Source organism: Rutidosis leptorrhynchoides, chromosome 2 (assembly GCF_046630445.1).
Source record: "Rutidosis leptorrhynchoides isolate AG116_Rl617_1_P2 chromosome 2, CSIRO_AGI_Rlap_v1, whole genome shotgun sequence".
In the NCBI taxonomy this organism is placed as follows: domain Eukaryota; kingdom Viridiplantae; phylum Streptophyta; class Magnoliopsida; order Asterales; family Asteraceae; genus Rutidosis; species Rutidosis leptorrhynchoides.
The window spans coordinates 213,215,449-213,287,537 of NC_092334.1; the positions used below are offsets into that span (position 1 = coordinate 213,215,449).

Genomic DNA, 72,089 nt, shown 5'->3' on the forward strand with positions numbered 1-72,089 from the left:
TCTAACTCGCACGTGGAATGTTTGTTTTCACACTTGTGTTCAATACATAAAAGTAAGTAGTACAAGATGTAACGAAGTATATGTTTTCTCAGCCCACGATTTAAAAGTATAAAAGTTGTTGAAAAGGTGGGACTATGATCTCACCTTTGATTGCAAGAGTGAAATAGTACTTCAACAAGTAAACGTGCAAAGAACAATGCTAGTCTCGACCTAAACAATTAGGTTGTATCAATAACGATAGTCACGAAGGGTCAAAGATGTTCAATTAGTCCTATGGCTCAATACGACTCGATTAATATAGCATGTGAAGCAAATTGTCAAGTTTCATGCACGTTACAAGTAGTTAAACATGTTAGAACGATTGTATAATTGTTTGGTTAAGTTTGACTAAAGTCAAACTTGGTCAAAGTCAAAGTCAACGGGGTCGGGTCGGGTGTCCGACAATTTTCTCATGATGAGAAATCATATATGAGCATAATAGTCAAGTCTCATGGTAAACAGGATTATAGTTAAGCGGGAACATTTTGTGATATGAAAAACAAAGACAAAAATGAGCTGGACCAAATGCGCGGCGCGCTGTGGGTTGCGCGGCGCGCACCCAAGTGTAAATCCTGGTCAGAAATTAACCAAGAAGGCAGACATCTGGGATTTTTGATTATGCGCGGCGCGCAGGTATGTGCGCGGCGCGCACTACCTGGGAAACATGTTGTTTGCAGAAAATTGGTCTAAGTCACGACCCAAAACACAATTTAACACATTTCATGCACCGAAAACATTTAAAACGCATATCATATATCATTAGAAAGGTAATTTGACAAGGAAGATAACTAAATGCATTTACTCAATCAAAACCAAACAAACTCATATCAAAATCACCATTAATGCTCACATTTATTACTTCCAAGTTCATAAATGCAATTTAATGATTCGGAAATTTAATACACCCATTTAATAAGCCGTTGTGTAGATAATCACGCATACAATGTATCTAAACACTTACAAACAACATTACATGTCATTCAAAGCATTACAAAACCATTTCAAGTTCATGAAACCCTAACCCATATTCACCAAATTTCATAATCAAGTTTATGAACTAATCCATGTCAACCTACATACCAATTTGAAGCTAGTGATGTTAGGAACACAATTAAAACATGATCTTTCATCTTTAACAACATATGAACACCTAAAACTCAAGATTAAGCAAGCATTCTTTCAATATGAATTAGTTACACCAAACTAGCAAGAACAAGCATACAAAACACATAATCATACAAGACTTGAGCCATAGACACTAATTAACAACCTTTTTAACTCAAAAACTCAAGAACACATAAAATTAGTGATTTTAGAAAGTTACCCAAATTTGATGAAATCGGTATGGAATCGAAGAGGAAGATGCAAGGATTCCAAATATGTAATTTGTTTGGATTGAAGCTTGATCGATTTGAAATGGATGATGATTTCCTTTTTGAAGGATTGAGAGAAAATGGAGAAGTATGAAAAGAAATTGGAAAAGAAATGAAAAAGAAAGATGGGGAGGAGGTTGACTAGTCAAAGTGCTAGTCACCTCTTTGTCTTTTTGGCAAAACTAGTCCCTCTAGTTTGTAGTCGGGTGCGGGAATTAACCGAACGAGTATTTTGAATTACACGGGAGTACTGGAGACGTTATAATCCAATAACGAAAATATTTTAAGAATGTAGCTAATGGAGGATACGAATCGAGATACTGAGGATATTAAATAATAAAAAAAAATAAAATAAAAAATAAAAAAAAGACGGCGTTAAAAATAATTTAACGAAAAAATGCGGGATGTTACATTATCCACACCTCAAAAGAAATTTCGTCCCGAAATTTAGTTGGAAGTAATAGTCGATGTCTCTTGCTCGAGACCTTTCGTTGTCAATGCTATAAGTAAGTGAGGATACGTCCTTGGACATTTTCACGATTTCGGATAGTCGGGATTTTACGTTGTATTAAGGTTTGGTTTTTACGATCCCCGGTTTCAACTGGTTTTCCTATGAAGAGTAGTTTGTCATCGATAGTTGATGTACCTAGTAGGATTGCACGTTCCTGTTCCGCAGGACACGTTTTTAAGTTTGTTACACGAAATGTAGGGTAAACGGAAACTTAATTGAGTCGGAAGTTCTAAACGGTAGGAAGCGGTTCCAATACGCCCCAAGGTTTCAAAAGGTTCGATATTGCGGATATAGCCTTTCTCGATTTCCCAAAATGGATTACACCTTTCCAAGGTGCGGTTTCTCAATATTATGCGGTTACACACTGGGATTTGTGAGGTTTTCATCTAAGTTTGGTATAACTCTTCTGGAGACTACGAGTCATCTCGAGCCCTTCTCGGACTTGAACGATCTCAATTGTTGTTTCTTGATGGAGTTCAGATTCGGTGATTTGCTTGCCACATGCTTTGGTTAAATGAATCGGGGTATGACATTAGCGGTCCTATAGGGTTTCGGAAAGTGCGTGTGAACACACGAGTGGTAACTACTGTTGTAAGAGGGATCTACTAAAAGCGACCATGCAAGTTTGAAACATGTCTTTCGAAGACGTAAATCGTTCGTTTGTTCGGTTCGTCTGTTTGTGGGTGGTACGCGGTACTCATGTCTAAGCGGGTCTCCAAGGTTTCTTGTAAAACTAGAGGCGAAACGAGTATTTCGATACGGGATAATTGACAAAGATACTCCGTGTTGGAATAGAATCTCTTAAGATATGTTTGAACAAGTCAGTTAGGGTTCAAAAAATGTTCGTTAGGACTATTCACCCTCGTGGCGAATACTAATGTAATATGAGGAATTTCTCTATCCATGGAGAAATGTTACAAGGAGTTTCTTTAAACGGAAATGCGAGCGATAAAGATAGGAGTGAAATGAGGACTTAGAATAGGATGAGCTTGCATCTCGAGGTTGCCATAACGTGCCTCTAGTTGTCAAAAGTTGAAGTCTGAAAGAGAAACGAGATAGTACACGTAGTTGTATAGTTCGGGGTTGAATTATAGTTGGCCGATTATCAGAAACACAAGGGCGTTAAGTCAAAGAAGAGTGAAGTATCGTTGGATTGTGTGTTATCTTAATTTCCAGTAATATCAGACGGTAACGGTGAAATAACAGAGGTATGTAGTGTGGTACGTGATGACGAGAATATTGATCGGATCCACAATTTAGTATTTGAATTCTTCGTGCAAAATAACGAATTTCCGTTCCGTTGATTTCGGGTCGAGGGAGTATGCCTTTCGGCGTCCAAGTAGAAATATTTCCATATTTGAGTCCCATCTGGTGTTGTACGAATTTAGCTAGAAATGTTGGTGTGAAGAATCACGCTCTAGGTTCGATCACGGAGAGATTAAAGTCGTGTAACACGAGAAAAGTCAAAAATGAATTTTCGGTAAGAACCGGTGAGATCTAAGATTTTACGAATACAAGTCTGAGTTGAGAGAGTTTCATGATTACGTGTGGCTTGATTTCGAGATTGATTGTAATGCCTTGTCCAATTCTTAACATCATGGTCTAGAAAATTGGACTTCGTTCGACAGAAATTCTCACTCGGAGAATTTGGTATAGAGTTGCTCTTTTCTCAAAAGTTCGAGCTTAAGATGGTGATGTTGTTCGTTTTCCTTCTTTACTTGAATAAGTTAAGATGTCATCTATAAATACGATAACAGATTAGTCTATATGAATTTGCATACGCGGTTTAGGAGGTTCATGAATACGGGCAGAGTCCTAAATAAATCGAATGGTACTAAGAGAGGTTTACAACTAACGTTGCGAGTTTGAAAAAAAAAATGGCTTAGGAGACATCGTCTCCCTTAACCCCCAATTGATGATAACCGGAACGGAGGTCGATTTGGAATACACGGGATCCACGCAAATAATCATGAGGCCATGGATACGAGGAAGAGGGTATCGGTTTCCAACCGAAATTTCTTAGTTCACAACAACCTATACATAATGGTAGGGAAACAATTTCACCTTAACGAATAGGTTTTTGAGCTCCTTAGTTCTATAGGTGTCAAGTCAAAATTCTTAACGTATATCCCCCGATAAAATTTATAGGCACACAATATGTTTCCGTGGGTCACTTAAATTGCTTAAGTAGTATCTAGGGGAAAAAGTGGAGTGCAAAGAGCACGAGTCAAAGACTTGGTTAATAAACGTCTAGCGGTAAACGAATCGAATAAGTATGAAATATACGGTTTGTTGTGAAGAAACTTACCCGTGACTAGTCCATCGTCGTCTCGGGCATCCTAGGTGTCGATGTTGAAAGTTCAACGGCGTGCGTTGGGGTTGATTTTCTTATTTGGGCATTCATTCCTAAAATGACCCGATTGGCCACATTTGTAGCAAATACTCGGCTTTGGTGCGTCGGGCCCCTTTTGAGTGACGGGGGCGGTACTTCCACAATACTTGGCAATATGACCACTACCTTGGCACCGATGGCAAATTAGCTTGCCACATTCACCAAAATGATGCTTGTGGCATTTGTTGCAAAAAGGTCGTGTCCCGGCATAACTTTTCTTGCCGACGGGGGTGAGAGGTTCCTTGGCAAAGTTGTTGTTGTAGTTGCTCGATTGGGGGGCTTCCCATTTTCTTTTGTTGTCACCCGACTCATCCTCGGCTTTAGGTGCCGGCACTTCAATCTCGTCTACCATTTCGATCAATTGACGGGCCATATTCAGGGCCTCTTGGTGATTACTGGGTTTGGATGACATTACTCCTTGTTTGATGCTCTTGGGAAGACCATCCATGTAAAGTTCAACCCTTAGAGGTTCGGGGGTCACGAGGTTTGGGCACATCAAGGATAGCTCAGAAAATCGTTGATTATATGCCTTTAGGTCATTCCCGACCGCTTTTAAAGTTCTTAGTTCGTGTTCGAGCTTACGGGTCTCTTCGCGCGGGAAGTATTCGGTGATCATCTTTTTCTTTAAGTCGGCCCATGAGAGTGTGTGGGCTTCATCGATACCCACCGACAGCACATACGTATTCCACCATGTGAGGGCGATACCGGCAAAAGTGTGGGTGGAATATTTGACTTTGTCTTGGTCCCGACAACCGCTTATGCTAAAAACGGCTTCTGTTTGCTCAAACCATCGGGTGAGCACAACCGGTCCTCCGGTCCCATCGAAGGTGTGAGGTTTGCACCCCATGAAAGTTTTGTAGGAGCAACCCTCGTTTGAATTACCGGCTCCATGGTTGTTGTGGTTGTGGTTGTTATTGATGTCGGAGGAGATACTAGCCATAGCCGCACCTATGGCGGTGGCTATCATGCGTTGAAAAGCTTGTTCGGAAGTTTCATTACGTGGTCCGCGACGGGGAGGCATTGTTCCTTCAAGACACAAGAATATCGTTGATTAGTATTCTCAATAATACTAATCATGATAGGGAATGATGATGTAGAGAAAATTTTCCTTGACTCGCCTTAAATTCTTTATGTCATAATGTCGGAATGTCCATATGAATCACCGTAATATAATCCCGGAAATTATATTACCCTGATTCTCGTGTGCATTTAACATTACCTCATAAAGTCAAGGTGGCGCGTCAACAAAATTTATCAACGTAAGATCAAGATCGAATACGAGTTAGATATGATTGAAGAGTTCGAGTATAAATGTACAAATAGTCAAGTAATTCCTACTTCAGTCTATATGCCGGTTGTAGTCTAGATTCACCTATGTACCCTATGACTCGGGGTGGACACAAATGAACTCTAAATCCCTACAACCAAGGCTCTGATACCACTTGTAGCGACCCCGACAAATCGTCAAGTGACGGCGTCGACTACGTGGGTCCCATTACCTGGTCATAAGTCTTTATGACAATGTTTGACCAAAATATGTCACCCTCATTTCAAAATAAAGATTGTTTTCAAAGTTTACAAGAATTGTTCAACCAAAAGTTAAGTTACAAGGTTATAAGTACATTTGAAATCTAGGCGACACGGTTTAAGTAAAGTCAAAAGACGCTCCAAGTAATGCATGTATACTCGACATCCAATGCAAGTATCAAAAAGTGAGCGGAAGCATGTTTAACATATCGTGCAAGACCTGAGAAAAATATAGAAATCTGTCAACGAAAACGTTGGTGAAATCATAGGTTTAGTAAGTATTAAACGTTGTTTTTGAACCACAAGATTTTGTATTTCCATAACGTAGATTATCCAAATCATTTGCATTCCAAAAGTGTTGTTATACGCGAGCACTCAATTATCAAAACTTAACCAACGTTACCCCATCACACAGTGCTAGAACCCACACTAAAACACAAAAATATATTTCATCCGCATAACGGTAGCGAACCGTCCGAATGAGGGTTTGTTAAACCCGTATGGCCACACAATATAAGTTCTCGCTTACACCCTGCAAGTGTAACTAATGATAATCGAATTGAGGCATTTTTGTTCTAACTCGCACGTGGAATGTTTGTTTTCACACTTGTGTTCAATACATAAAAGTAAGTAGTACAAGATGTAACGAAGTATATGTTTTCTCAGCCCACGATTTAAAAGTATAAAAGTTGTTGAAAAGGTGGGACTATGATCTCACCTTTGATTGCAAGAGTGAAATAGTACTTCAACAAGTAAACGTGCAAAGAACAATGCTAGTCTCGACCTAAACAATTAGGTTGTATCAATAACGATAGTCACGAAGGGTCAAAGATGTTCAATTAGTCCTATGGCTCAATACGACTCGATTAATATAGCATGTGAAGCAAATTGTCAAGTTTCATGCACGTTACAAGTAGTTAAACATGTTAGAACGATTGTATAATTGTTTGGTTAAGTTTGACTAAAGTCAAACTTGGTCAAAGTCAAAGTCAACGGGGTCGGGTCGGGTGTCCGACAATTTTCTCATGATGAGAAATCATATATGAGCATAATAGTCAAGTCTCATGGTAAACAGGATTATAGTTAAGCGGGAACATTTTGTGATATGAAAAACAAAGACAAAAATGAGCTGGACCAAATGCGCGGCGCGCTGTGGGTTGCGCGGCGTGCACCCAAGTGTAAATCCTGGTCAGAAATTAACCAAGAAGGCAGACATCTGGGATTTTTGATTATGCGCGGCGCGCAGGTATGTGCGCGGCGCGCACTACCTGGGAAACATGTTGTTTGCAGAAAATTGGTCTAAGTCACGACCCAAAACACAATTTAACACATTTCATGCACCGAAAACATTTAAAACGCATATCATATATCATTAGAAAGGTAATTTGACAAGGAAGATAACTAAATGCATTTACTCAATCAAAACCAAACAAACTCATATCAAAATCACCATTAATGCTCACATTTATTACTTCCAAGTTCATAAATGCAATTTAATGATTCGGAAATTTAATACACCCATTTAATAAGCCGTTGTGTAGATAATCACGCATACAATGTATCTAAACACTTACAAACAACATTACATGTCATTCAAAGCATTACAAAACCATTTCAAGTTCATGAAACCCTAACCCATATTCACCAAATTTCATAATCAAGTTTATGAACTAATCCATGTCAACCTACATACCAATTTGAAGCTAGTGATGTTAGGAACACAATTAAAACATGATCTTTCATCTTTAACAACATATGAACACCTAAAACTCAAGATTAAGCAAGCATTCTTTCAATATGAATTAGTTACACCAAACTAGCAAGAACAAGCATACAAAACACATAATCATACTAGACTTGAGCCATAGACACTAATTAACAACCTTTTTAACTCAAAAACTCAAGAACACATAAAATTAGTGATTTTAGAAAGTTACCCAAATTTGATGAAATCGGTATGGAATCGAAGAGGAAGATGCAAGGATTCCAAATATGTAATTTGTTTGGATTGAAGCTTGATCGATTTGAAATGGATGATGATTTCCTTTTTGAAGGATTGAGAGAAAATGGAGAAGTATGAAAAGAAATTGGAAAAGAAATGAAAAAGAAAGATGGGGAGGAGGTTGACTAGTCAAAGTGCTAGTCACCTCTTTGTCTTTTTGGAAAAACTAGTCCCTCTAGTTTGTAGTCGGGTGCGGGAATTAACCGAACGAGTATTTTGAATTACACGGGAGTACGGGAGACGTTATAATCCAATAACGAAAATATTTTAAGAATGTAGCTAATGGAGGATACGAATCGAGATACTGAGGATATTAAATAATAAAATAAAATAAAAAAAAAATAAAAAAAAGACGGCGTTAAAAATAATTTAACGGAAAAATGCGGGATGTTACACTAAGTGTTTTATACACAAAAGTTACAACAGCTATTTCTAATAAAGGTATGGATCCAAATCTACTTTTGGAACCCCTTTTACAATTGTGGAAAGATGCTTGTTTGTGCAAGTCTGCTCTATCCATTGTATGCTTGACCATATGGACTCTTGTGATCTTCTATTTTTGGGAAGTGATGAAGTTGACCTTCTGATCCTAAAGTCAATTACTTAAAAAGGTAATTACTTTTGTTTCTTCAGTCTAACAGGATTATGTTTGTTAACAGGTTTTGATGGATCACAGGTTCTAAGAAATAAACGATGAGATTGCAACTGATAGATTCCGGACTATATCTGACCATGCGTTAATGAATTGATACGGTTTATCTTTAATATATTTTGAGCGATGACACTATGCAATATTAATAAAGTTGATGAGTTATTCTTGAACTATGTGTTGTGATTTGAATTAATTTTACTTAATACTAAAGCATCATTTACTAATTTTGGTGTCATTTTTTAAGATGGAAGCGGTTTTAAGCCAAGCACAATAAGGCTTGAAGCACATGTTTCGTTTTAGCCGTTGTCGAGGACAACATGATAGAAGGTATGGTTTATCTTAGAAATGATTTACATTTTGAGGTGTTGTATACTTGTATGTTCTCCTCTTTAATTTCTTAAAGGGTATTACTCATATAATTCTTTTTAGTTTACTCTTAGGAATGAAGTTTAGCTCTTGATTTTTTATTTGGAATAGACTCTACTAAATATTTCACATAGAAAATACTAGAAAACAAATTTAAGTTCTGTAATACCTTTTGTTCCAAACAGCATTTGTATAATACCTTTCCTGAGAACTATTACGTAACATTCGGGCTACGTCATAAGACATTAAACATAGATGCTTGATAGTTATTATTAGATGATGCTCATTTTGATAGTGGTTGACGCTTTAGTCTTCTTTCTGTCTGGCATATTTTGCAGGTGTTTGTGCGATGGATAATATTTAGTTTGTGTTAAGTATATAGTGTTTGTTGATGTGGTACGTTTTTGGTACCCTTATCATCTGCTCTTTTTTTACTTACGATTTTGTTACAAAACTATAATTATAATTATATTATAATACAGATATAATAATATATTTAATTTAATATTTTAGCTTATGTATTAGGGAGTGTACATTAAAAAAATAACTAGAAACAAGGATTTTGGATGTGGCTCATATAGTTGTGAAGTTCCAGTTTTCTTATGTTTTAGGAGTTTTCGATATTCTGTGATTAGTGCATATGTATGAATTTATAGGTACAACCGTACAAGTGAAGTCAACAAAGCCATACTTAATATCGTTTTGAACATAAACAAGTTAAGGAGCCCGCGCTTAGCAGCGGAACTCTAAAGCAGGCCCTAATAGAAAACTAAGTGGTTGGAAAAAAAAAAAAAAACAATGTGTATGAAAGGTGGCCCAAACCATTTAGCGTTTTTTAAAAGGCATCCGTTTTGTGAGTAGTTAGCTACGTTGTGTTCATAAAATTATTTTAAGTTCAACTGTATTGTTGGAAAAATTTAACTCGCGGCGAGCGAGAAAATATGGTCCGTTGTAGATTTTGATGGAGTTTATTTAAGATTTTTTATGAAAATTCTGGTTAAGGGATGATTTGTATTTTGACCAAAGTTGGGGGTCATTTATGAAAAATTCTGGTTAAGGGCCGATTTATACTTTTGACCAAAGTTGGGGGGTTATTTTGAAAAAGTGGATTTTAGTAATAAAATATTGTTAGGAATAGTAAATTGATACTGTGTATTGAATGTATATTAATTTGGTGAAGTTAACAACGCCATACTTGATACAGTTTTGAAAGTAAATTTAGTGAGAACCCATGTTCCTAATATTTGTTTTTTTATCACATTGATCCCATTACCTTATTTTAATTTTGAACGGTAATGATTTGCTTATCGTTTGTACATAACTGATTTATTGTGCTATTATTGTTATAGGTGGTACAGATATACACTATATATATTGCTAACTGCACATTCTATGTGTTCTTATAAATACATTCTATGTTTCAAACTGATTGACTCATGCAATTGCTTTTTTTTGGGAGAAATACGGTATGATTCTTACTTCTTTGGGATTTGTTTAGTGTCTTTTGTTGATTATTATACTTTGTTAATTGAATTTTGTTAACGTGCATAGTGTTAATTTGTTCATTATTATGTAATGTATTGTTGATTATTTTGTAATTTACATGTGATTGCTATTGCAGGTTTGCTAATTGGAGTTTTTAAGTTGCATTTGGACTCTATGTTTTCAACTGCTTTTTGTTAACATGTATACTGTTTATAGTTTTTTGATTTCTATTATTTTAAAATTTTTGCTTAATTTTTGGATACTTATTTTTCCATACAGTGTTGCTGTGTTCGTTGACATTACTGGGTTCAGAATGGTGAATTTACAAAGGTATTGTAGTGTATTTGGGTTATAACTATTCGTTAGTTATAGTTTTTATTCGTATATGTGAAATCTGTTGTGTTGTGTTTTACTAATTTTTTTTTTTTTTTTTTTTTTTTTTTTTTTTAAAAAAACTTATGTTACCGCTGCTGCTGTGAATTGTATGGTTAACTCTTAAGTTTTGCTTGATTTTGATGATTAATATATTGTGTAGAGTATTGTTAGTATTAGTTGTTATCATGTCTTCTAGAAAAAAAACGTAAGACATGAATTTGTAGTGGTACTATGCCTGATAATTCATATGATATGTTTGGTGTTGGTTGTATATATCCGACTGTATCATCACGGCTGTTATTCACTGATCGGTTAATAAATTGTGATGATCGATTATGTGACTTACCGAATTTTGTGACAACAATTGTTGGTGATAGTATTGATGTTGGTCATTGATAAATATTTGCTACTAAACTGCTATGCATTTTATGTTGCTCAAATTCAGATGAGATAATGTATTGGTGTTAATGCCTATTTGTTACCATTTAGGACTGCACCTCGACTTTATGGAGCGAGCACACTGCACACTTCGATGTACAAACATACAAATAGCTGGAAAAGCCAGTAATACTAGCAGCTAGCTAATGTTGAGTAAGAGACTATAGAGGTGAGGTACGTATGGTAAGATTATAAGCTTATTTGCAAAAGCTTACAGGTGAGTTGATTTATACTCATATTAATATTAAGTGTAAACGTTCAGGAAATGTGGAGCTAAATGGAACGAATGCAACATAATGTTATATGAACCTAACATCGAAGAATTTCACCAAATGATGAACGAGTAAGCGGACTGCTATAGATTATTTCCAACTTATAACTTACAAATTTATTTAGCCTACAAATTATACGTACAGATACAGGAAACAAGTTGCAGAATTTACATCGAGCTAGAAAAAAAAGGAATAGGATCCATAGTATTTTAGAATACATTTCGGATAGTTATAATTTGGAATACATGGTTTAACTATATTAGTTGTATTTCAGAATTTGTTATTATTAAAGCATTTGTGCTAATGTTGATTATCTTTATGTACAGAAAGCTCTTAATGTGAGCCCTCTTAAAACAGTTTATTGGATTATATTTTACTTTTACACCATTGTAAGCTGTTAAATAATGGTAAGGTTTATATACTTAGCTTCATATTGAGTTACTTTTACACCGTTTGATTGAGTACGCTACTAAAGAATTTCTACCTCTTATTATAGTGTGTGCTTCTGAAGGAGCCCGCATACAAGAAGAAAGTTTGAGCTTGATGCAAATGGCTTTAAGTTTACACAATTTCAGAGATTTGGTTTTCTGCAAACTGTTCACAAACAGGGACTTGGTTTTCTGCAATTTGTTCTCATGAACTACCTGTATATATACTCGCTGTATTGAAAGTTTCCAGCCTACAATCTAGAGGCTCACCTTCTAGATGTTCAAAGTAGCCTTCTTTGAACACCATGTAGAAGAAGCAAAGATGAACACGATGACGGCCGCCCACCATCTCCGTTCACACCCTTCCACCGCCATAGAATTTTTGCTATAAATAGAGATGCAAACTTTCATTGTAAATCATCCCAAATCACTCAGAGAAGTGTAATCACAACCTAGAGAGTGTGTGTGAGTTTTGAGAGTTTTTTTTTTTTTTTTGTAAGAGTTTTGTAATACTCTGTAAATCTATTCTTGTGAGTAATAGAGTTGTTTTTCTCTCAAATTTTTATCTCCCAACGTCCAGGCGATCCCCTCTTCCTAACAAGTGGTATCAAGAGCTTGGTTAGAGACGTTGGTTGAGTTTTGGGTTTTCTGAAGTTTTCTCAAAATTCAATTTTGAGTGTACCATTGGATTCATCTCGTCGAACCGAGTCCAACGCAAAAAACGGTGACTTAAACGGAGTTATAACGAGCCCAGAAAACGCGATCAAAGTTTGGTCAACTCGCCGGAATATCGCCGGAGAAGACTACCGGTGCCGGAATTTTCGCCGGAGAAGACGATCACTGTAGCAGCTGGCGGCACTGTAGCAAGTCACTGTAGCATCACTGTAGCGGTACTGTAGCGGTACTGTAGCAATTCTGAAATTTTACAATTTGGTCCCTGAAATTTTCAGAATTTCATTCTTGGTCCCTGAAGTTTATAAAAATTATAATTTTGCCCCGTAAGTGGAATTTAAGCCGTGAAGTATCTATTCCACCATTTTTAACCGTTCCGGACGTAACGGTGATCTCTGTTTTCTACAATTCAACCCCGTTTGTGTTGAAAAATTATTTTTAAGGTGATAATGTCCACAGAAGAGTCAACATCATCTTCCGGAGCTATGATTATGCTCACAGCAACAAACTACACGCTGTGGAAACCTCGGATGGAAGATCTCCTCAGCTGTAAGGATTTGTTCGATCCTATTGAATTGAAGGGTATAAACCCTAATTCTGCCAAAGAGAAAGAGTGAAAGAAATCAAACCGAAAAACTATTGGTCAGATCCGTCAATGGATTGATCATAGTGTCTTCCACCATGTTGCACAAGAGACAGACGCATATGTCCTCTGGAAAAAGTTGGAGGACATGTACCAGGCCAAGACTGCTCGGAATAAAGCCCTGCTGATGAGGCGTTTAGTCAACATGAAGCTCAAAAGTGGAACTTCAGTTGCCGAGCATACCAGTGAGTTTCAGAACTTGGTCAACCAGTTATCGTCTGTAGAGATGCCGCTTGGCGATGAAGTTCAGGCGCTACTGCTACTTAGTTCCCTTTCCGATAGTTGGGAAACGCTGGTAGTAACACTCAGCAACTCAGCACCGAATGGCAAACTTACCATGTCAATGGTCAAGGATGCCCTATTCAGTGAAGAGGCAAGGAGAAAAGACATGGGCACAGATCAGACCCATGCCTTTGTCACAGAGAATCGGGGGAGACAGTGAATGAGTAGCAAAAATAAATGGAGAGGCAGAAGTAAGAGCAGGGGCAGGTCAGCTGATGGCAGAAAACCAACATATAAATGTCATCATTGTGGATTAGAGGGACATATGAAGAAGAACTGCTATAGATTAAAAGAGGAACAAAGTCAAAGCAGTTCACAGCCAAAGAATAAGGGTGGAGAAACATTAGTGACTATCTCTGGTGATGTAGCTTATTGTTCAACCCATGATGAGACATGCCTTCACGTCTCACGAGAAGAAGCGGAATGGGTGGTAGATACTGCAGCTTCCTACCACGTGACTCCATACAAAGAATACTTCACAACATACAAAGCTGGTGACTTTGGAGCTGTGAAGATGGGAAATTCCAGTTCCGCTGAGATTGTCGGAATTGGTGATGTCAAGATAAAAACAAGTTCCGGGAGCACAATCACTTTGAAGGATGTCCGCCGTGTGCCAGATCTTCGGCTGAATTTACTTTCTGGGATAGCTCTCGACAAACAGGGCTATGATAGTCATTTCAGTAAAGGCACATGGAAATTGTCAAGAGGCGCTATGATAGTCGCTCGAGGACACATTTGTGGCACACTGTACAAGACTCATGTGAAGATCTGCACAGACAGCATTAATGTTGCAGAAAAGGAGGCTTCACAAAATTTATGGCACCAGAGACTCGGTCACATGAGTGAGAAAGGGTTGTCTACCCTAATAAAGAAGGAGCTTATCAATGTAGACAAGGATGCTGCACTAGATCCTTGCAATCATTGTCTGTTTGGTAAGCAGCATAGAGTCTCGTTTAATTCCTCTTCAACGAAAAAATCAGAGTTACTCAGTCTGGTACACTCTGATGTTTGCGGTCCCTTGGAGGTTGAATCAATTGGCGGCAATCGATACTTTCTGACGTTTATCGATGATACTTCTCGAAAGGTGTGGGTATATTTCTTACGGACGAAGGACCAGGTGTTCGATTACTTCAAACAGTTCCATGTCATGGTAGAACGTGAGACAGGAAAGAAGTTAAAGTGTCTTCGATCCGACAACGGCGGTGAATACTCTTCCAGGCAGTTCGATGCCTATTGCAGATCATATGGCATCCGACATGAGAAGACGGTCCCACGTACCCCTCAACATAATGGTATAGCAGAAAGAATGAACCGAACAATCATGGAACGTGTTCGGAGCATGCTCAGTATGGCTAATCTGCCAAAGCCATTCTGGGGAGAAGCAGTCAGAGCCGCTTGTTATTTGATCAACCGATCTCCATCAGTACCACTGAATTTTGAAGTTCCGGAGAAACTTTGGTTTGGAAAGGATCCATCATACTCTCACTTAAGAGTATTTGGATGTTTGGCGTACGCACATGTATCCAAGGAGCTCAGGCAGAAGCTGGATGCAAGGACCACTCCATGCATATTCATAGGCTATGGAGATGAAGAATTTGGATACAGATTATGGGATCCAAAGGAGAAAAAGGTGATCAGAAGTAGGGACGTAATGTTCCATGAAAGCCAGACAATAGAAGATATTGAAAAGCCCACAATATCTCAGAAGTCAAATGTTGCTGCTCAGGTGCCAGAGGCAACAACGGAATCATTCATGAGAAATGAATTTTCAGTGCAAGAAGAAATGCCAGAAGTAGAAGATAATGAGGAAAATGACGGTGCTGAGCAGGGGGAGCCACAACCCCATCTGCCAGACGTTCCAGCACCATCACAAGGTCAAGATGATGGTGGATCTCCTCAGAATGTTCCAGAAGTTCGTAGATCTGAACGAGGTCGGATTCCATCGAGTAGATATCCAGAATCCGAGTACCTTCTACTTACTAAAGATGGAGAACCGGAGAGTTTTCATGAAGCAGTAACTCATAAGGATAAAGAAAAATGGTTGCTCGCAATGCAGGATGAGATGGATTCTCTGCAGAAAAATCAAACTTATGAGATTGTAGAACTTCCACGCGGGAAGAAGGCACTGAAAAATAAATGGGTGTTCAAGCTGAAAAAGGATGGTAGTGGAAAAGTGGTGAAATACAAAGCACGACTTGTAGTCAAAGGATTCCAACAGAAGAAAGAGATTGATTTTGACGAGATATTTTCACCAGTAGTCAAGATGACTTCAATTAGAGTCATACTTGGATTGGTCGCAAGTATGAACTTGGAGCTTGAACAGATGGATGTAAAGACAGCTTTTCTTCATGGAGATTTACATGAAGAAATTTACATGGAGCAGCTAGAAGGTTTTGAGGTTTCAGGAGATAACCTCGTATGTAAGTTGAAGAAAAGTTTGTACGGTTTGAAGCAGGCACCTAGGCAGTGGTACAAGAAGTTTTACTCGTGCATGGTGAGTCAAGGGTACAAGAAAACTGCAGCAGATGAGTGTGTCTACATTCAGAAGTTTTCTGAAGGAGATTTCGTTGCTCTTCTACTTTATGTAGACGATATTTTGATCGTAGGGAAAGACGTAACGAAGATCAACCAGCTGAAGAAGGAACTCTCTAAGTCTTTTGACATGAAAGACTTAGGACAGGCTCAACAGATTTTGGGAATGCAGATAACCCGAGATAGGAAGAATAAAACGTTATGGCTACCTCAGGAGAAGTATATTGAACGAGTGCTTTCACGTTTCAATATGAACAATGCCAAACCTGTTAGTATTCCATTAGCTAACCATTTCAAGTTAAGCAAGAGTTCTTGTCCCTCATCCAAGGAAGAGATCGGGGAGATGTCGTCAGTACCATATTCCTCAGCAGTTGGAAGTTTGATGTATGCGATGGTGTGTACAAGGCCCGATATTGCTCATGCAGTGGGAACGGTGAGTCGTTTTCTCTCGAACCCCGGGAAAGAGCATTGGGATGCAGTAAAATGGATTCTCAGATATCTTAAAGGTACAAAGAATCTATGTCTTTGTTACGGGGGAGCTGATCCAATCTTGGAAGGCTATACAGATGCGGATATGGCCGGAGATCCTGATAGTAGGAAATCTACTTCAGGATTCATTTACACTTTTGCAGGGGGAGCTGTTTCATGGCAGTCAAGACTACAGAGGTGTGTTGCATTATCCACAACTGAAGCAGAGTATATTGCTGCCGCAGAAGCTGGAAAAGAAATGTTGTGGTTAAAGCGTTATCTCCAAGAATTTGGAATCAAGCAAAAGGAGTACAAGGTACATTGTGACAGTCAGAGTGCTCTAGATTTGAGCAAGAACTCCATGTACCATTCCCGTACAAAACATATTGATATTCGCTATCATTGGATACGCGAGGTAATTAATCGACAACTGTTGAGACTAGTGAAGATCCATACAAAGGAGAATCCTGCGGATATGTTAACAAAGGTGGTGACTCGAGAGAAGTTGGAGTTATGCAGAGACATAACTGGAATGTTCGTGGATTCAGCTGGAGGGGGAGAATTGAAAGTTTCCAGCCTACAATCTAGAAGCTCACCTTCTAGATGTTCAAAGTAGCCTTCTTTGAACACCATGTAGAAGAAGCAAAGATGAACACGATGACGGCCGCCCACCATCTCCGTTCACACCCTTCCACCGCCATAGAATTTTTGCTATAAATAGAGATGCAAACTTTCATTGTAAATCATCCCAAATCACTCAGAGAAGTATAATCACAACCTAGAGAGTGTGTGTGAATTTTGAGAGTTTTTTTTTTTGTAAGAGTTTTGTAATACTCTGTAAATCTATTCTTGTGAGTAATAGAGTTGTTTTTCTCTCAAATTTGTATCTCCCAACGTCCAGGCGATCCCCTCTTCCTAACATGTATTTGTTCCAGGTAATATCTAATATCTGACTACATTCGTCACGTGTGATATAATTTATCTCAAAACTTACGACGTATTTAAAATGTACGTTTTCACTGCAGGACCGGACTGCACATCTGTAAGATATGTTGGTTTAGATTGACCATGCCTAAACTGATCAACAATAGGCAGTAAATAAGTAAACACTCCAAAAGTTATACTTTCAAATGTACATTCACGACGAGAAATTCGAATACAATTGGTAAAACCGTAGAAGTCATTTCACGTATCATGCTAAATGTTGGTATCCAAACGAATCATTCGTTGAGGTGCACAACTTTTCATGATGCACGAACATGATGTATCTAAACGGTAGAATCACTCCAAGTAATGTGCACTGCAGAGTTGACTAGGGGCAAGAAGTAAACTCAATCATTCAAGAAATATGCAGCGTCACAACATCTACAACGCTGTCACCAAACGTTTGCATAAAGGTGCGGCACCGCGCGCCCCCTTTCACTAGTTTAAACTAAATTCAAGCATTCTTCAAAAAAATAAACAAAACTAAATTGATTTTCAATTTTTATTTTTAAAAATAAAATAGGATCAGAAATAAGAACTTCAGACATCCAAGGAAGGATAAGACATCATAATCTCTCAAGCCCGGCGAAAGGCGAAAGATCTTAATCGGCCACTGCGAATGTCTCTGAGAAACAAGCCTTAGATTTATCATCACAAGTATATCGAGCTTTTCATCTTTCTTTTTTTTTATTAATAAAATAAAACTAATAAAATACGGAGTAATATTTTTAATAAGCTGAACTAATATTGTGAAGTACTCCGTAACGATTAATTAAACATTCATGTAAAACATGAATGTTTAATAAACATAAATAAATTAACAATAAGAGGCATCAGTTCTCCAAGGTGCTGTAGCATCAAGGTATGCTTTCAGACGCAAATTGAGTTTCATCACATGCCCAATTAACTATTAAAAACTTTTAAATATGCGATTGGGACCTGTCGGGATTCAATGTTTAACATCAATCAAATCGGAATTTGTCAGTGGAATGACAGACCATTGAATTTTATCGTCACCTCGCAATTTTAAACTAAACTCAAAATCTCAAATTTTGATAAAAAAACGTTAAAAACAATTAAAATCCTGTTTCTAGAAATCTTAAATCAAAATTACAAATCAAATTATTAAACTTGATGTTGCAAGGTAGAAACAAATATAATAACTATAACCAACAGGAGAACAATAAAAACAAAATTTGAAGAACTAGTTAAGGTTCGTGAGATGAATGAGGGAGCGTACGAGATGATGAGGCATAAATAGAGGATGGATAGAGGTTATAGGTTTACGACGATATTACAAAACCCTAAACTCAATCCGCCCAATTTTTTAGGCCCAAAATAGACTCCGCGGCCCATTCAATCACATTCTATTTTTTTAACCAAAATTTTTAATTCTTATTTTAAAACCTTAAAAGTTTTTTTTTTTTTTTTTGAAAGGCAAGCTTGCATCAGTCCGGACCGAAGCCTAGTCATCATTTGCACACACACACGCGCGCTTTCGGGCAGAAAACCCGAACCACACTCTGAGGATCCGACCCTTTAACCATCCCGAGGGGCAGGCGGGCCGGATCTTAGTCCCGGAGCGGGTCGGTAAAACCTTCCATTTGGGCCACCTTCAAGGAATATATTTCAATTCCTAGAGCGGGTGACGAGGTTCGAACCCGAAACCTCTAGCCCTGCGAGTACACAAGTGTAACCGCGGTACCATCGAAGCAATGCTTCATTGGTTAAAACCAATTATCTAATGGTGATGATATATAGACAACCTTTTTAGTTATGTAACCAATTATCTAATGGTGATGATATGTGAACAACCTTTTTAGTTATGTACACAACCAACATATTTTACAGCGTTGTACAGTACAATACCGTAAAACATGTTGGTTGTATACATAACAAAAAAGGATTGTGTACATATCACTCCCCATTATCTAACATCCGGACTATAGAAAAGCCGCCATGAATAATAACATCGCACTATCACTATTTGAGGTGAAACTTGAAGCCATGATTTCTTAATTGAATAGTCTCTCTTCTAATATACTTAGATCTTTCTCGAAATTTTAGCTTAGATCAAGTCTAGTTATTGACTATTACTCGTGTCTCAAATATATTGTTCATTATTTTATTTTCAAATGTTCTAAATTAATTGTCAACTTTCATAAATGGATAAGAATAATGTGAGAAAAATATTGTGTGCCCCTACTTTATTTATGTTAGAGTGTTAGACAAAAAGATATGTAAAATTAAATGGTAAAACTGTGTGACAGATACTTTTTCTTAAACTGTGTATTTTTTATCCAAAGTCAATAGATTTTGAACAGAGAGAGTAGAATATTAGGACCGGCTCAACCCGATTGTATAGACGAGCTTGGCCATAAGGGTTTGGCTATAGTTTATATATGGGTGATGATATGTACACAACCAAATTGCTTTGAATGTTGTACTGTACAACACAGTAAAGGATATTTGGTTATGTACATGTAAAAAGTAGTTGTGTACATATCAATTCCCTTTATTTATATATATATATATATATATATATATATATATATATATATATATATATATATATATATGGAAAGCCTCTTTTTACTGTAGCACTTTCCTTGAGCGCCATGTGGAAACTCTTTATTGGTTCTTTAAACCAACACGGGTTAGTGGGTTGAATTGAAGAGACCCTCTTGGATCGGGCCACTCATTTGGATCAGGTATTTTATTATTATTTTTTCTATCAAATACGGATTATGTTATTATATTGGATTTTTTAATGTTCATCAATCATTTGTTATTCACCTGTCAAATTTTGAAGCTTACAGCAACTACTTAAACTTCTCTTCATATTCAACAACTGATAACTTTGCCACATCAGCTTTCACTGCCTTCTCTTTTATTAACATGTCGCATGTTTGCGCAGTTGTAGCAAGGTTGAGAGGTGTCTCATAACACCTTGTTTATTTAAATCATTAATATCAATTGTCAAATAGTACTCCAGGCAAAGCCTCTTGTGCCAAAAATAATACCAAAATCTCTCTACCCAAATCCCCTGTGGTATTTCTGAAAGTGGCGCAGAGGATTTTGTAGAGGTGGTCCTTGATGATTGATTTCATTGTTGACGGTGGTCCGATGATGTTTTTAGTGGCAGTGGACCCACTTTGAAGGTATTGCCGGAGTTGCAGGTCTTGCGGTGGCCCGGTTCCATTCTCAAACTTTTTACCCATATCATCACCGCCCCGTTCAATCCCACCACCATTTTTGTGTCACTTTTGGTTTTGATTCGAGTGTGCCACGGTTTGAATTAGGGTTTGTAGAAACGATCACTTGCCTAAAGTGAAGGGATTGTATGATCTTTTGTATATTCTTTGTGTTTGAAGTGTATGTGTGATTGTATCAAAACTGATATTGGGTTTTTTCAAAAAAACTTCATCTCCTTTTTCTTTCAATTTTATAATTTTATTTGATTAATAGAAATTATCAACCGAATGCGTGCATATTTGTTTTATATGCTTCTATTTGGTGCAATTGTGGTTCTCGTTGGAGAAATGATACCATATGTGTCGGTCTATTGCAAAAAATAATAATTTCTCTCTTAGCAACTCACTGACTTTTATGATGGTAATTAGTTAATTTGATGGTCAGATCATTTTTCTTAACACATTTAGATCAACATGATCTATAATTTTGACTTAGTTATTTTTTCTTTACTTCACATGTTTATGTCTACAGCAAGCAATATCAATTATTCATATGAGCTTCTTGCGCCTTTTTACTTTCACTGCAGCTTACTTACTGTGGGTGATTAGTTATTGATATGTACATCTTTCAATTTCACGGAGTGTCAATCATAACTAATTTATGATTTCAACTTTTTGCTTAATATTATTTTTTTTCGAAAAGCAAGCATTATATAAAACGAAAAACGAATACAAGGAGAGTCCAGGAAACAAGCCAAACCAAACGAAAAAGAAACGAAAAACAAGGCTAATCTACATCGCTAGACTACTATGAACAAACGTACAAGAGAAACCGACAAATAAAATGGAAATGCTGAATTAGCCAATTCACGACCTAGAAGATGTATCCGAGACGTAGAAGCCCGGGTTAATTAACCATTGATGCCATTCCAAAGACGACTTTTTGAGCCGTTTTGAGATCCATCTAAAACATATAGTTTGGATGTTGGTTAGGATTCTCGCTGGGATCCACGACTGATTTTTGAAAACAAGATCATTCCGAGCCTTCCAAATAGAATAACACACCACCTATTTCACCCCTTGCCAAATCACTTTTCCTAAGTTTGATGGATGAGGAAACAAGGAGTTATCATCAAAGACTTGGTCCAACGAAAGAGAGTTGATAAACGGAAGATTCCACCATTTGAGAATATGATTCCAAAGCTCTATAGTATATGGACATTGAGATAAAATATGCTCCACCGATTCTATATTATTTCGACATATAGGGCATAAGATAGAATCCAAGTCAATGCCTCTTTTATCGAGTTCAACCCGGACCGGGATTCTTAATTGCATTGCCCTCCACACGAAGATTTCAACCTTTAACGGAATAGCTTTTGTTTTTGAGAGTTTCACCTTGAGCTGATGTATCCGCTCTCATATTATTGATGAGAATAGATAAACTTTTTGTTTTGAAGATGCCATCACTAGCGAGTAACCAAATACAAGAGTCTGATGAGCTATGATTTAAAGGGGCTGTAGAAATTTCGTCCATCAGCAACTGCAAATCAGTTTGGGCCCTTCCACGAATGGGTCTGGCCCAGTTCCATTGAAAGCTGATAAGCCCATTAACGTTTGAAAATCGATCGGCTACCATGGCCTGCTTGTCACCTTCCAGCGCAAAAAGTATGCTATATTTATCTTTTAAAATTGAGTTGCCCCACCACTGCTCGTGCCAGAAACTAATCGCCGATTCATCCCCAATTCCTTTGACAAAAGAATTTGTGAAACTAATTCCAAGAGCGTCGATTGCTAAACCTGCCTTAATGATATTCCTCCAAGTAGAAGAAAATTGCCGGTTGATATCGGCTAAAAAGTCACACTTTTACCCCGGTATTAAGGCCCAAAAACAAGAAAGATTCGAACTTTGTCGGCAAAATACCCACTTCGTCAGTTAGAATTGAAGAACAAGTAATTACGAAGACGGTGCAAAAAGAATCAAGAGAATCGGAGCTAAAACGAAGATTCTAGAGCGAAAACGGTGAAAGACAAGAAATCAAGTTACGATCTAGGGAATCAGCAAGCCAACTGGCTTGCCAAACGGCCTGCCAAACGGCCAGATCAAACGGCCTCAATAAACGGCTTGCCTTAGCAAACGGGCCCTGCAAACGGCTTGCCAAACGGCCTGCCAAACGGCCTGCCAGCCATTTGTAGGCAAATTTTGTGCTTATTTAAAGGGTCTTTGTCATTCATTCCAACACACACTTCAATTCACTTATTTCTCTCTCTTGTACAATATTAGTCATACTCTCAAGGCCTTCGACTCCGTGCGGGAAACCTAGTACCCGGAGAAGAACGCCGAAGATTGTATTAGGAGCGGACTGAAGTCTTGAAGTTGTCACTTTTGTATTCGGAACTCGTTTAATCTACTGGTACTTTTATCCCTTATCTTTATATAATGTCTTATATTATTATTGTTGGTCCCTTGATAACAACAGGAGTATTGTAGAGGGGGGAGGGGGTGAATACAATTTCTTTTAATTAACTTAACAGTTAAACACGATTAGTATTCAAGCATGTAAATTAAATAGAGTCACAGGTAATTTTCAACAGTTATTCTTTATTGATTGAATCACATAAAGAATCACAACTATCCTTGGTGGAATGATAGTTGGTTGATACAGATTACCTAGAATATAGCTAAGAGGTAAACTAAAAGCTATTACACGTTTTTGACTCTAAATGAATAAACCCACACCACTAGTTGTTACAATAGTGGATACAACAATTTATAGTAGTCCTATTAACCGTGTAATGGTTCTATTGTCCACTGGTACATAGGATGTCTGTACTTGTGGGGACAACTGCATCAGAGAGCATGCTCTCCTCTTTCCTCTTTGGTAGCTATTTGCAGGAACACCCCAATTCGGTTTGGCACCACTATTTGATTAAACAAATAGAATGTTGTGTTCCCTAGGTGTTGACAAAGTATAACCCATGTCTGCACATGCGTTAAACTTCTGCATTCCCACGTGGTCTTGTAAGGTCACTTGTCAGCCGCCGACGCGTGTCCTTTTCTGTTCAACTTTGTCTTTGACTTCTGTTGAATAGTACAATTGATGTAGATCACTCGGAAAACTACTATGTTTATAATGGAGCATAGCTGTCTTGTGTAGTAAGCTGCATTCCAGCCGTGCTGGTTCTTCATTGCTGAGACACTTGATATTCTTGAACTGCTGAGTACACATCCTGTGCTGATTGAAGAACACTGTCTACCTTGTGCTGGTAGACTGAGCAGCAAACTACACTCGACACAGCAATATCTGCTGTCTATACATAAACAAACTTGTGCTGGCTGCACATAACATTTTAGTGCAAATAAATTACAGTTTTGTCATAATTAAATCCTTAATTATTTTGGGGACTCAACAATCTCCCCCTATTTGATGATGACAAAACCTATGACATATAGAGAAAACACTAAAGCTAGCACAGAGGGACCTAATGAAAATGGGGCAGTAAATTTGTCCCTTTTAAGTTTATTTTTGGGATCTTTTGCTGAGTTATCTATATCTTATAATTTGATATGATTTTGAAGATAAACTCATTTCACTTTCATTACAGCAGAGTATATACAGTAATTACAAGAACATCATAATGAAAAATGAAATAAACAAAAGATACAATTTGAGCACTAGAGGGCTATCTATCTTTATCTTTATCTAATTTCTTTTTCAGATAGCTCCTCTTGTTTGATTTTCCAGGCTTCAGAAAATAGGATAGGTATATCAGCAGGATCAAATACAGGGATATGAGGAGGTAGAATGATGGGATCTCTTCTTTGTGGGCCTTCACAAGTAGATTTCTTTCCTTTAGATTTTGAGAAAGTACTTCTGCTATGTTTACTACTGGTGCATTCCCAAATTTTGTAGATTTGTTGAAGATCTCTTGGAGTTCTGGCTTCAATGTCTTTTTAATAGCACTTTCAGCTTTACCAATAAAGTACTCCAATATCTCCATCCATTCATTGAATCCTAAGGATCGTAACTCATCATAATTTATCCTTTCTTGAACATTATTCTCCCTGCTGACATTGAAAGCTCTTTTTGTGCCTCAGTGCACTTTGATGATCTTGCTGGGATTTGATCTTCTGTTCATCACATCACCATACCTGCTCCTATAATAATGATCAGATAGTTCTATGGTTCGGGCAGTTTCTATAGGAGCAATAGCAGGTGCTTTCTCAGCAGCTTCTAGTTCATCAATGGCCTTATCCTGTTACTTGATAATGGCTTTAGCTAATTTGAGGGACTCAGCCTCTTGCTTTCTATCAGTAGCCAATTTGTCTTCTACTTCCTGAAGCCTTAACCTCTCTGCGAGTTCAGCATCAGCAGCCTCCCTTCTTTGCCAATTTTAACTTGAATTTTAACTTGAATTTTTTCAATTGTTTACATCTGCTAAGTGTAGCGACCCCGACAAATCGTCAAGTGACGGCGTCGACTACGTGGGTCCCATTACCTGGTCATAAGTCTTTATGACAATGTTTGACCAAAATATGTCACCCTCATTTCAAAATAAAGATTGTTTTCAAAGTTTACAAGAATTGTTCAACCAAAAGTTAAGTTACAAGGTTATAAGTACATTTGAAATCTAGGCGACACGGTTTAAGTAAAGTCAAAAGACGCTCCAAGTAATGCATGTATACTCGACATCCAATGCAAGTATCAAAAAGTGAGCGGAAGCATGTATCACATATCGTGCAAGACCTGAGAAAAATATAGAAATCTGTCAACGAAAACGTTGGTGAAATCATAGGTTTAGTAAGTATTAAACGTTGTTTTTGAACCACAAGATTTTGTATTTTCATAACGTAGATTATCCAAATCATTTGCATTCCAAAAGTGTTGTTATACGCGAGCACTCAATTATCAAAACTTAACCAACGTTACCCCATCACACAGTGCTAGAACCCACACTAAAACACAAAAATATATTTCATCCGCATAACGGTAGCGAACCGTCCGAATGAGGGTTTGTTAAACCCGTATGGCCACACAATATAAGTTCTCGCTTACACCCTGCAAGTGTAACTAATGATAATCGAATTGAGGCATTTTTGTTCTAACTCGCACGTGGAATGTTTGTTTTCACACTTGTGTTCAATACATAAAAGTAAGTAGTACAAGATGTAACGAAGTATATGTTTTCTCAGCCCACGATTTAAAAGTATAAAAGTTGTTGAAAAGGTGGGACTATGATCTCACCTTTGATTGCAAGAGTGAAATAGTACTTCAACAAGTAAACGTGCAAAGAACAATGCTAGTCTCGACCTAAACAATTAGGTTGTATCAATAACGATAGTCACGAAGGGTCAAAGATGTTCAATTAGTCCTATGGCTCAATACGACTCGATTAATATAGCATGTGAAGCAAATTGTCAAGTTTCATGCACGTTACAAGTAGTTAAACATGTTAGAACGATTGTATAATTGTTTGGTTAAGTTTGACTAAAGTCAAACTTGGTCAAAGTCAAAGTCAACGGGGTCGGGTCGGGTGTCCGACAATTTTCTCATGATGAGAAATCATATATGAGCATAATAGTCAAGTCTCATGGTAAACAGGATTATAGTTAAGCGGGAACATTTTGTGATATGAAAAACAAAGACAAAAATGAGCTGGACCAAATGCGCGGCGCGCTGTGGGTTGCGCGGCGCGCACCCAAGTGTAAATCCTGGTCAGAAATTAACCAAGAAGGCAGACATCTGGGATTTTTGATTATGCGCGGCGCGCAGGTATGTGCGCGGCGCGCACTACCTGGGAAACATGTTGTTTGCAGAAAATTGGTCTAAGTCACGACCCAAAACACAATTTAACACATTTCATGCACCGAAAACATTTAAAACGCATATCATATATCATTAGAAAGGTAATTTGACAAGGAAGATAACTAAATGCATTTACTCAATCAAAACCAAACAAACTCATATCAAAATCACCATTAATGCTCACATTTATTACTTCCAAGTTCATAAATGCAATTTAATGATTCGGAAATTTAATACACCCATTTAATAAGCCGTTGTGTAGATAATCACGCATACAATGTATCTAAACACTTACAAACAACATTACATGTCATTCAAAGCATTACAAAACCATTTCAAGTTCATGAAACCCTAACCCATATTCACCAAATTTCATAATCAAGTTTATGAACTAATCCATGTCAACCTACATACCAATTTGAAGCTAGTGATGTTAGGAACACAATTAAAACATGATCTTTCATCTTTAACAACATATGAACACCTAAAACTCAAGATTAAGCAAGCATTCTTTCAATATGAATTAGTTACACCAAACTAGCAAGAACAAGCATACAAAACACATAATCATACTAGACTTGAGCCATAGACACTAATTAACAACCTTTTTAACTCAAAAACTCAAGAACACATAAAATTAGTGATTTTAGAAAGTTACCCAAATTTGATGAAATCGGTATGGAATCGAAGAGGAAGATGCAAGGATTCCAAATATGTAATTTGTTTGGATTGAAGCTTGATCGATTTGAAATGGATGATGATTTCCTTTTTGAAGGATTGAGAGAAAATGGAGAAGTATGAAAAGAAATTGGAAAAGAAATGAAAAAGAAAGATGGGGAGGAGGTTGACTAGTCAAAGTGCTAGTCACCTCTTTGTCTTTTTGGCAAAACTAGTCCCTCTAGTTTGTAGTCGGGTGCGGGAATTAACCGAACGAGTATTTTGAATTACACGGGAGTACTGGAGACGTTATAATCCAATAACGAAAATATTTTAAGAATGTAGCTAATGGAGGATACGAATCGAGATACTGAGGATATTAAATAATAAAAAAAAATAAAATAAAAAATAAAAAAAAGACGGCGTTAAAAATAATTTAACGAAAAAATGCGGGATGTTACATTATCCACACCTCAAAAGAAATTTCGTCCCGAAATTTAGTTGGAAGTAATAGTCGATGTCTCTTGCTCGAGACCTTTCGTTGTCAATGCTATAAGTAAGTGAGGATACGTCCTTGGACATTTTCACGATTTCGGATAGTCGGGATTTTACGTTGTATTAAGGTTTGGTTTTTACGATCCCCGGTTTCAACTGGTTTTCCTATGAAGAGTAGTTTGTCATCGATAGTTGATGTACCTAGTAGGATTGCACGTTCCTGTTCCGCAGGACACGTTTTTAAGTTTGTTACACGAAATGTAGGGTAAACGGAAACTTAATTGAGTCGGAAGTTCTAAACGGTAGGAAGCGGTTCCAATACGCCCCAAGGTTTCAAAAGGTTCGATATTGCGGATATAGCCTTTCTCGATTTCCCAAAATGGATTACACCTTTCCAAGGTGCGGTTTCTCAATATTATGCGGTTACACACTGGGATTTGTGAGGTTTTCATCTAAGTTTGGTATAACTCTTCTGGAGACTACGAGTCATCTCGAGCCCTTCTCGGACTTGAACGATCTCAATTGTTGTTTCTTGATGGAGTTCAGATTCGGTGATTTGCTTGCCACATGCTTTGGTTAAATGAATCGGGGTATGACATTAGCGGTCCTATAGGGTTTCGGAAAGTGCGTGTGAACACACGAGTGGTAACTACTGTTGTAAGAGGGATCTACTAAAAGCGACCATGCAAGTTTGAAACATGTCTTTCGAAGACGTAAATCGTTCGTTTGTTCGGTTCGTCTGTTTGTGGGTGGTACGCGGTACTCATGTCTAAGCGGGTCTCCAAGGTTTCTTGTAAAACTAGAGGCGAAACGAGTATTTCGATACGGGATAATTGACAAAGATACTCCGTGTTGGAATAGAATCTCTTAAGATATGTTTGAACAAGTCAGTTAGGGTTCAAAAAATGTTCGTTAGGACTATTCACCCTCGTGGCGAATACTAATGTAATATGAGGAATTTCTCTATCCATGGAGAAATGTTATAAGGAGTTTCTTTAAACGGAAATGCGAGCGATAAAGATAGGAGTGAAATGAGGACTTAGAATAGGATGAGCTTGCATCTCGAGGTTGCCATAACGTGCCTCTAGTTGTCAAAAGTTGAAGTCTGAAAGAGAAACGAGATAGTACACGTAGTTGTATAGTTCGGGGTTGAATTATAGTTGGCCGATTATCAGAAACACAAGGGCGTTAAGTCAAAGAAGAGTGAAGTATCGTTGGATTGTGTGTTATCTTAATTTCCAGTAATATCAGACGGTAACGGTGAAATAACAGAGGTATGTAGTGTGGTACGTGATGACGAGAATATTGATCGGATCCACAATTTAGTATTTGAATTCTTCGTGCAAAATAACGAATTTCCGTTCCGTTGATTTCGGGTCGAGGGAGTATGCCTTTCGGCGTCCAAGTAGAAATATTTCCATATTTGAGTCCCATCTGGTGTTGTACGAATTTAGCTAGAAATGTTGGTGTGAAGAATCACGCTCTAGGTTCGATCACGGAGAGATTAAAGTCGTGTAACACGAGAAAAGTCAAAAATGAATTTTCGGTAAGAACCGGTGAGATCTAAGATTTTACGAATACAAGTCTGAGTTGAGAGAGTTTCATGATTACGTGTGGCTTGATTTCGAGATTGATTGTAATGCCTTGTCCAATTCTTAACATCATGGTCTAGAAAATTGGACTTCGTTCGACAGAAATTCTCACTCGGAGAATTTGGTATAGAGTTGCTCTTTTCTCAAAAGTTCAAGCTTAAGATGGTGATGTTGTTCGTTTTCCTTCTTTACTTGAATAAGTTAAGATGTCATCTATAAATACGATAACAGATTAGTCTATATGAATTTGCATACGCGGTTTAGGAGGTTCATGAATACGGGCAGAGTCCTAAATAAATCGAATGGTACTAAGAGAGGTTTACAACTAACGTTGCGAGTTTGAAAAAAAAAATGGCTTAGGAGACATCGTCTCCCTTAACCCCCAATTGATGATAACCGGAACGGAGGTCGATTTGGAATACACGGGATCCACGCAAATAATCATGAGGCCATGGATACGAGGAAGAGGGTATCGGTTTCCAACCGAAATTTCTTAGTTCACAACAACCTATACATAATGGTAGGGAAACAATTTCACCTTAACGAATAGGTTTTTGAGCTCCTTAGTTCTATAGGTGTCAAGTCAAAATTCTTAACGTATATCCCCCGATAAAATTTATAGGCACACAATATGTTTCCGTGGGTCACTTAAATTGCTTAAGTAGTATCTAGGGGAAAAAGTGGAGTGCAAAGAGCACGAGTCAAAGACTTGGTTAATAAACGTCTAGCGGTAAACGAATCGAATAAGTATGAAATATACGGTTTGTTGTGAAGAAACTTACCCGTGACTAGTCCATCGTCGTCTCGGGCATCCTAGGTGTCGATGTTGAAAGTTCAACGGCGTGCGTTGGGGTTGATTTTCTTATTTGGGCATTCATTCCTAAAATGACCCGATTGGCCACATTTGTAGCAAATACTCGGCTTTGGTGCGTCGGGCCCCTTTTGAGTGACGGGGGCGGTACTTCCACAATACTTGGCAATATGACCACTACCTTGGCACCGATGGCAAATTAGCTTGCCACATTCACCAAAATGATGCTTGTGGCATTTGTTGCAAAAAGGTCGTGTCCCGGCATAACTTTTCTTGCCGACGGGGGTGAGAGGTTCCTTGGCAAAGTTGTTGTTGTAGTTGCTCGATTGGGGGGCTTCCCATTTTCTTTTGTTGTCACCCGACTCATCCTCGGCTTTAGGTGCCGGCACTTCAATCTCGTCTACCGTTTCGATCAATTGACGGGCCATATTCAGGGCCTCTTGGTGATTACTGGGTTTGGATGACATTACTCCTTGTTTGATGCTCTTGGGAAGACCATCCATGTAAAGTTCAACCCTTAGAGGTTCGGGGGTCACGAGGTTTGGGCACATCAAGGATAGCTCAGAAAATCGTTGATTATATGCCTTTAGGTCATTCCCGACCGCTTTTAAAGTTCTTAGTTCGTGTTCGAGCTTACGGGTCTCTTCGCGCGGGAAGTATTCGGTGATCATCTTTTTCTTTAAGTCGGCCCATGAGAGTGTGTGGGCTTCATCGATACCCACCGACAGCACATACGTATTCCACCATGTGAGGGCGATACCGGCAAAAGTGTGGGTGGAATATTTGACTTTGTCTTGGTCCCGACAACCGCTTATGCTAAAAACGGCTTCTGTTTGCTCAAACCATCGGGTGAGCACAACCGGTCCTCCGGTCCCATCGAAGGTGTGAGGTTTGCACCCCATGAAAGTTTTGTAGGAGCAACCCTCGTTTGAATTACCGGCTCCATGGTTGTTGTGGTTGTGGTTGTTATTGATGTCGGAGGAGATACTAGCCATAGCCGCACCTATGGCGGTGGCTATCATGCGTTGAAAAGCTTGTTCGGAAGTTTCATTACGTGGTCCGCGACGGGGAGGCATTGTTCCTTCAAGACACAAGAATATCGTTGATTAGTATTCTCAATAATACTAATCATGATAGGGAATGATGATGTAGAGAAAATTTTCCTTGACTCGCCTTAAATTCTTTATGTCATAATGTCGGAATGTCCATATGAATCACCGTAATATAATCCCGGAAATTATATTACCCTGATTCTCGTGTGCATTTAACATTACCTCATAAAGTCAAGGTGGCGCGTCAACAAAATTTATCAACGTAAGATCAAGATCGAATACGAGTTAGATATGATTGAAGAGTTCGAGTATAAATGTACAAATAGTCAAGTAATTCCTACTTCAGTCTATATGCCGGTTGTAGTCTAGATTCACCTATGTACCCTATGACTCGGGGTGGACACAAATGAACTCTAAATCCCTACAACCAAGGCTCTGATACCACTTGTAGCGACCCCGACAAATCGTCAAGTGACGGCGTCGACTACGTGGGTCCCATTACCTGGTCATAAGTCTTTATGACAATGTTTGACCAAAATATGTCACCCTCATTTCAAAATAAAGATTGTTTTCAAAGTTTACAAGAATTGTTCAACCAAAAGTTAAGTTACAAGGTTATAAGTACATTTGAAATCTAGGCGACACGGTTTAAGTAAAGTCAAAAGACGCTCCAAGTAATGCATGTATACTCGACATCCAATGCAAGTATCAAAAAGTGAGCGGAAGCATGTTTAACATATCGTGCAAGACCTGAGAAAAATATAGAAATCTGTCAACGAAAACGTTGGTGAAGTCATAGGTTTAGTAAGTATTAAACGTTGTTTTTGAACCACAAGATTTTGTATTTCCATAACGTAGATTATCCAAATCATTTGCATTCCAAAAGTGTTGTTATACGCGAGCACTCAATTATCAAAACTTAACCAACGTTACCCCATCACACAGTGCTAGAACCCACACTAAAACACAAAAATATATTTCATCCGCATAACGGTAGCGAACCGTCCGAATGAGGGTTTGTTAAACCCGTATGGCCACACAATATAAGTTCTCGCTTACACCCTGCAAGTGTAACTAATGATAATCGAATTGAGGCATTTTTGTTCTAACTCGCACGTGGAATGTTTGTTTTCACACTTGTGTTCAATACATAAAAGTAAGTAGTACAAGATGTAACGAAGTATATGTTTTCTCAGCCCACGATTTAAAAGTATAAAAGTTGTTGAAAAGGTGGGACTATGATCTCACCTTTGATTGCAAGAGTGAAATAGTACTTCAACAAGTAAACGTGCAAAGAACAATGCTAGTCTCGACCTAAACAATTAGGTTGTATCAATAACGATAGTCACGAAGGGTCAAAGATGTTCAATTAGTCCTATGGCTCAATACGACTCGATTAATATAGCATGTGAAGCAAATTGTCAAGTTTCATGCACGTTACAAGTAGTTAAACATGTTAGAACGATTGTATAATTGTTTGGTTAAGTTTGACTAAAGTCAAACTTGGTCAAAGTCAAAGTCAACGGGGTCGGGTCGGGTGTCCGACAATTTTCTCATGATGAGAAATCATATATGAGCATAATAGTCAAGTCTCATGGTAAACAGGATTATAGTTAAGCGGGAACATTTTGTGATATGAAAAACAAAGACAAAAATGAGCTGGACCAAATGCGCGGCGCGCTGTGGGTTGCGCGGCGTGCACCCAAGTGTAAATCCTGGTCAGAAATTAACCAAGAAGGCAGACATCTGGGATTTTTGATTATGCGCGGCGCGCAGGTATGTGCGCGGCGCGCACTACCTGGGAAACATGTTGTTTGCAGAAAATTGGTCTAAGTCACGACCCAAAACACAATTTAACACATTTCATGCACCGAAAACATTTAAAACGCATATCATATATCATTAGAAAGGTAATTTGACAAGGAAGATAACTAAATGCATTTACTCAATCAAAACCAAACAAACTCATATCAAAATCACCATTAATGCTCACATTTACATTTATTACTTCCAAGTTCATAAATGCAATTTAATGATTCGAAAATTTAATACACCCATTTAATAAGCCGTTGTGTAGATAATCACGCATACAATGTATCTAAACACTTACAAACAACATTACATGTCATTCAAAGCATTACAAAACCATTTCAAGTTCATGAAACCCTAACCCATATTCACCAAATTTCATAATCAAGTTTATGAACTAATCCATGTCAACCTACATACCAATTTGAAGCTAGTGATGTTAGGAACACAATTAAAACATGATCTTTCATCTTTAACAACATATGAACACCTAAAACTCAAGATTAAGCAAGCATTCTTTCAATATGAATTAGTTACACCAAACTAGCAAGAAGAAGCATACAAAACACATAATCATACTAGACTTGAGCCATAGACACTAATTAACAACCTTTTTAACTCAAAAACTCAAGAACACATAAAATTAGTGATTTTAGAAAGTTACCCAAATTTGATGAAATCGGTATGGAATCGAAGAGGAAGATGCAAGGATTCCAAATATGTAATTTGTTTGGATTGAAGCTTGATCGATTTGAAATGGATGATGATTTCCTTTTTGAAGGATTGAGAGAAAATGGAGAAGTATGAAAAGAAATTGGAAAAGAAATGAAAAAGAAAGATGGGGAGGAGGTTGACTAGTCAAAGTGCTAGTCACCTCTTTGTCTTTTTGGAAAAACTAGTCCCTCTAGTTTGTAGTCGGGTGCGGGAATTAACCGAACGAGTATTTTGAATTACACGGGAGTACGGGAGACGTTATAATCCAATAACGAAAATATTTTAAGAATGTAGCTAATGGAGGATACGAATCGAGATACTGAGGATATTAAATAATAAAATAAAATAAAATAAAAATAAAAAAAAGACGGCGTTAAAAATAATTTAACGGAAAAATGCGGGATGTTACACTAAGTGTTTTATACACAAAAGTTACAACAGCTATTTCTAATAAAGGTATGGATCCAAATCTACTTTTGGAACCCCTTTTACAATTGTGGAAAGATGCTTGTTTGTGCAAGTCTGCTCTATCCATTGTATGCTTGACCATATGTTGTATGCTTGACCATATGGACTCTTGTGATCTTCTATTTTTGGGAAGTGATGAAGTTGACCTTCTGATCCTAAAGTCAATTACTTAAAAAGGTAATTACTTTTGTTTCTTCAGTCTAACAGGATTATGTTTGTTAACAGGTTTTGATGGATCACAGGTTCTAAGAAATAAACGATGAGATTGCAACTGATAGATTCCGGACTATATCTGACCATGCGTTAATGAATTGATACGGTTTATCTTTAATATATTTTGAGCGATGACACTATGCAATATTAATAAAGTTGATGAGTTATTCTTGAACTATGTGTTGTGATTTGAATTAATTTTACTTAATACTAAAGCATCATTTACTAATTTTGGTGTCATTTTTTAAGATGGAAGCGGTTTTAAGCCAAGCACAATAAGGCTTGAAGCACATGTTTCGTTTTAGCCGTTGTCGAGGACAACATGATAGAAGGTATGGTTTATCTTAGAAATGATTTACATTTTGAGGTGTTGTATACTTGTATGTTCTCCTCTTTAATTTCTTAAAGGGTATTACTCATATAATTCTTTTTAGTTTACTCTTAGGAATGAAGTTTAGCTCTTGATTTTTTATTTGGAATAGACTCTACTAAATATTTCACATAGAAAATACTAGAAAACAAATTTAAGTTCTGTAATACCTTTTGTTCCAAACAGCATTTGTATAATACCTTTCCTGAGAACTATTACGTAACATTCGGGCTACGTCATAAGACATTAAACATAGATGCTTGATAGTTATTATTAGATGATGCTCATTTTGATAGTGGTTGACGCTTTAGTCTTCTTTCTGTCTGGCATATTTTGCAGGTGTTTGTGCGATGGATAATATTTAGTTTGTGTTAAGTATATAGTGTTTGTTGATGTGGTACGTTTTTGGTACCCTTATCATCTGCTCTTTTTTTACTTACGATTTTGTTACAAAACTATAATTATAATTATATTATAATACAGATATAATAATATATTTAATTTAATATTTTAGCTTATGTATTAGGGAGTGTACATTAAAAAAATAACTAGAAACAAGGATTTTGGATGTGGCTCATATAGTTGTGAAGTTCCAGTTTTCTTATGTTTTAGGAGTTTTCGATATTCTGTGATTAGTGCATATGTATGAATTTATAGGTACAACCGTACAAGTGAAGTCAACAAAGCCATACTTAATATCGTTTTGAACATAAACAAGTTAAGGAGCCCGCGCTTAGCAGCGGAACTCTAAAGCAGGCCCTAATAGAAAACTAAGTGGTTGGAAAAAAAAAAAAAAACAATGTGTATGAAAGGTGGCCCAAACCATTTAGCGTTTTTTAAAAGGCATCCGTTTTGTGAGTAGTTAGCTACGTTGTGTTCATAAAATTATTTTAAGTTCAACTGTATTGTTGGAAAAATTTAACTCGCGGCGAGCGAGAAAATATGGTCCGTTGTAGATTTTGATGGAGTTTATTTAAGATTTTTTATGAAAATTCTGGTTAAGGGATGATTTGTATTTTGACCAAAGTTGGGGGTCATTTATGAAAAATTCTGGTTAAGGGCCGATTTATACTTTTGACCAAAGTTGGGGGGTTATTTTGAAAAAGTGGATTTTAGTAATAAAATATTGTTAGGAATAGTAAATTGATACTGTGTATTGAATGTATATTAATTTGGTGAAGTTAACAACGCCATACTTGATACAGTTTTGAAAGTAAATTTAGTGAGAACCCATGTTCCTAATATTTGTTTTTTTATCACATTGATCCCATTACCTTATTTTAATTTTGAACGGTAATGATTTGCTTATCGTTTGTACATAACTGATTTATTGTGCTATTATTGTTATAGGTGGTACAGATATACACTATATATATTGCTAACTGCACATTCTATGTGTTCTTATAAATACATTCTATGTTTCAAACTGATTGACTCATGCAATTGCTTTTTTTTGGGAGAAATACGGTATGATTCTTACTTCTTTGGGATTTGTTTAGTGTCTTTTGTTGATTATTATACTTTGTTAATTGAATTTTGTTAACGTGCATAGTGTTAATTTGTTCATTATTATGTAATGTATTGTTGATTATTTTGTAATTTACATGTGATTGCTATTGCAGGTTTGCTAATTGGAGTTTTTAAGTTGCATTTGGACTCTATGTTTTCAACTGCTTTTTGTTAACATGTATACTGTTTATAGTTTTTTGATTTCTATTATTTTAAAATTTTTGCTTAATTTTTGGATACTTATTTTTCCATACAGTGTTGCTGTGTTCGTTGACATTACTGGGTTCAGAATGGTGAATTTACAAAGGTATTGTAGTGTATTTGGGTTATAACTATTCGTTAGTTATAGTTTTTATTCGTATATGTGAAATCTGTTGTGTTGTGTTTTACTAATTTTTTTTTTTTTTTTTTTTTTTTTTTTTTTTTAAAAAAACTTATGTTACCGCTGCTGCTGTGAATTGTATGGTTAACTCTTAAGTTTTGCTTGATTTTGATGATTAATATATTGTGTAGAGTATTGTTAGTATTAGTTGTTATCATGTCTTCTAGAAAAAAAACGTAAGACATGAATTTGTAGTGGTACTATGCCTGATAATTCATATGATATGTTTGGTGTTGGTTGTATATATCCGACTGTATCATCACGGCTGTTATTCACTGATCGGTTAATAAATTGTGATGATCGATTATGTGACTTACCGAATTTTGTGACAACAATTGTTGGTGATAGTATTGATGTTGGTCATTGATAAATATTTGCTACTAAACTGCTATGCATTTTATGTTGCTCAAATTCAGATGAGATAATGTATTGGTGTTAATGCCTATTTGTTACCATTTAGGACTGCACCTCGACTTTATGGAGCGAGCACACTGCACACTTCGATGTACAAACATACAAATAGCTGGAAAAGCCAGTAATACTAGCAGCTAGCTAATGTTGAGTAAGAGACTATAGAGGTGAGGTACGTATGGTAAGATTATAAGCTTATTTGCAAAAGCTTACAGGTGAGTTGATTTATACTCATATTAATATTAAGTGTAAACGTTCAGGAAATGTGGAGCTAAATGGAACGAATGCAACATAATGTTATATGAACCTAACATCGAAGAATTTCACCAAATGATGAACGAGTAAGCGGACTGCTATAGATTATTTCCAACTTATAACTTACAAATTTATTTAGCCTACAAATTATACGTACAGATACAGGAAACAAGTTGCAGAATTTACATCGAGCTAGAAAAAAAAGGAATAGGATCCATAGTATTTTAGAATACATTTCGGATAGTTATAATTTGGAATACATGGTTTAACTATATTAGTTGTATTTCAGAATTTGTTATTATTAAAGCATTTGTGCTAATGTTGATTATCTTTATGTACAGAAAGCTCTTAATGTGAGCCCTCTTAAAACAGTTTATTGGATTATATTTTACTTTTACACCATTGTAAGCTGTTAAATAATGGTAAGGTTTATATACTTAGCTTCATATTGAGTTACTTTTACACCGTTTGATTGAGTACGCTACTAAAGAATTTCTACCTCTTATTATAGTGTGTGCTTCTGAAGGAGCCCGCATACAAGAAGAAAGTTTGAGCTTGATGCAAATGGCTTTAAGTTTACACAATTTCAGAGATTTGGTTTTCTGCAAACTGTTCACAAACAGGGACTTGGTTTTCTGCAATTTGTTCTCATGAACTACCTGTATATATACTCGCTGTATTGAAAGTTTCCAGCCTACAATCTAGAGGCTCACCTTCTAGATGTTCAAAGTAGCCTTCTTTGAACACCATGTAGAAGAAGCAAAGATGAACACGATGACGGCCGCCCACCATCTCCGTTCACACCCTTCCACCGCCATAGAATTTTTGCTATAAATAGAGATGCAAACTTTCATTGTAAATCATCCCAAATCACTCAGAGAAGTGTAATCACAACCTAGAGAGTGTGTGTGAGTTTTGAGAGTTTTTTTTTTTTTTTTGTAAGAGTTTTGTAATACTCTGTAAATCTATTCTTGTGAGTAATAGAGTTGTTTTTCTCTCAAATTTTTATCTCCCAACGTCCAGGCGATCCCCTCTTCCTAACAAGTGGTATCAAGAGCTTGGTTAGAGACGTTGGTTGAGTTTTGGGTTTTCTGAAGTTTTCTCAAAATTCAATTTTGAGTGTACCATTGGATTCATCTCGTCGAACCGAGTCCAACGCAAAAAACGGTGACTTAAACGGAGTTATAACGAGCCCAGAAAACGCGATCAAAGTTTGGTCAACTCGCCGGAATATCGCCGGAGAAGACTACCGGTGCCGGAATTTTCGCCGGAGAAGACGATCACTGTAGCAGCTGGAGGCACTGTACCAAGTCACTGTAGCATTACTGTAGCGGTACTGTAGCAATTCTGAAATTTTACAATTTGGTCCCTGAAATTTTCAGAATTTCATTCTTGGTCCCTGAAGTTTATAAAAATTATAATTTTGCCCCGTAAGTGGAATTTAAGCCGCGAAGTATCTATTCCACCATTTTTAACCGTTCCGGACGTAACGGTGATCTCTGTTTTCTACAATTCAACCCCGTTTGTGTTGAAAAATTATTTTTAAGGTGATAATGTCCACAGAAGAGTCAACATCATCTTCCGGAGCTATGATTATGCTCACAGCAACAAACTACACGCTGTGGAAACCTCGGATGGAAGATCTCCTCAGCTGTAAGGATTTGTTCGATCCTATTGAATTGAAGGGTATAAACCCTAATTCTGCCAAAGAGAAAGAGTGAAAGAAATCAAACCGAAAAACTATTGGTCAGATCCGTCAATGGATTGATCATAGTGTCTTCCACCATGTTGCACAAGAGACAGACGCATATGTCCTCTGGAAAAAGTTGGAGGACATGTACCAGGCCAAGACTGCTCGGAATAAAGCCCTGCTGATGAGGCGTTTAGTCAACATGAAGCTCAAAAGTGGAACTTCAGTTGCCGAGCATACCAGTGAGTTTCAGAACTTGGTCAACCAGTTATCGTCTGTAGAGATGCCGCTTGGCGATGAAGTTCAGGCGCTACTGCTACTTAGTTCCCTTCCCGATAGTTGGGAAACGCTGGTAGTAACACTCAGCAACTCAGCACCGAATGGCAAACTTACCATGTCAATGGTCAAGGATGCCCTATTCAGTGAAGAGGCAAGGAGAAAAGACATGGGCACAGATCAGACCCATGCCTTTGTCACAGAGAATCGGGGGAGACAGCGAATGAGTAGCAAAAATAAATGGAGAGGCAGAAGTAAGAGCAGGGGCAGGTCAGCTGATGGCAGAAAACCAACATATAAATGTCATCATTGTGGATTAGAGGGACATATGAAGAAGAACTGCTATAGATTAAAAGAGGAACAAAGTCAAAGCAGTTCACAGCCAAAGAATAAGGGTGGAGAAACATTAGTGACTATCTCTGGTGATGTAGCTTATTGTTCAACCCATGATGAGACATGCCTTCACGTCTCACGAGAAGAAGCGGAATGGGTGGTAGATACTGCAGCTTCCTACCACGTGACTCCATACAAAGAATACTTCACAACATACAAAGCTGGTGACTTTGGAGCTGTGAAGATGGGAAATTCCAGTTCCGCTGAGATTGTCGGAATTGGTGATGTCAAGATAAACACAAGTTCCGGGAGCACAATCACTTTGAAGGATGTCCGCCGTGTGCCAGATCTTCGGCTGAATTTACTTTCTGGGATAGCTCTCGACAAACAGGGCTATGATAGTCACTTCAGTAAAGGCACATGGAAATTGTCAAGAGGCGCTATGATAGTCGCTCGAGGACACATTTGTGGCACACTGTACAAGACTCATGTGAAGATCTGCACAGACAGCATTAATGTTGCAGAAAAGGAGGCTTCACAAAATTTATGGCACCAGAGACTCGGTCACATGAGTGAGAAAGGGTTGTCTACCCTAATAAAGAAGGAGCTTATCAATGTAGACAAGGATGCTGCACTAGATCCTTGCAATCATTGTCTGTTTGGTAAGCAGCATAGAGTCTCGTTTAATTCCTCTTCAACGAAAAAATCAGAGTTACTCAGTCTGGTACACTCTGATGTTTGCGGTCCCTTGGAGGTTGAATCAATTGGCGGCAATCGATACTTTCTGACGTTTATCGATGATACTTCTCGAAAGGTGTGGGTATATTTCTTACGGACGAAGGACCAGGTGTTCGATTACTTCAAACAGTTCCATGTCATGGTAGAACGTGAGACAGGAAAGAAGTTAAAGTGTCTTCGATCCGACAACGGCGGTGAATACTCTTCCAGGCAGTTCGATGCCTATTGCAGATCATATGGCATCCGACATGAGAAGACGGTCCCACGTACCCCTCAACATAATGGTATAGCAGAAAGAATGAACCGAACAATCATGGAACGTGTTCGGAGCATGCTCAGTATGGCTAATCTGCCAAAGCCATTCTGGGGAGAAGCAGTCAGAGCCGCTTGTTATTTGATCAACCGATCTCCATCAGTACCACTGAATTTTGAAGTTCCGGAGAAACTTTGGTTTGGAAAGGATCCATCATACTCTCACTTAAGAGTATTTGGATGTTTGGCGTACGCACATGTATCCAAGGAGCTCAGGCAGAAGCTGGATGCAAGGACCACTCCATGCATATTCATAGGCTATGGAGATGAAGAATTTGGATACAGATTATGGGATCCAAAGGAGAAAAAGGTGATCAGAAGTAGGGACGTAATGTTCCATGAAAGCCAGACAATAGAAGATATTGAAAAGCCCACAATATCTCAGAAGTCAAATGTTGCTGCTCAGGTGCCAGAGGCAACAACGGAATCATTCATGAGAAATGAATTTTCAGTGCAAGAAGAAATGCCAGAAGTAGAAGATAATGAGGAAAATGACGGTGCTGAGCAGGGGGAGCCACAACCCCATCTGCCAGACGTTCCAGCACCATCACAAGGTCAAGATGATGGTGGATCTCCTCAGAATGTTCCAGAAGTTCGTAGATCTGAACGAGGTCGGATTCCATCGAGTAGATATCCAGAATCCGAGTACCTTCTACTTACTGAAGATGGAGAACCGGAGAGTTTTCATGAAGCAGTAACTCATAAGGATAAAGAAAAATGGTTGCTCGCAATGCAGGATGAGATGGATTCTCTGCAGAAAAATCAAACTTATGAGATTGTAGAACTTCCACGCGGGAAGAAGGCACTGAAAAATAAATGGGTGTTCAAGCTGAAAAAGGATGGTAGTGGAAAAGTGGTGAAATACAAAGCACGACTTGTAGTCAAAGGATTCCAACAGAAGAAAGGGATTGATTTTGACGAGATATTTTCACCAGTAGTCAAGATGACTTCAATTAGAGTCATACTTGGATTGGTCGCAAGTATGAACTTGGAGCTTGAACAGATGGATGTAAAGACAGCTTTTCTTCATGGAGATTTACATGAAGAAATTTACATGGAGCAGCTAGAAGGTTTTGAGGTTTCAGGAGATAACCTCGTATGTAAGTTGAAGAAAAGTTTGTACGGTTTGAAGCAGGCACCTAGGCAGTGGTACAAGAAGTTTTACTCGTGCATGGTGAGTCAAGGGTACAAGAAAACTGCAGCAGATGAGTGTGTCTACATTCAGAAGTTTTCTGAAGGAGATTTCGTTGCTCTTCTACTTTATGTAGACGATATTTTGATCGTAGGGAAAGACGTAACGAAGATCAACCAGCTGAAGAAGGAACTCTCTAAGTCTTTTGACATGAAAGACTTAGGACAGGCTCAACAGATTTTGGGAATGCAGATAACCCGAGATAGGAAGAATAAAACGTTATGGCTACCCCAGGAGAAGTATATTGAACGAGTGCTTTCACGTTTCAATATGAACAATGCCAAACCTGTTAGTATTCCATTAGCTAACCATTTCAAGTTAAGCAAGAGTTCTTGTCCCTCATCCAAGGAAGAGATCGGGGAGATGTCGTCAGTACCATATTCCTCAGCAGTTGGAAGTTTGATGTATGCGATGGTGTGTACAAGGCCCGATATTGCTCATACAGTGGGAACGGTGAGTCGTTTTCTCTCGAACCCCGGGAAAGAGCATTGGGATGCAGTAAAATGGATTCTCAGATATCTTAAAGGTACAAAGAATCTATGTCTTTGTTACGGGGGAGCTGATCCAATCTTGGAGGGCTATACAGATGCGGATATGGCCGGAGATCCTGATAGTAGGAAATCTACTTCAGGATTCATTTACACTTTTGCAGGGGGAGCTGTTTCATGGCAGTCAAGACTACAGAGGTGTGTTGCATTATCCACAACTGAAGCAGAGTATATTGCTGCCGCAGAAGCTGGAAAAGAAATGTTGTGGTTAAAGCGTTATCTCCAAGAATTTGGAATCAAGCAAAAGGAGTACAAGGTACATTGTGACAGTCAGAGTGCTCTAGATTTGAGCAAGAACTCCATGTACCATTCCCGTACAAAACATATTGATATTCGCTATCATTGGATACGCGAGGTAATTAATCGACAACTGTTGAGACTAGTGAAGATCCATACAAAGGAGAATCCTGCGGATATGTTAACAAAGGTGGTGACTCGAGAGAAGTTGGAGTTATGCAGAGACATAACTGGAATGTTCGTGGATTCAGCTGGAGGGGGAGAATTGAAAGTTTCCAGCCTACAATCTAGAAGCTCACCTTCTAGATGTTCAAAGTAGCCTTCTTTGAACACCATGTAGAAGAAGCAAAGATGAACACGATGACGGCCGCCCACCATCTCCGTTCACACCCTTCCACCGCCATAGAATTTTTGCTATAAATAGAGATGCAAACTTTCATTGTAAATCATCCCAAATCACTCAGAGAAGTATAATCACAACCTAGAGAGTGTGTGTGAATTTTGAGAGTTTTTTTTTTGTAAGAGTTTTGTAATACTCTGTAAATCTATTCTTGTGAGTAATAGAGTTGTTTTTCTCTCAAATTTGTATCTCCCAACGTCCAGGCGATCCCCTCTTCCTAACATGTATTTGTTCCAGGTAATATCTAATATCCGACTACATTCGTCACGTGTGATATAATTTATCTCAAAACTTACGACGTATTTAAAATGTACGTTTTCACTGCAGGACCGGACTGCACATCTGTAAGATATGTTGGTTTAGATTGACCATGCCTAAACTGATCAACAATAGGCAGTAAATAAGTAAACACTCCAAAAGTTATACTTTCAAATGTACATTCACGACGAGAAATTCGAATACAATTGGTAAAACCGTAGAAGTCATTTCACGTATCATGCTAAATGTTGGTATCCAAACGAATCATTCGTTGAGGTGCACAACTTTTCATGATGCACGAACATGATGTATCTAAACGGTAGAATCACTCCAAGTAATGTGCACTGCAGAGTTGACTAGGGGCAAGAAGTAAACTCAATCATTCAAGAAATATGCAGCGTCACAACATCTACAACGCTGTCACCAAACGTTTGCATAAAGGTGCGGCACCGCGCGCCCCCTTTCACTAGTTTAAACTAAATTCAAGCATTCTTCAAAAAAATAAACAAAACTAAATTGATTTTCAATTTTTATTTTTAAAAATAAAATAGGATCAGAAATAAGAACTTCAGACATCCAAGGAAGGATAAGACATCATAATCTCTCAAGCCCGGCGAAAGGCGAAAGATCTTAGTCGGCCACTGCGAATGTCTCTGAGAAACAAGCCTTAGATTTATCATCACAAGTATATCGAGCTTTTCATCTTTCTTTTTTTTTATTAATAAAATAAAACTAATAAAATACGGAGTAATATTTTTAATAAGCTGAACTAATATTGTGAAGTACTCCGTAACGATTAATTAAACATTCATGTAAAACATGAATGTTTAATAAACATAAATAAATTAACAATAAGAGGCATCAGTTCTCCAAGGTGCTGTAGCATCAAGGTATGCTTTCAGACGCAAATTGAGTTTCATCACATGCCCAATTAACTATTAAAAACTTTTAAATATGCGATTGGGACCTGTCGGGATTCAATGTTTAACATCAATCAAATCGGAATTTGTCAGTGGAATGACAGACCATTGAATTTTATCGTCACCTCGCAATTTTAAACTAAACTCAAAATCTCAAATTTTGATAAAAAAACGTTAAAAACAATTAAAATCCTGTTTCTAGAAATCTTAAATCAAAATTACAAATCAAATTATTAAACTTGATGTTGCAAGGTAGAAACAAATATAATAACTATAACCAACAGGAGAACAATAAAAACAAAATTTGAAGAACTAGTTAAGGTTCGTGAGATGAATGAGGGAGCGTACGAGATGATGAGGCATAAATAGAGGATGGATAGAGGTTATAGGTTTACGACGATATTACAAAACCCTAAACTCAATCCGCCCAATTTTTTAGGCCCAAAATAGACTCCGCGGCCCATTCAATCACATTCTATTTTTTTAACCAAAATTTTTAATTCTTATTTTAAAACCTTAAAAGTTTTTTTTTTTTTTTTTGAAAGGCAAGCTTGCATCAGTCCGGACCGAAGCCTAGTCATCATTTGCACACACACACGCGCTTTCGGGCAGAAAACCCGAACCACACTCTGAGGATCCGACCCTTTAACCATCCCGAGGGGCAGGCGGACCGGATCTTAGTCCCGGAGCGGGTCGGTAAAACCTTCCATTTGGGCCACCTTCAAGGAATATATTTCAATTCCTAGAGCGGGTGACGAGGTTCGAACCCGAAACCTCTAGCCCTGCGAGTACACAAGTGTAACCGCGGTACCATCGAAGCAATGCTTCATTGGTTAAAACCAATTATCTAATGGTGATGATATATAGACAACCTTTTTAGTTATGTAACCAATTATCTAATGGTGATGATATGTGAACAACCTTTTTAGTTATGTACACAACCAACATATTTTACAGCGTTGTACAGTACAATACCGTAAAACATGTTGGTTGTATACATAACAAAAAAGGATTGTGTACATATCACTCCCCATTATCTAACATCCGGACTATAGAAAAGCCGCCATGAATAATAACATCGCACTATCACTATTTGAGGTGAAACTTGAAGCCATGATTTCTTAATTGAATAGTCTCTCTTCTAATATACTTAGATCTTTCTCGAAATTTTAGCTTAGATCAAGTCTAGTTATTGACTATTACTCGTGTCTCAAATATATTGTTCATTATTTTATTTTCAAATGTTCTAAATTAATTGTCAACTTTCATAAATGGATAAGAATAATGTGAGAAAAATATTGTGTGCCCCTACTTTATTTATGTTAGAGTGTTAGACAAAAAGATATGTAAAATTAAATGGTAAAACTGTGTGACAGATACTTTTTCTTAAACTGTGTATTTTTTATCCAAAGTCAATAGATTTTGAACAGAGAGAGTAGAATATTAGGACCGGCTCAACCCGATTGTATAGACGAGCTTGGCCATAAGGGTTTGGCTATAGTTTATATATGGGTGATGATATGTACACAACCAAATTGCTTTGAATGTTGTACTGTACAACACAGTAAAGGATATTTGGTTATGTACATGTAAAAAGTAGTTGTGTACATATCAATTCCCTTTATTTATATATATATATATATATATATATATATATATATGGAAAGCCTCTTTTTACTGTAGCACTTTCCTTGAGCGCCATGTGGAAACTCTTTATTGGTTCTTTAAACCAACACGGGTTAGTGGGTTGAATTGAAGAGACCCTCTTGGATCGGGCCACTCATTTGGATCAGGTATTTTATTATTATTTTTTCTATCAAATACGGATTATGTTATTATATTGGATTTTTTAATGTTCATCAATCATTTGTTATTCACCTGTCAAATTTTGAAGCTTACAGCAACTACTTAAACTTCTCTTCATATTCAACAACTGATAACTTTGCCACATCAGCTTTCACTGCCTTCTCTTTTATTAACATGTCGCATGTTTGCGCAGTTGTAGCAAGGTTGAGAGGTGTCTCATAACACCTTGTTTATTTAAATCATTAATATCAATTGTCAAATAGTACTCCAGGCAAAGCCTCTTGTGCCAAAAATAATACCAAAATCTCTCTACCCAAATCCCCTGTGGTATTTCTGAAAGTGGCGCAGAGGATTTTGTAGAGGTGGTCCTTGATGATTGATTTCATTGTTGACGGTGGTCCGATGATGTTTTTAGTGGCAGTGGACCCACTTTGAAGGTATTGCCGGAGTTGCAGGTCTTGCGGTGGCCCGGTTCCATTCTCAAACTTTTTACCCATATCATCACCGCCCCGTTCAATCCCACCACCATTTTTGTGTCACTTTTGGTTTTGATTCGAGTGTGCCACGGTTTGAATTAGGGTTTGTAGAAACGATCACTTGCCTAAAGTGAAGGGATTGTATGATCTTTTGTATATTCTTTGTGTTTGAAGTGTATGTGTGATTGTATCAAAACTGATATTGGGTTTTTTCAAAAAAACTTCATCTCCTTTTTCTTTCAATTTTATAATTTTATTTGATTAATAGAAATTATCAACCGAATGCGTGCATATTTGTTTTATATGCTTCTATTTGGTGCAATTGTGGTTCTCGTTGGAGAAATGATACCATATGTGTCGGTCTATTGCAAAAAATAATAATTTCTCTCTTAGCAACTCACTGACTTTTATGATGGTAATTAGTTAATTTGATGGTCAGATCATTTTTCTTAACACATTTAGATCAACATGATCTATAATTTTGACTTAGTTATTTTTTCTTTACTTCACATGTTTATGTCTACAGCAAGCAATATCAATTATTCATATGAGCTTCTTGCGCCTTTTTACTTTCACTGCAGCTTACTTACTGTGGGTGATTAGTTATTGATATGTACATCTTTCAATTTCACGGAGTGTCAATCATAACTAATTTATGATTTCAACTTTTTGCTTAATATTATTTTTTTTCGAAAAGCAAGCATTATATAAAACGAAAAACGAATACAAGGAGAGTCCAGGAAACAAGCCAAACCAAACGAAAAAGAAACGAAAAACAAGGCTAATCTACATCGCTAGACTACTATGAACAAACGTACAAGAGAAACCGACAAATAAAATGGAAATGCTGAATTAGCCAATTCACGACCTAGAAGATGTATCCGAGACGTAGAAGCCCGGGTTAATTAACCATTGATGCCATTCCAAAGACGACTTTTTGAGCCGTTTTGAGATCCATCTAAAACATATAGTTTGGATGTTGGTTAGGATTCTCGCTGGGATCCACGACTGATTTTTGAAAACAAGATCATTCCGAGCCTTCCAAATAGAATAACACACCACCTATTTCACCCCTTGCCAAATCACTTTTCCTAAGTTTGATGGATGAGGAAACAAGGAGTTATCATCAAAGACTTGGTCCAACGAAAGAGAGTTGATAAACGGAAGATTCCACCATTTGAGAATATGATTCCAAAGCTCTATAGTATATGGACATTGAGATAAAATATGCTCCACCGATTCTATATTATTTCGACATATAGGGCATAAGATAGAATCCAAGTCAATGCCTCTTTTATCGAGTTCAACCCGGACCGGGATTCTTAATTGCATTGCCCTCCACACGAAGATTTCAACCTTTAACGGAATAGCTTTTGTTTTTGAGAGTTTCACCTTGAGCTGATGTATCCGCTCTCATATTATTGATGAGAATAGATAAACTTTTTGTTTTGAAGATGCCATCACTAGCGAGTAACCAAATACAAGAGTCTGATGAGCTATGATTTAAAGGGGCTGTAGAAATTTCGTCCATCAGCAACTGCAAATCAGTTTGGGCCCTTCCACGAATGGGTCTGGCCCAGTTCCATTGAAAGCTGATAAGCCCATTAACGTTTGAAAATCGATCGGCTACCATGGCCTGCTTGTCACCTTCCAGCGCAAAAAGTATGCTATATTTATCTTTTAAAATTGAGTTGCCCCACCACTGCTCGTGCCAGAAACTAATCGTCGATTCATCCCCAATTCCTTTGACAAAAGAATTTGTGAAACTAATTCCAAGAGCGTCGATTGCTAAACCTGCCTTAATGATATTCCTCCAAGTAGAAGAAAATTGCCGGTTGATATCGGCTAAAAAGTCACACTTTTACCCCGGTATTAAGGCCCAAAAACAAGAAAGATTCGAACTTTGTCGGCAAAATACCCACTTCGTCAGTTAGAATTGAAGAACAAGTAATTACGAAGACGGTGCAAAAAGAATCAAGAGAATCGGAGCTAAAACGAAGATTCTAGAGCGAAAACGGTGAAAGACAAGAAATCAAGTTACGATCTAGGGAATCAGCAAGCCAACTGGCTTGCCAAACGGCCTGCCAAACGGCCAGATCAAATGGCCTCAATAAACGGCTTGCCTTAGCAAACGGGCCCTGCAAACGGCTTGCCAAACGGCCTGCCAAACGGCCTGCCAGCCATTTGTAGGCAAATTTTGTGCTTATTTAAAGGGTCTTTGTCATTCATTCCAACACACACTTCAATTCACTTATTTCTCTCTCTTGTACAATATTAGTCATACTCTCAAGGCCTTCGACTCCGTGCGGGAAACCTAGTACCCGGAGAAGAACGCCGAAGATTGTATTAGGAGCGGACTGAAGTCTTGAAGTTGTCACTTTTGTATTCGGAACTCGTTTAATCTACTGGTACTTTTATCCCTTATCTTTATATAATGTCTTATATTATTATTGTTGGTCCCTTGATAACAACAGGAGTATTGTAGAGGGGGGAGGGGGTGAATACAATTTCTTTTAATTAACTTAACAGTTAAACACGATTAGTATTCAAGCATGTAAATTAAATAGAGTCACAGGTAATTTTCAACAGTTATTCTTTATTGATTGAATCACATAAAGAATCACAACTATCCTTGGTGGAATGATAGTTGGTTGATACAGATTACCTAGAATATAGCTAAGAGGTAAACTAAAAGCTATTACACGTTTTTGACTCTAAATGAATAAACCCACACCACTAGTTGTTACAATAGTGGATACAACAATTTATAGTAGTCCTATTAACCGTGTAATGGTTCTATTGTCCACTGGTACATAGGATGTCTGTACTTGTGGGGACAACTGCATCAGAGAGCATGCTCTCCTCTTTCCTCTTTGGTAGCTATTTGCAGGAACACCCCAATTCGGTTTGGCACCACTATTTGATTAAACAAATAGAATGTTGTGTTCCCTAGGTGTTGACAAAGTATAACCCATGTCTGCACATGCGTTAAACTTCTGCATTCCCACGTGGTCTTGTAAGGTCACTTGTCAGCCGCCGACGCGTGTCCTTTTCTGTTCAACTTTGTCTTTGACTTCTGTTGAATAGTACAATTGATGTAGATCACTCGGAAAACTACTATGTTTATAATGGAGCATAGCTGTCTTGTGTAGTAAGCTGCATTCCAGCCGTGCTAGTTCTTCATTGCTGAGACACTTGATATTCTTGAACTGCTGAGTACACATCCTGTGCTGATTGAAGAACACTGTCTACCTTGTGCTGGTAGACTGAGCAGCAAACTACACTCGACACAGCAATATCTGCTGTCTATACATAAACAAACTTGTGCTGGCTGCACATAACATTTTAGTGCAAATAAATTACAGTTTTGTCATAATTAAATCCTTAATTATTTTGGGGACTCAACAATCTCCCCCTATTTGATGATGACAAAACCTATGACATATAGAGAAAACACTAAAGCTAGCACAGAGGGACCTAATGAAAATGGGGCAGTAAATTTGTCCCTTTTAAGTTTATTTTTGGGATCTTTTGCTGAGTTATCTATATCTTATAATTTGATATGATTTTGAAGATAAACTCATTTCACTTTCATTACAGCAGAGTATATACAGTAATTACAAGAACATCATAATGAAAAATGAAATAAACAAAAGATACAATTTGAGCACTAGAGGGCTATCTATCTTTATCTTTATCTAATTTCTTTTTCAGATAGCTCCTCTTGTTTGATTTTCCAGGCTTCAGAAAATAGGATAGGTATATCAGCAGGATCAAATACAGGGATATGAGGAGGTAGAATGATGGGATCTCTTCTTTGTGGGCCTTCACCAGTAGATTTCTTTCCTTTAGATTTTGAGAAAGTACTTCTGCTATGTTTACTACTGGTGCATTCCCAAATTTTGTAGATTTGTTGAAGATCTCTTGGAGTTCTGGCTTCAATGTCTTTTTAATAGCACTTTCAGCTTTACCAATAAAGTACTCCAATATCTCCATCCATTCATTGAATCCTAAGGATCGTAACTCATCATAATTTATCCTTTCTTGAACATTATTCTCCCTGCTGACATTGAAAGCTCTTTTTGTGCCTCAGTGCACTTTGATGATCTTGCTGGGATTTGATCTTCTGTTCATCACATCACCATACCTGCTCCTATAATAATGATCAGATAGTTCTATGGTTCGGGCAGTTTCTATAGGAGCAATAGCAGGTGCTTTCTCAGCAGCTTCTAGTTCATCAATGGCCTTATCCTGTTACTTGATAATGGCTTTAGCTAATTTGAGGGACTCAGCCTCTTGCTTTCTATCAGTAGCCAATTTGTCTTCTACTTCCTGAAGCCTTAACCTCTCTGCGAGTTCAGCATCAGCAGCCTCCCTTCTTTGCCTTTCAGCTTCTAAGCCCAACAGATAATCATCGGCAGTAATTTTCAGGGACTTTGCTGTTTCAATCATCTTTCTACCCTCTTCAATTCTAAGGGCAGTACGATACTGCCTTAGATCCATACCCAGCTGGCGAGCCTTTTGAAATTGAGCTTTCTCCTCATCAGTAAAGAGCCTTTGACCAATGTTATTTAAGTATACACCAATTTCAATGTCATAAGTCAAGGCAGTGATGTAGAATGACTGATCAAGAGGATGATGCAGCAATCTAACTTGGTGTATCCTTTCATTAATAGCTGCTTGTCTTTGCTCAAGAAATTTTGGTACAGTGATCTCCAGCCTGTAAGCCTCTCTTTCATCTGGATTCATTCTAAATAGATCTGGCTCACCACGGGCAACTGAATCATCTTCCCAAGATCTGTATTTACCATGACGTTTTAGGAAAAATGGAGGATACATGATTGATTCATCTATGCCAGATGAACTCACTGGAAACTGATTAACACGATTATCCTGTGTTCTGTTAAAATAAGTGATGGTCCGGGGAGAGATAGGTGATTGAACAAATAAGTGATCTCTTCTACCCCAGACTGTAAAGTCAGCAGGATTAACCGTATCATCATATTGATTAGCACCCAGCACATCCACCTTTGCTGGGTCTTCAACACTTGTTTCACCCAGCAGCACACTACTGACTGGGTCTTCATTCACAGAACTCCTTGCTGTGTCTTCAGTACCAGCTGACTGATTAGTATCAGCTGACACAACTGCCACAGTATCTTCATCAGCTGCCTCAAATAGGGGTCCTTTTCTTAGGGGCTGGTTATCCCTAGGAGCAGATTTCCCCCTTTGTTTGTCAATTGGCTTGGGTTCAGCTGATGGTTCTTGTGTTGATACTGGTTCTTGTGGTGGCAGATAGGGAACAATAGCAAGATGCTCCCCCTGAACATCAACATCTGCTGGCTGTTGTTGTGTAGCTGGCTGAGTAGACGATACTGTTCGAGAAGATGAGCTGGTTTCTAACATTGCATCTAGCCATTTCATAAATACATCAGCTCTAACTCCTCCTGACTCAGTAGATGCTAAATAGTCTTTCATCTCTTCAGGAGTCATCTTCTTTATTCTATCTTCTCGCTCAGCATACAGCTTGGCTTTCTTTTTATCATACTTGATCATGAACTTAGCATTTCTTTTCAGGGTAGCCCTTTTATATTCTTCAATGCTGATCAGATCATCGTCAATTTCACGCTTATCAGGAGTGAGGGTTCGTCTACGCTCAATTTTAAGTCTTTTTAGAGCGGCATAGGCCCCAAACTTAGCATTGAAAGCAGCATCTAATTCCTGCTGTCTCTTCTGATGTCTCTCCATTTTTCTTTTCATTTTACGTTCAATGGTTTGAGAGACAACAAAAGATTCAGCAACAACCAATTCAGAAACTGTGACGATCCGGGAATTTTTGACCAAATTTAAACTTAATCTTTATATAGTTTTGACATGATAAGCAAAGTCTATTAAACCGAGTCTCAAAATTTTTGAACTGTTTCATGAAATCATTTGACCTTCGACCAGTTCCGACGATTCACGAACAATTAATTGTAACTTGATATGTGTGTATGTATATATAAATAATAATTCGAAATATAATTTAAAGTATAATATGTTGTTGTTATTAAAAAATTAATAAAACAAAAATAGGATATTATAATAATTATTATTTAAAAAATATCTCTATATATAAATAAAGAATATTAAAAATAAATATTAAAGGATTGTAATACTCGTTTGATGTTTTGATTGATATTAAGCAAGTTAAATTCAAACTTATGTAATTTTAAAATAAACGATGATTTGAAAATGAGTAATATAAATTTTAGGCTTATTAAAAATGTATTTAAGAAACTATTTATTGAATTTTAAAACTTTTTATATTTTACTTGGGGTTGGGGGTGAATAATTAATTTAATTTTTATTTAATAGTTAATGATCGAATTTTATACCATAATGACCAAAATAAATAATTATAGTTAATTTAAAAATTTGGGATTTTTTAGAGGACTTTTTATTCGCTACTGATGATCAATGGAGCACGAATTTTAGTCCGTGAATGAAATAGTAAACGACGGCTAACAATTTACACGTTTATATTTGTTTGATTATTATTATATTATTTATTATTATTATTATTAATTATTATTAATATTATAATTAATTATTATTAATATTATAATTAATTATTGTACTAAAAGTAGGCAATGAGAGATAGATAGATGGAGACTGCGGCTCTTTAATTCTTCATTTACTATTCGAATACTGTGCCCTTTTGTTCTTTACAATCCACTTACAGGTTCTCATATAAAGAAATATATATATATATATATATATATAAATATAATTATTATATATTTATACTTATATATATATATATATATATATATATATATATATATATATATATATATATATACTTCTTCTTCTCTTGCACCCTTCGACACCCTAGAACTGTGATGACCCGAAAATTTTCGACCAAATTTAAACTTTAATCTTAATATAATTTCAACACGATGAGCAAAGTCATTCTAATTGAGTCTCTAAATCTTATAACTGCTTACATAAACCTTGAATGTGCCCGACGATTCACGAGCTATTGTTTGTAAATAAATATAAAAATATATGTATAAATAAACTCTATACATATGTAATATTATATATAAGGTAATATACAAATATTAAAGACTCAATAAATTATATAATTGGTAGATATGATATGATAAAAGATAATACACTATATGTAATTACAAGTTAAATATAATTGTAGTATTAATACTATTACTTTCACTTTTATTATTAAGATTAATACATTTATCATTAATATTAATATATTTATATATATATATATATATATATATATATATATATATATATATATATATATATATATATATATATATATAATATATGAATATGGAAATTTAATATATATATAAATTGATAAATTATTTTTATTAACAATATTACTATAATCAATAATATTAGAATAATTAGTAACATCTTTTATTAATGACATTATAGTTATATATTTCATAATAATTATTACTATTATCATTAGTAATAATATTATCATTATACTCGTATTATTATTAGATAAAATATTAAAGATATTATTATCTTTAATTATAAATATAAATATATATATGTAAAAGAAATACTGATAAAGATATAAAAACAGATATATAATTACAGCAAATAAAAATTGTATATAAATATAAAGTAGGAATCATAGTCTATTTCAAGTTGCTTTCTTACTGTATTTGAAATCCAAAAATTCATACAATCTGATTCTCAAACAATTCAGTATCAAACAAATTCTGTTTATAGTTGTTGAACTTTTATATTTATCTTATATTCTTTTCTGATTGAAAGAGTGGCTTACTCTTTGTCTGCAACTGGTGACAAGTCGACCTCAAAATCAAAAGGGATCCAATACATTACTACAGCACTCCCTTAAAGTCCTACATATATTGTGAACTGCAAATCAATTTAATTTGAGAAAATAAGAACGAACCCAGCTTGTTTTCCCCTGTCGTGCAGCTTTTTCCTCAAATATCGATTTTGAAATCAATTTTAAAAAGTAATAATGCAGTTTCGTTAGGATTCATCCATGTAATCTTTCTGCAAAATATGAAACTCCAATTCTTCAAAACAAGATCGAATTTTTGAGTCAAAGTTTTTATTTTTAAAAGTCAAATATTCGTTCTAGATCAAATTCGAATTTGATGTTATATTTTATGTTAAATTAAGAATTCAGTTAGATTCTAGGAAGGATTTGAAGCATCTTTTATGTTTTGATCTTTGTCTAAAATAGTCCAAAAATCAAAATCAATATTTGAGTTATATTTTTTTTCTTTGACAGCGTACCAGCTGTTTCTGTTTTTTTTTCTTGTCTTGTGTTTGTTAATGAAAACCACAATTGTAAAATGTTTCTATTTCAATTATATGTTTTAAATAAAACCTGCAAGACTCGGTTATGGTTACTGTCGATTCAAGGTGGGGTGAAGAAGAAGTAGTATAAGATACAAATGATACGGTTTAAGTAATTTCGGGTCGAGAGTATATTAGGAAAAACAGAAATGGTTCAGTGGCTAAGGGAGTTGACGGGTGAGCGAGAGGTCTCGAGTTCGAGTCCGGTCTGCTGAAATTCTTTTTAGGGAAACTTTAAAAGGGTATAATCTTTTTAACTTTCATTTTTCTTATTATTATTATTAGTATTAACCCCATTTATTATTATTAATGTTATTATTGTTAGAATTATTATTATTATTATCATATTTACAAATTATAATTATTACAATTATTGTTATTATAAATATTAATATAAGTATCATGGATATTAATATCATTTTAGTATTATCTTTATGTATTATTATTATTATTATTATTATTATTATTATGATTATTATTATTGTTATTATCATTATTAGGAACCTAATAAAACTTTCATTATAAACATTATAATTAGTGACAAAGTAATGCAACTTATTATTATTTTTGTAAATATTAGTAATTGTACCATTCTTAGTACTATTATTATTATTATTATGAATATGTTTAGGATTATTATTATTGTTATAAAACAATACAGGTTATTATTACTCTCACTAATATTAGTATAAATATCATTTTCGTAATTATTAGTTTTACTATTATTATTATTAACATATGTATCAATTTTAACAATATCGTTATTTATATTAGTATTATCAATATTAAGAAAGTTATTATTATTAGTAAATCATTATTATCAAAACTATCATTTTCGTTACAAATAAATATTTTGTACCTAAAATATACTTAATACATATATTATAATCATATTAATAGTTCATATATCACCTACCAATTATAATAACATTATTTATAATGGAAATATCAGACAGAGTAATCGAGGCAGATCACTGTATTTAATTATAGCGATCTTAATCTCCTTATTCGCCGAAGAATCAAATCTCTCAGATTTCGAAGATTTTTTTTAAATCCCTTGAATTCCGGAATTCAATCGCGACTACGTCAAAAGTTATGTAAAATCTCCATTTCTTCATCTCGATCTTTTGTGATAACTTTATTCATAAGCTTCGATTAATCAAATCATTTTATCCATATTACTCAATGATGATAAAACTCTATTTATCAACTCATAATCGTCATGAAAATATTTTATTATTAACCATGACCACCTCACTCAAATTTTGGGACGAAATTTATTTAACGGGTAGGTACTGTGATGACCCGAAAATTTTCGACCAAATTTAAACTTTAATCTTAATATAATTTCGACACGATAAGAAAAGTCATTCTAATTGAGTCTCTAAATCTTATAACTGCTTACATAAACCTTGAATGTGCCCGATGATTCACGAGCTATTATTTGTAAATAAATATAAAAATATATGTATAAATAAACTCTATACATATGTAATATTATATATATAAGGTAATATACAAATATTAAAGACTCAATAAATTATATAATTGGTAGATATGATATGATAAAAGATAATACACTATATGTAATTACAAGTTAAATATAATTGTAGTATTAATACTATTACTTTCACTATTATTATTATTAAGATTAATACATTTATCATTAATATTATATATATATATATATATAATATATATATATATAATATATGAATATGGAAATTTAATATATATATAAATTGATAAATTATTTTTATTAACAATATTACTATTATCAATAATATTAGAATAATTAGTAACATCTTTTATTAATGACATTATAGTTATATATTTCATAATAATTATTACTATTATCATTAGTAATAATATTATCATTATACTCGTATTATTATTAGATAAAATATTAAAGATATTATTATCTTTAATTATAAATATAAATATATATATGTAAAAGAAATACTGATAAAGATATAAAAACAGATATATAATTACAGCAAATAAAAATTGTATATAAATATAAAGTAGGAATCATAGTCTATTTCAAGTTGCTTTCTTACTGTATTTGAAATCCAAAAATTCATACAATCTGATTCTCAAACAATTCAGTATCAAACAAATTCTGTTTAGAGTTGTTGAACTTTTATATTTATCTTATTTTTTTCTGATTGAAAGAGTGGCGTACTCTTTGTCTGCAACTGGTGACAAGTCGACCTCAAAATCAAAAGGGATCCAATACATTACTACAGCACTCCCTTAAAGTCCTACATATATTGTGAACTGCAAATCAATTTAATTTGAGAAAATAAGAACGAACCCAGCTTGTTTTCCCCTGTCGTGCAGCTTTTTCCTCAAATATCGATTTTGAAATCAATTTTAAAAAGTAATAATGCATTTTGGTTAGGATTCATCCATGTAATCTTTCTGCAAAATATGAAACTCCAATTCTTCAAAACAAGATCGAATTTTTGAGTCAAAGTTTTGATTTTTAAAAGTCAAATATTCGTTCTAGATCAAATTCAAATTTGATGTTATGTTTTATGTTAAATTAAGAATTCAGTTAGATTCTAGGAAGGATTTGAATCATCTTTTATGTTTTGATCTTTGTCTAAAGCAGTCCAAAAATCAAAATAAATATTTGAGTTATATTTTTTTTTTCTTCGACAGCGTACCAGCTGTTTCTGTTTTTTTTTTCTTTTCTTGTCTTGTGTTTGTTAATGAAAAACACAATTGTAAAATGTTTCTGTTTCAATTATATGTTTTAAATAAAACCTGCAAGACTCGGTTATGGTTTCTGTCGATTCAAGGTGGGGTGAAGAAGAAGTAGTATAAGATACAAATGATACGGTTTAAGTAATTTCGGGTCGAGAGTATATTAGGAAAAACAGAAATGGTTCAGTGGCTAAGGGAGTTGACGGGTGAGCGAGAGGTCTCAGGTTCGAGTCCGGTCTGCTGAAATTCTTTTTAGGGAAACTTTAAAAGGGTATAATCTTTTTACCTTTCATGTTTCTTATTATTATTATTATTAGTATTAACCCCATTTATCATTATTAATGTTATTATTATTAGAATTATTATTATTATTATTATCATATTTACAAATTATAAGTATTACAATTATTGTTATTATAAATATTAATATAAGTATCATGGATATTAATATCATTTTAGTATTATCTTTATGTATTATTATTATTATTATTATGATTATTATTATTATTATTATTATTATCATTATTAGGAACCTAATAAAACTTTCATTATAAACATTATAATTAGTGACAAAGTAATGCAACTTATTATTATTTTTGTAAATATTAGTAATTGTACCATTCTTAGTACTATTATTATTATTATGAATATGTTTAGGATTATTATTATTGTTATAAAACAATACAGGTTATTATTACTCTCACTAATATTAGTATAAATATCATTTTCGTAATTATTAGTTTTACTATTATTATTATTAACATATGTATCAATTTTAACAATATCATTATTTATATTAGTATTATCAATATTAAGAAAGTTATTATTATTAGTAAATCATTATTATCAAAACTATCATTTTCGTTACAAATAAATATTTTGTACCTAAAATATACTTAATACATATATTATAATCATATTAATAGTTTATATATCACCTACCAATTATAATAACATTATTTATATAAATAATTATATATAACGAATTAAGAATATTTTCATATAATACTAACCATATATATATATATATATATATATATATATATATATATATATATATATATATATATATATATATATAAAAACCAAATATATAGATATTAAACATTTAAAATATATACACAAACTAAATAAGTATAATATATAATTCAAGTTATAATATATAAACTTGTTCGAATACGATTATACATTTTAATATATATACAAATGATATAGGTTCGTGAATCCGAGGCCAACCCTGCATTGTTCAGTTTGTCGAATGTTGTCATATATATTTTTACTACAAAATACATTAGGTGAGTTTCATTTGCCTTTTTACCCTTTACATTTTTGGGCTGAGAATACATGCACAACTTTTATAAATATTTTACGAAATAGACATATAAACTAATGAACATTCTATGGTTGAATTATCAAAATCGAATATGCCCCTTTTTATTAAGTCCGGTAATCTAAGAATTAGGGAACAAACACCCTAATTGACGCGAATCCTAAGGATAGATCTATGGGCCTGACGAACCCCATCCAAAGTACCGGATGCTTTAGTACTTCGTTTTGTTTATATCATGTTCGAAGGGTTTCCCGGAATGATAGGGGATATTCTATATGCATGATAAGGCTAAAAAGGAACATATATTTCATAGCATTATCCCCCAAGAAAGACAAGATTTTAGTTGCAATTGTTCCATTTTCAAGTAATATTCGTTTATTTTAAATAAGTGCGAAGACAAAAGGCGAAAACGACGATTTGAAGACAAAAAGGTCCAAAAAGCTAAAAAGTACAAGATACAATCAAAAAGGTTCAAATTATTGATGAAGAACGTCTAAAAATGACAAGAGTACAAGTTAGAAAACGCAAAGTACACGATATAAAATTGTACGAAAGGACGTTCGAAAATCCGGAACCGGAACATGAGTCAACTCTCAATGCTCGACGCAACGGTGTAAAAATTACGAGTCAACTATGCACAAGAATAAAATATAATATTTAAATAATTCATAATAAGAATAATATTAAATAATAAAAAGTTGTTAATTGAGCATAGTTCAGGGGTCATAAATGAAAATTCAAATTTATAATTTGTAATTCGATCGATAGAGGAACACTTTTTTCTATCATATTTCTATCGATCCATCTATCTATTATCAATATCAATTATCAATATCTATATTCTATATCTCTATCATAATGTTAACTTAATAAGATATAACAATAATCTTAATTTTAATTTTAAATTATGATAATAATAAGATTTATGATAGAGATCGTTTGAGTGTGTAAGTCGAAATTCTGTCCGTGTAACGCTACACTATTTTTAATCATTGTAAGTTATGTTCAACCTTTTTATATTAATGTCTCGTAGCTAAGCCGTTATTATGCTTATTTAATCCGAAGTAATCATGATGTTGGGCTAATTACTAAAATTGGGTAATTGGGCTTTGTACCATAATTGGGGTTTGGACAAAAGAACGACACTTGTGGAAATTAGACTATGGGCTATTAATGGGCTTTATATTTGTTTAACTAAATGATAGTTTGTTAATGTTAATATAAAGATTTACAATTGGGCGTCCCTATAAATTACCATATACACTCAATCGGACACGATGGGCGGGGTATTTATATGTACGAATAATCGTTCATTTAACCGGACACGGGAATGGATTAATAGCCACTAGAATAATTAAAACAGGGGTGAAATTATGTACAAGGACACTTGGTATAATTGATAACAAAATATTAAAACCTTGGGTTACACTCAGTCGACATCCTGGTGTAATTATTAAACAAAGTATTAAAATCTTGTTACAGTTTAAGTCCCCAATTAGTTGGAATATTTAACTTCGGGTATAAGAATAATTTGACGAGGACACTCGCACTTTATATTTATGACTGATGGACTGTTATGGACAAAAACCAGACGGACATATTAAATAATCCAGGACAAAGGACAATTAACCCATGAGCATAAAACTAAAATCAACACGTCAAACATCATGATTACGGAAGTTTAAATAAGCATAATTCTTTTATTTCATATTTAATTTCTTTTATTTTATATTTAATTGCACTTCTAATTATCGCATTTTTATTGTTATTTTATTTAATTGCACTTTTAATTATCGCAAGTTTATTTTATCGCACTTTTATTATTCGCAATTTCATTATCGTTATTTACTTTATGCTTTAATTTAAGTCTTGTATTTATTTTTAATATTTTACATTTGGTTTTAACTGCGACTAAAGTTTTAAAATCGACAAACCGGTCATTAAACGGTAAAAACCCCCCTTTATAATAATAATATTACTTATATATATATATTTGTATTTTTACAATTATTGTGTGTAAAAAAATATAGTGTTATACTTCACGAGCTCCCTGTGGAACGAACCGGACTTACTAAAAACTATACTATAATACGATTAGGTACACTGCCTAAAAGTGTTGTAGCAAGGTTTAAGTATATCCACTCGATAAATAAATAAATAACTTGTGTAAAATTGTAGCATATTTAATAGTATTTCGCACTAAAAATAATACTATTTTGTATACACCCCCTACGACATCAAGTATTTTTGGCGCCGCTGCCGGGGACCTGGCGAAACGCTATATTTTTACGCTATATTTCTTATATCTAATTTTGTAAAAATATTTTGTATTTAAAAAAAAAAAAAAAAACCTAAAAAAAAAAAAAAACGTAAAAAAAAAAAAATATATTTTTAAGATTTTGTCTATAAATTTTTTTTTTTTTTTAGTTTTATTACCTTTAGATTTTTAGACTATATTCGCAACTTTTAGTATTAAGTTTAGTTTTGCCATAGTTATTTTTACTTCTAGAATTTTTAGGCTTTGCCGTAAAATCCCTTAAGTGCTTATTCCTTAGACTAAGATTTATGTGCTTTAGAATTTTGCGACGCCGTTTTTCGCGCTACTTTCTTATTTTTATTTTTCGACGCCTATTTTTCGACCTTTTTATTTTTCGACGTTTTTCGTCGCGCAATCTTTTTCTTTCTTATTTCTCGACGCTCTAGTTTTTAGGACTTAGAATTTTCTCTATTTCTTATCTAAATCTTAAAACAGAAAGAAAAATTATTTAAGCGGTTAAATTAATAGACGTTGACATTTTTCTGGTTCGTAGTAATAGTTGGATTTGTTAGTGGCTAGTTGTGGGCTTCCGATTTAAAGGGTCCTGGCTACCTGCTACATCTTTTGGCTATTCGAAACGTGGGCAAAATCAGAAAAAGTCTATTAATTGGACAACTTATATAAGTTTTTCTAATTTTTATAACTAATAGGATATTCTGTGAATGCACCGAGCAAAACGTTCACCACCTGTAACTCGATCAAGACATTTAGCAAATATCGCCGTTGATTTTTCTTTAGAATCGTCATCCAGTCGACCGAATACTCAAACTCAAATTTCCGATAATCCAGTTTTTGAAACCAACCTCACAATTGAGAATCCGGAGATTGCTGAGGAAGAAACCATTAAATCAGAAACCTCTAGTGATTCGGATACAACACTTCCAATCATGGAAAATCTAGAACCTCTAAGTATGGAAGACCTAATGAGAGCTAAACGCACTGGCCAAGGTCACGCAATTACTCATCCAAACATTAATGCACCAGATTATGAAATCAAAGGACAAATTCTACACATGGTAACTAATCAGTGCCAATATAGTGGTGCGCCGAAGGAAGATCCAAACGAACATCTTCGTACGTTTAATAGGATCTGTACACTATTCAAAATCCGAGAAGTAGAGGATGAACAGATCTATCTCATGTTGTTTCCCTGGACTTTAAAGGGAGAAGCCAAAGATTGGTTAGAATCGTTACCTGAAGGGGCGATTGACACATGGGATGTTTTAGTTGAAAAATTTCTTAAACAATTCTTTCCGGCATCCAAAGCCGTGAGACTTCAAGGAGAAATTGTTACGTTCGCGCAAAAGCCAAATGAAACATTATATGAGGCGTGGACAAGATTCGGAAGGATGTTGAGAGGATATCCTCAACATGGTTTAGACACTTACCAAATAGTACAAATATTCTACCAAGGTGTCAACGTTGCTACACGAAAAGACATCGACATAACAGCCGGTGGTTCCATTATGAAGAAAACCGCAACTGAAGCTTACAAAATTATTGATAACACAGCATCCCACTCACATGAGTGGCACCAAGAAAAAGATATCTTTCGATCATCTAAAGCGGCTAGAGCTGATTCTAGCCATGACTTTGATTCCGTTTCCGCAAAAATAGATGCTTTCGAAAGACGAATGGAAAAGATGAATAAAGATATTCATGCAATACGAATCAGTTGTGAGCTATGCGGTGGACCACACTTATTGAAAGATTGTCACATTGAACCAACCATGGAACAACGAGAGAATGTTTTCTATATGAACCAAAGGCTGGAAAATAGTTATCAGAATAATTATCAACCGCCAAGGCCAAACTTCAATCGAAATCAAAATATTCTTTACAATCCAAAAGGACCCGACAATAACTCGTATAACCAACAAGGTCCGAATAACCAACCAACTCAAAACAACACTTTCAATCAACAAAGACCTGGCTTATATAAACCACAACAACAAACCGAAGAGAAAAAGTCAAATATGGAAGACGTGGTATTCAAGCTAGTTGAATCTCAAACACAATTTATTGAAACTCAAACCCAAACGAATGAGAGGTTTGATCAGTCATTAAGAACTCAACAAGCTTCCATTTTGAATCTAGAAAAACACGTAGGTACTCTTGCTAGCATGATGAGTGAGAGGGAACAAGGAAAGCTACCGAGTAATACTGAAGTAAATCCTCGGAAAGAGAATGTTAATATGGTGTCAACAAATTCTGAAAAACCAGCTCCAGAAGATGGGAAGGTTTTAGATGTGAGTAACAATGAAGAAGTTACACCACCACCACCACCCGAGTATGTAAAGCCAGTGGTGACACCATACAAACCACCCATCTCGTTTCCAAGAAAAGGAGTTGAGTATGAGCAAGTAATAAGTAATAAAGATTGTGATACTTCTGGAAAGAAGAAGAAGAAAAAGAATAAGAAAGTACAAGAAACAAAAGCCGTAGAAGTAAACCCGGTGAATACAGTTCCACCAAAACCTCCACCTAGGGTAGGTGATCCGGGTGAATTTATTGTTCCTTGTCTACTTAGTGATTGTGTCATGTATGATGCACTAGCAGATTTAGGTGCAAATGTGAGTGTTATGCCTCTTTCCTTATATAAGAGATTAGGTGTAGGTGAGTTAACTCCAACGGATATGAGTGTTCGATTCTTTGATCAAACCATTAAGCACCCAGTTGGAATTGCTGACAACCTACCCATTCAAGTAGGTAATTTAACCTTTCTAGTCGAATTCATTGTCATTGACATAGAAGAGGACCCAAACATTCCTCTAATTTTAGACAGACCATTCTTAGCGTCCACCGGGGCGTTATTTGATGTAAGAAACGGTAGAATGACACTTAGTAGTGGTGACAAATCTATCACCTTTATGATTCGAAAGTCTAAATCTCCACCAACCAAGACCGTTGAACCAGAAAAAACGATTGGTAAGAACCATGTTGTTTTACCAACTCCAATGGTAGTGCTTAATAATAATAAAACGCCTAAGTGTGGGGAAAATGAAGTAACACCTAATGATGACATGATAACAAAGAACCCCGTTATTGATACGAAATTAAATGACCCCGTTATTAACAGTTCAATGAAGAAACTTTTTAAACGGGCTATTGATGCTAGAAGTAAGGGGAACTTTAAGTTATGTAACCGGTTAGTATCCAATCTGTCGCCTAAAGAAAGGGCGAAACTAGTTGAATTTTGGGATATTAAGGAAGAAGCCGGGCACTGGCTTAAAGAAAAAGTCACAGATATGCAAGTTGATTATGGACCAAGAGAAATTAACGATGAAGTTAATCACAATTTCGACACCCCAACTACCTAAGTGTGGGGAGATTCAAATGTTCTAAAAAGAAAATGCTGTCTGGAGTTAGTTGTTATGTTCTCGTGTAGTTTCGAGAATGGAATCCGATTGGTCTTTTCCGCTAGCAGACACTAAAGAACTAGTTTTCTCCCCCCATTCTGAATTTTTGTTTTGTAGGTTTTATATGAAATTAATATGCTTTTTAAATTTAAGTTTTGTGTGAATTTAAAAACAAAATTTACTTTATTTCATTAAGTAAAAAAATGATTTCTAAAATTCGTCGTGAGTTGAAGATTAGGTAGTTGAGCCGAAATTGCTTTACCCGAGGGCGGGACGACAAATTTTGTTATCATTATTTTTAATTTTATTGATTTAAAGTATGCCAAAAAAATATTAAATATTATAAATTTTTGAAAGTAGGGTAATATACCAAACTTCAAAAATATGTATATGTATGTTTGTATTTTATTATGTACAAAATAGGGTAAAACAGCGCACTTTCAAAGACTAACATTAAGTTCAGCAAAAGGTACTAATTTTGACGATAAGACGCAAAATATCAAATGTGAAATAACAACAATATGTTTGCAAACTCGGTATTTTTAATCACTTTTCTACACTAATCACCCTCATGAATTTAAATTTAGTCTGATTTCATGCAAATGAGGGTATTGCATGATCTCAAGTGTGGGGAAGGGTTATAAATTCTCTCGGGTTTATACTTGGCTTATTTTCTAAATATTATGAAAATTTTAAAATTTTTTAACTAAATGAATTCAAAATCATGTTTATACATATTTATGAACGATAAAACTAGGTGTTAATGCCGAAATTATCGTTACCTCGGAAAGGACATAAATTGAGAAACACCCTAAAACGATTGAATTCATTTAAAATGGAATAAAGGAGAATAAAAAGGCAAAGAAAGAAACTAAGTGTGGGGAGAATGTACCATGTTATTCAATTAAAAACCATCTATCACATGTTTTTGTACAAGATTATTGCAGGTACTTTTGCTTTGGACGATACTAATCAGTTTTACCCTGTTTACTGTAATACTTTTGAAAGAAAGATGGATCTACACGATGAATCAATTCCATCATTAAAAGGAAGTAAAGTCTTCCGAAAAAGAAACGCGCTTCTTGATTTAGGTCATGAAGTTGTCATCCAGACCAGCTGTAGGTTGACGAAAAATCTAGAAAAGTCATCACTAAAATCAGTAGGAAATCCACGGACCTCAGCATCAAACAGGGTCGCCAGGTGGTCAGATTTATCCTAACCATGAGAAGAATTTATCTCGTACAATGGGGGGGCACCGTGCAAATTAGCTGGATAAGACTAATGAATCAGATCCCCAGAAAGGATAATCTCCTTAAAGATTAAAAATCAGCTTTTAAGCCTGATATTACTCAATCCTTGAGATTGACCTTAAAGACTGAGAATTCAAACTCATGGAATTCAATGATATCTAAACTCGAGCTTGAACGAGAAAATATTTTGATCAAAAATTACAAACCGATTTGTTTTCTGAAAAACCATTTTCAATGCGTTCATTACCATTGAACGTAAAATCCTAGGAATTCACCTGGAATTCATTAGGTCACCTGAACAAAATCGGGTGTCAACCGTAAGAACGGTGGTTGCATAGCATGGTCGGAGACAGGACCTTGTGCCAGACTGAAAAATCATAGGATGATCTTTACTATTGCTCCTACCAAGGATAGTACTAGCATCCGACACGTAATTAGACCATGAACAAATGCATGTCATTAGACATTGCCTTAACAGTTTCTTGTTCATCGCTTTCCTTTACAACCGGACGGTAGTTTACCGAAAGGTAATATACGGAACAAGTAAACTGGATGTGTGCTTTCCGATACCGGGATAGCAGTGGATTACACGAACCTAAAAGTTTTAGCCAAAATATTGATCCACAAATATATTTTGCAACACCAATGATGGATCAAATCAGAAAACTTGTCTAGGGTAAAATCTAGCTTGAATTTTCAAAAGATCAAATGTTTTCATAAAGATCCAATTTCCTTAAGGATCTAAATTTTTATAGTCATGTGGGACTGTAAACCGCCTTTCAAATGTGCACTTTGCTTTGGAAACCGAAAGTAAATCGGCTATTTGATTGCAAGTGTCGTTGACCTAAACCCGAGGCAACTGTGGATGACACACCCACCTTTAACCATGGTTACATTGTTACTACCATTGTTCATACCGCCATATTGAAATCACTGATGTACAAAGTGTGAAGAATAAAGAAGTGATTCAAGTGTTTTTCAAGACTATATTGCTTGAGGACAAGCAACGCTTAAGTGTGGGAATATTGATAAGGCTAAAAAGGAACATATATTTCATAGCATTATCCCCCAAGAAAGACAAGATTTTAGTTGCAATTGTTCCATTTTCAAGTAATATTCGTTTATTTTAAATAAGTGCGAAGACAAAAGGCGAAAACGACGATTTGAAGACAAAAAGGTCCAAAAAGCTAAAAAGTACAAGATACAATCAAAAAGGTTCAAATTATTGATGAAGAACGTCTAAAAATGACAAGAGTACAAGTTAGAAAACGCAAAGTACACGATATAAAATTGTACGAAAGGACGTTCGAAAATCCGGAACTGGGACATGAGTCAACTCTCAACGCTCGACGCAACGGTGTAAAAATTACGAGTCAACTATGCACAAGAATAAAATATAATATTTAAATAATTCATAATAAGAATAATATTAAATAATAAAAAGTTGTTAATTGAGCATAGTTCAGGGGTCATAAATGAAAATTCAAATTTATAATTTGCCTATAAAAGGCTATGTAATTCGATCGATAGAGGAACACTTTTTTCTATCATATTTCTATCGATCCATCTATCTATTATCAATATCAATTATCAATATCTATATTCTATATCTCTATCATAATGTTAACTTAATAAGATATAACAATAATCTTAATTTTAATTTTAAATTATGATAATAATAAGATTTATGATAGAGATCGTTTGAGTGTGTAAGTCGAAATTCTGTCCGTGTAACGCTACGCTATTTTTAATCATTGTAAGTTATGTTCAACCTTTTTATATTAATGTCTCGTAGCTAAGCCGTTATTATGCTTATTTAATCCGAAGTAATCATGATGTTGGGCTAATTACTAAAATTGGGTAATTGGGCTTTGTACCATAATTGGGGTTTGGACAAAAGAACGACACTTGTGGAAATTAGACTATGGGCTATTAATGGGCTTTATATTTGTTTAACTAAATGATAGTTTGTTAATGTTAATATAAAGATTTACAATTGGGCGTCCCTATAAATTACCATATACACTCAATCGGACACGATGGGCGGGGTATTTATATGTACGAATAATCGTTCATTTAACCGGACACGGGAATGGATTAATAGCCACTAGAATAATTAAAACAGGGGTGAAATTATGTACAAGGACACTTGGTATAATTGATAACAAAATATTAAAACCTTGGGTTACACTCAGTCGACATCCTGGTGTAATTATTAAACAAAGTATTAAAATCTTGTTACAGTTTAAGTCCCCAATTAGTTGGAATATTTAACTTCGGGTATAAGAATAATTTGACGAGGACACTCGCACTTTATATTTATGACTGATGGACTGTTATGGACAAAAACCAGACGGATATATTAAATAATCCAGGACAAAGGACAATTAACTCATGGGCATAAAACTAAAATCAACACGTCAAACATCATGATTACGGAAGTTTAAATAAGCATAATTCTTTTATTTCATATTTAATTTCTTTTATTTTATATTTAATTGCACTTCTAATTATCGCATTTTTATTGTTATTTTATTTAATTGCACTTTTAATTATCGTACTTTTTAATTATCGCAAGTTTATTTTATCGCACTTTTATTATTCGCAATTTCATTATCGTTATTTACTTTATGCTTTAATTTAAGTCTTGTATTTATTTTTAATATTTTACATTTGGTTTTAACTGCGACTAAAGTTTTAAAATCGACAAACCAGTCATTAAACGGTAAAAACCCCCCTTTATAATAATAATATTACTTATATATATATATTTGTATTTTTACAATTATTGTGTGTAAAAAAATATAGTGTTATACTTCACGAGCTCCCTGTGGAACGAACCGGACTTACTAAAAACTATACTATAATACGATTAGGTACACTGCCTAAAAGTGCTGTAGCAAGGTTTAAGTATATCCACTCGATAAATAAATAAATAACTTGTGTAAAATTGTAGCATATTTAATAGTATTTCGCACTAAAAATAATACTATTTTGTATACACCCCCTACGACATCAATGCATCTAGTTAAGGTCGGTTACCAGGTGTTCAATCCATATGAATGATTTTTGTCTCTATGCATGGGACGTATGTTTATGAGAAATGAAAATCTTGTGGTCTATTAAAATGATGAAAATGTTTATTTATGTTAAACTAATAAACTCACCAACCTTTTGGTTGACACTTTAAAGCATGTTTATTCTCAGGTATGAAAGAAATCTTTCGCTGTGCATTAGCTCATATTAGAGACATTACTTGGAGTCATTCATGACATATTTCAAAAGACGTTGCATTCGAGTCGTCGAGTTCGTCAAGATTATTAATAAGTCAATTATAGTTGGATACATTATGAAATGGTATGCATGCCATCAGCTTTCGATGTAAAGCAAATTGTCTTTTAAAAATAAATGCAATATTTGTAAAATGTATCATATAGAGGTCAAGTACCTCGCTATGTAATCAACTATTGTGAACCGTTTGTAATCGATGTGGACTTCGTCCTGATGGATTAGGACGGGTCTCTACACGAGCTACCTCAACCAACATCACCGTTGATCCGCCATCATCATCACCATAACCGAATAACAAACACCATTAAAAATACTGATGTTTACTTATATTCCTGTCCAATAAAACCGAACCCAAAGCCACTCATCTTTTCCTCTCTCTCTTTCTATGTCTTATATATATATATATATATATTTTTTAAATCGTTACCACTCATAAACGCTGCTACAATAGTTTTTCATTGCTATCATTCTGTTTCAAACATCTGCAGCCGTTATACTTGTTGTCACGATTGCTGTTTGATTGCTTCTGCTCGGAAGAATCTCATAAACCCACCACTCAAACCACCATTAATCACCACCTCAAACACCACACAACCACCACCAACTCGTCATCACTAATTACTGCTACTACTTTAATATTGTTTTGTTGCTACTCGCAATGGTTCCTGCTTCCATTCGAAACCACACCACTGTCACCATCATGAAACCCACGAAGAAGAAGAAGATTAACAGTGACAGTAAAGATGGAGCGTACGATGAGGATGATGATCGTCTAAAGTTGTTGACAAAGGTAATGATGATACTTTGATGGTGATGATGCGAATAAAGACGATGTTAAATAGTTGATATTGGAGTCAATTAGATAGGAAAGAGTTAAAGAAATAAAGAATCTGTTATAATTTTTCATGATACATGATATGATGACCGATAAGGATGATTGCTGTTGATAATCAGTCCTAAAGTCACCATGATTACAAACCCAAAAAAAGAAGATGTTGATGAATGTTGATTAAGATAATAGCGAGGATGATAATGAAGGTGACGATGCTTGAAGAAGAAGGTGAAACAGTGATGTTAGAATATGGATGATAACGATAATGATTATGATGAAGAACATGATGGAAGATGATGAAGACGTGATATATGATGAAGATGATAAAAATCGGAATTTGTTGCTGTGTTGATCATTAACGAAAAAGAAACCGGTATATATATATCACTAATTTATTTGAGCTGTAAACGGACCATTTAAAAATTGTAAACAGGCCATTTAAAATTGTGATGGGGCTTGGGATATTGCAGTTGGGCCTTAATTAGCACTTGGGCCGAGATAAACCTTGACTCCTAAACTACTTGTTGTTGGGCCGAAGATGAAGAAGAGGGAAACAGATTTTTTTTTTTTGGTTAAAAGATTTAAAGGGCAGTTGATATGAGAAAAACAATCTTGGTCGATTGGACATCAAGGATGTCAGCGATGAGCGAGAGGTCTCGGGTTCGAGTCCGGTCCAGGGCATTTCTTTTTAGAGACCCTTTTACAAGGGTATACTCTTTTATTCTATTTCTATTATTATTATCATTATTATTATTGTTATTATTAGTAATAAGTATTATTATTATTATTATTATTATTATTATTATTATTATTATTATTATTATTATTATTATTGATTAAGTTAATTGTTACTAGTACTAAATTAATACAATAAATATTATTATCATTAGTAGTAAAGTTATTATTATCATTATTATTATAAATATCATTATTTCTAAAACTATCGTTATTAGCATTACTATGAAAAGTATCATTTTAGTAAAAGTATTATTTTTAATAAAAACTACTATTATCAATATATATAATAACATTCTTAGGAAAATTATCAATTTTATTACTATTAGGAGTATTATTATTATCATTCATTATTAGTATTATTTTTAGAGACATTATTATTATTTTTATCACTATTGTTACTATTATTACTATAGTTAATCTTATTATCAGAATTATTATTATTAGTAATACCATTATAATCAAATACAACCTATGTTGCTATTATTGATATAAAAATATACTTATAGTAATATTATATATAAGTATGTATTACTCATATTAACATTTTTAACAAATTAGGTATTTTTAAATAAATAAATATATATATGTATATATATGTATATATATATATATATAGTGATATAACTATATAAATATTAATCATTTTAAATATATACACAAATTAAATATATATATATATATATATATATATATATATATATAATACATAATTTAAGATATAACATATAAATATGTTCGATTATGATTATATGTGTTAATATATATACCAATGATATATGTTCGTGAATCCGAGGCCAACCCCAAATTGTTCAGTATCTTCGTATGAATATTTTTACTACAAAATATTGTATGGTGAGTTCATTTGCTCCCTTTTACTCTTTACATTTTTGGGACTGAGAATACATGCGCTACTTTTACAACTACTTTATTAAATGCTTTTGAAATACATTTTGAACTGCGAATACATGAAATGTTTTTATAAATGTTTGACGAGATAGATACAAGCAAAACATTCTTCGAATGAATTATGTGGACGTGATAATTGCCACAATTGATATGAATATTTTTTTCCTGATTATTATTGCTTGGTAACTTAAGAATTAGGGAACATCACTAATTTTGAGAATTAGTGCACGCCTAATTCACGCGAATCCTAAAGGTAACTACCGGGTTTAACACCCCCACCCAGAATGTTTACTAGATGGAAGAGCTAGTGGGCGTGGTGTTTAATACTTCGAAGTTTATATGATTATTATACAGACGAGATATTCTGTTTTGGGGATATTATTATGCGCATTATATGTTAAGGTCGGTTACCAAGCCAAGCTATGAAAGCAAAGTGAATGTTATGTATCGAGAGAATGATTTTATACACAGGTTATGTGTATGTTATTTTTGTGCACGAGATATGTATACGGTTACTAAGATTTATGAAAAAAGATTTCATACACGAGAAAGGTGTACTGTATTTAAAAGATATCGCATGTACATTACAGGTGGGTATAGGATTCGGGCCCATTTGTACCATGCAGCATT

At 35.3% G+C, this 72,089-nt stretch overlaps 2 long non-coding RNA genes and 6 other non-coding genes across 20 annotated transcripts; 2 read left to right on the top strand and 6 right to left on the bottom strand.

The window, feature by feature from the left end:
* Positions 1-8,279: 8,279 nt before the first annotated feature.
* Positions 8,280-11,980, top strand: LOC139891675 (uncharacterized). 7 transcript variants are annotated; one of them, XR_011773781.1, is made up of 8 exons: positions 8,280-8,823; positions 9,201-9,258; positions 10,484-10,548; positions 10,627-10,677; positions 11,212-11,334; positions 11,423-11,503; positions 11,759-11,839; positions 11,929-11,980. It is a non-coding gene; the product is annotated as an uncharacterized lncRNA (long non-coding RNA). The 7 variants fall into 7 exon arrangements; XR_011773780.1 differs by lacking the exons at positions 11,759-11,839; positions 11,929-11,980 and adding an exon at positions 11,577-11,752 and having other exon boundaries at positions 8,281-8,597; positions 8,741-8,823; XR_011773778.1 differs by lacking the exons at positions 11,759-11,839; positions 11,929-11,980 and adding an exon at positions 11,577-11,752 and having other exon boundaries at positions 8,285-8,823.
* Positions 11,981-17,977: 5,997 nt separating this feature from the next.
* On the bottom strand, positions 17,978-18,101 carry LOC139895473 (small nucleolar RNA SNORD14). The gene has a single exon (XR_011775913.1). It is a non-coding gene; the product is annotated as a small nucleolar RNA SNORD14 (small nucleolar RNA).
* Positions 18,102-18,266: 165 nt separating this feature from the next.
* LOC139895405 (small nucleolar RNA Z101) lies at positions 18,267-18,345 on the bottom strand. Its single transcript, XR_011775857.1, has one exon. It is a non-coding gene; the product is annotated as a small nucleolar RNA Z101 (small nucleolar RNA).
* A 24-nt stretch (positions 18,346-18,369) lies between these two features.
* LOC139895414 (small nucleolar RNA snoR14) lies at positions 18,370-18,463 on the bottom strand. The gene has a single exon (XR_011775866.1). It is a non-coding gene; the product is annotated as a small nucleolar RNA snoR14 (small nucleolar RNA).
* Positions 18,464-34,268: 15,805 nt separating this feature from the next.
* Positions 34,269-37,743, top strand: LOC139891677 (uncharacterized). 7 transcript variants are annotated; one of them, XR_011773788.1, is made up of 8 exons: positions 34,269-34,585; positions 34,963-35,020; positions 36,246-36,310; positions 36,389-36,439; positions 36,975-37,097; positions 37,186-37,266; positions 37,522-37,602; positions 37,692-37,743. It is a non-coding gene; the product is annotated as an uncharacterized lncRNA (long non-coding RNA). The 7 variants fall into 7 exon arrangements; XR_011773787.1 differs by lacking the exons at positions 37,522-37,602; positions 37,692-37,743 and adding an exon at positions 37,340-37,515 and having other exon boundaries at positions 34,297-34,359; positions 34,503-34,585; XR_011773785.1 differs by lacking the exons at positions 37,522-37,602; positions 37,692-37,743 and adding an exon at positions 37,340-37,515.
* Positions 37,744-43,728: 5,985 nt separating this feature from the next.
* On the bottom strand, positions 43,729-43,852 carry LOC139895471 (small nucleolar RNA SNORD14). The gene has a single exon (XR_011775911.1). It is a non-coding gene; the product is annotated as a small nucleolar RNA SNORD14 (small nucleolar RNA).
* Positions 43,853-44,017: 165 nt separating this feature from the next.
* On the bottom strand, positions 44,018-44,096 carry LOC139895406 (small nucleolar RNA Z101). The gene has a single exon (XR_011775858.1). It is a non-coding gene; the product is annotated as a small nucleolar RNA Z101 (small nucleolar RNA).
* Positions 44,097-44,120: 24 nt separating this feature from the next.
* Positions 44,121-44,214, bottom strand: LOC139895415 (small nucleolar RNA snoR14). Its single transcript, XR_011775867.1, has one exon. It is a non-coding gene; the product is annotated as a small nucleolar RNA snoR14 (small nucleolar RNA).
* Positions 44,215-72,089: the final 27,875 nt, after the last annotated feature.